The sequence below is a fragment of the Canis lupus genome, chromosome 2 (genome assembly GCF_048164855.1).
Source record: "Canis lupus baileyi chromosome 2, mCanLup2.hap1, whole genome shotgun sequence".
NCBI lineage: Eukaryota > Metazoa > Chordata > Mammalia > Carnivora > Canidae > Canis > Canis lupus.
The window spans coordinates 45,595,879-45,667,594 of NC_132839.1; the positions used below are offsets into that span (position 1 = coordinate 45,595,879).

The window sequence follows — 71,716 nt, forward strand, 5'->3', positions numbered from 1 at the left end:
TTTACTATATCAGTATGGCACTTCCTAAACCATAGATAAACCATTAACTTTAGCTTCTCCCCTCCCCACCCCACGCACCCAAATTAAACAGGCAAATATACTAGTCCACCTTTGAACAAACTGACTCAGGGGAGTAAACAAATGGACCCCTGGCCCGGCTCAGCGAGAGCTCACAGGGGCTCTTCACGATGGAAAGACAGTGAGTGGGGACAGCCAAACAGATTTCAGATATCAAATAATATTTTAATTTCTGAATACTTTCAATTTTCCTTGGAATATAACACACAAAGACTCGACCAAACAATTCAGTTATTATAACTTTTACAGTATACAGAAATGTTGCACTTAAAAAAAAAACCTTCAGTTTTTTTTAAAACACAAACTGTAAACTCTAAGATACTGAATCAATCACGTTACCTATAAGTGCCAACAGTGTTATTTTGTCATGCTGATTTCAATGGTATTTTTTTTAAAAAGGGAAAATATCAACAATTATAATACAAAGGGTTTGCAAATATACAAACAGATAGAGGATTTTCATAACAATTCAGGAACTAAGCGGGACCCAATTCAAATTACAAAAGTTCACTTTTTATTCAAAACCTCAGCATGTGTCTTGGACACATTCCTTGGCTGCCAATAGATTCCACAGTTCATTCTCTTTCTTAAAATATTTTTAAAAAGCTAGGTTTGTTATGGTGTCTTTTGGGGGGGGGGCGGGGTAGGGGAAGTTAAGTGTTGTATGTGGTTCTTCCAGTTCTCAAATTAAGAGTGCTCAACTTCACCTAAAATTTTTGGTCACCACTTGTAAGTGCGTTTCCATCATCTTTGAGTTGTCTTTTAAAGTTTTATGTCTTCCTATGATATTTTCATGGACTCAGTTTTAATTCTTGCAGAACATATATTTTAAGGATACACAGTTTTTAAGAAGCCAAGATTATATCAAAACTTATTATAGAACCACAGAATAAACTGGTTTGGAACCAGAAAAGTACAAAAAAGAACAGCTAGAGGTACATAGACACAGGACAATTAATAATTTGGAAAAAAAAAAAAGACTTACTTTCTCCATTCTGCTAATTTTCTCCCAATCTCCTTAAATGCACTTTTAGCAATATTTTTCAAAAATTTACCAAAAAAAGAAAAAGACTAATTTCCTTTTTATACAAAAATGATAAGTAGCAAGTTGTTCTGACCGACACAGGAGTTTTTTTTTTAATGCATTCTGTAAAAGTTCATTTGACAGTCTTTTTTTTTTTTGAAATTCACAGTCCATTAAATTCTTCCCCTCTCTTCTTTTAGCAAACTTGTAACATCCTTTTATATCCTTTCTTAACAGAAGGAATTTAAGCAAACAAACCAGTCTTTTGCCTTTGCTTTCTCTCTGTTTCACTCCCCCTTATTTTGATTTATTATTTATTGAATTGCCATATACGGCCAGTTAAAACTGCTGCCGGACAGTAACATATCCCGGATGAGGGTTTCGATGGGGGTTTTACCTACCAAACGGACGAAAAACAATTGCTCTATGACTGAGGAGGAGACCGTGCGGAGGGAAGGGAGGCGAAGTAAAAGCTTTCCGAATCGTGTTGGTTGGTTGGGGTACTGGCTCCTAACGTATTCTTCCAAAGCACACTGGGACTTTTCCTGCAAGCTTTCCACATGGGCTACATCAGAGAGACCACAGGCATCTGGAAGAAAGTTTAAAAAAAAAAAAAAAAAAAAAAAAAGAAGAGGAAGAAGAAGAAGGAGGAGAAGAAGAAGAATTCAGTCATCAGATTAAGAGGTTTGAAATGGGTCACATGAGGTGTGTGTACAGTGCTCTGTCAAACTGCCCCAACCGGAGTGGGAGCAAATGCCTCTGTACTGAAAACTTGGGCGGAGGGGGGGTGCTGGGGGGGGGGTGGGGAGGAGGAGGAGAGCACGAGATGATCCTGGGCTATTTGCTTTAAAGTCAAACACAGCTCAGTGCACTGCAAGGCTTTCACTGTCCCAGTCCTCAGGCGTGGTCATCACTGGGAGGCCCAAGCAAAGTGCATTGGGTGAATCTGGCTCAAGTCAGTAAACAGACAAACAGATGAAACCCAAACTGCCAGTCCTCCTCCCCCTCCTCCTCTGTAAATAATAGTTTGGCTTATAATTATATAGTGGGGGGGGGGGGAGGGAGGGCAAAAACCTGGCCCAGCCTCTAGTAATGGCGTCCACGACCCAGCCTCAGATTCTCCCCAAAGAGGGCGACTCATTTTTCTCCAGTCTTTGAAACTGATTTAAGTGGCCCTTTAAAACTGATCTTGTCAGTATAGGCTATTGAAGGGCAGCCATGCAAACTGTGATCTCTCTGTTCATTTGAGCTGTTTCTTTTCCCCTTTTTCTTCTCTCTCCCTTTCTCTTCTACCCCCCTTTATTTATTTATTTTTTTAAAAACCCAGGTCCCTCCAAGAAGAAACCCCTCCCTGTTATCTTCAGGAAAACACTTTTTCTCTTTTGGGTATGTGAAAATACAAAAAAGAAGTGCCTTTGAAATGAGAGGTTTCTCAGTGAAGGCGGTGCAGGTTGTGACCTGACCTTTTTGGGCTCCCCAGACAGGACTGGGGCTAACACATGCAGACTGTGAATCCTTAAAACAGATATTTGAAAACAGCCGCCACTACTTCCACCCCCAAGAACCAGAGCACACATGCAATTTCCTCATGTGTGTATCTAGGACTCCTCATGTAAAGAATGCATAGGTGTCTGTGGTCAGGAATTAAAAGATCTGTTTGCATAGGACTCCCTCCCTCTGCGCTGGTACACTGTGTGTCTCCCTACGAATCAGATAAGAGGGACCTTTATCTCTTTGTGAGGCGATTTGCATTCTCCACACAGGCCTCTACATTTTGCAAATAGTAATAAATTAAACTGTGACGACAGTATCAGGCATTTCTTTCCTTGAAAGACCAAGGGTAAGACTAAGAGCTAACAATGATATGGAGAAATTAACAACACCCTCACCTTCTGGGATCATGGGCTGGGTTGTAGTAGGATTGTGGGATGAGGGGTGAGGGTGGCTATGGGGTAGGGGAATATCCTGTCTGTACATTTGCATCAGGCAAATGTTCTAGTTATGACAGTTCCCCTGAGAAAAATACTCCAGATCCAAGCCTCTCTCCATACAGCTTTTCCTTGCCAGACACTGCCCTTTAATTGATTACCTAAGGACTTTCAAAGGCAGAATTTGGGGTGGCTCTGTGTGTGTGTGTGTGGGGGGGGGAGATGGTTTATGTGTGAAAAGCAGCAATGCATAACAGACAGTGGGTTAAGGACTCAGAACCTGCAATCGATTGAGCTAATGACTTGGGTCCCCAGATTTCCTTCACACAATAAGGAAGAGACTGTAGATCTTTTTGTCCGCCACAAGAACTACACAGCTCTCCCAGTGTCCTGATTACAAGCTGTTTTAAAAACTGCAGTTTCTAGGTTCCAAGCCCTGCCAACATCCGACTGATTGTGATTCTGGATTGGGAACCCCTCTTCCCTCTCAGCCATGACAAAGGGATCAGCTGACAACTCAGACCAAGAATGTGGAGGGGGTGATTTCCACCCACCTGGGATAGGCTGAACTCAGCCTGGAGGCAGCCAGAAGGCTCAGGTGTGGCCCAAAGTGGGAAGTCAGACACCTTCAAAAATCATTTGGCCTCAAGAGTTAATTAATATTAGATCTATTACTCACACAGGTTAAACTACATACAAACTAATTAGGTTTCATAATGCAGTCAATGATGGTTTTATATCTCTGGCAACATTCGTATCCAGCCCAAGTTGGCATACACTTTGGGTTGTTTGAAAATTGCCTTAAGTGTTTGCCTGGGCAGAAGCAGCAAGAGGCCAGAGTCTTCAACCCCTTGCAGACAGTCTGGCTAGCTAGGATGGCCTCTTTCTTCCCCTTGCCCCTTCCTGACTGCTCTTCCTGCTCTCCTGGCAGTTTGTATTGTTTTAATAAGAATATGATTTTGAAAATTGCTGCCCTCAGGTTGGATTTGCCTGGAGCTCCAACTCCTACTGAGTTAGCAGACAAACTTTTCCCCTGCAGGGGCAAACTTTCCCCTGCAGAGATGATGCCAGGATGGTTCCAGTGCCCAGAGGCATCTCCTAGAGGCTCAGCCAGGGTGACAGGGAGAGAGAGAGAGAGAGAGAGCAAGCCATGGGGTAGAGGAGATTGCACAGGCTCTGCTGGCCCAGAAGGCCTGGGCTAAGGGAGGGAGCAGGAACATGCATGCATCCCAGTCTGGCAGGCCCGAGAGGCTTCCCCATGGCCAATTTTGAGAGCCTGTGTGTCTGAAGCAGCCTTTCTGAAGTCCAGCCTTCCTCTCTTATCCCCAGGACAGGCGTGGTGAGGCCCAGCACCTATACACAAAGTTCCCACTCCAAGTTGCACTCAACAGTGCGGCCTTTCAAGGGGGAGGCTGGCCTCACTCTGGGGACTGCCAAGTTCTCTGGGCCCTAACCCTGAGCTAGGAGTCCTTGGGCATGACAGGACAGGGCTCCTTCCTACCTGAGGTGAACAGGACTATGGCCTTGAGACAGCTGTACTCGGCGGAGTCGACGTGCAGCGCTTTGAGCTTCTCCACTTGCTCTTGGAAGATCCGTATGTGGTCCATAAAGGCGACCACTCGGTCGGCGGACATGGGTGAGGCGTGTAGGCCTGCGGCGGCCAGGAGCGGGGCGACGTGGAGGGGCATGGAGCACTGTGCTGCATTCAGCACAAACAGCTCGCTCCAGGTGAGGCGAAGCAGGGCCACCTGGTCGGTGATCTGCAGGTCAGGGAAGAAGGGGATGTTCCGGGCCCACTCGACGGCGCTGAAGAGCATCCGCGCGGCCAGTTCGCAAATGTTCTCGATGCCCATGATGTTGTTGGGCTGCATACACTGGCTGCCGAAGCGCGACGTGGGATAGGGCTCGGCGCGCAGCAGCAGAGAAATATATCCCGACAGGTACGAGTGGCAGTTGAGAGGGTCCCCGTTGGTCAGCGCAAACTGCCCGTGGGTTGGCTGGGTGGGCGGCATCCTGCCCCTCTGCACCGCTGCGGGGAGGAAAGGAGACACCCCGCAGTTAACAACCAGCCTCGCTTTCCGGCTCCCCTGGCGGGGTCTGCCCCAGCCCGACCCCCCACCTGACCCGGGCCCCGTGGCGCTCCCGAACCGGCAGGCCTGCCCCTCTCTCAGCAGCGCGCCAGGGCCACAGACCTGGAAGTCGCCGGGAGCCCGGCAGCACTCCTCTCAAGCCGCCACCCAGGCAAGCCCTGGCGGCCAGAGCGGCACACTTGGCCTCCGAGGCCCGCTCGGGGCTGGGCCGCCGCGGACCCCGAACTGACCACTCTGCCTCGGGGTCCCGGGCCCTGCGCGCGGGATGGAGCGTTCTGGGGGGCATCTTTCTTCTTTACAGCTAAACAGCTGATATTTCTTATTGATTGGAGGAGAGGGAGCGGGAGGGGCGAGTCTGGGGGGAGGGTGAGACGCTTTTGCGAAAAGACACCAGGGTTCACCCCAGACGGCCTGCGGCACCCCGGAACGACTCCCACTCGAGCCCCGCAGCCCCGGTCCCAACCCGGCGGGGGACCCCCCCCCGCCCCCACCACGGTGGGAGACCAGCGGAAAGCCGAGGTCTGGCGGCAGCCTAATCAGTGCGCTCGAAGAAAGAGAGACGGAGGGAGAGGGCGGAGAGAGAGGCCGGCCGAGGAGAGAGGAAGCCGGGGAGCAGGCGGGGAGCGGGCGGCCGGCGCCGGCGCAGCCAGGGTAGGGCCCGAGAGGGCCGGGGAAGGCTGGTGAGGCTCGGGCTCGGGCTGTTATCTGACGCTGGACCGGGAGAGTCGCTCTCGCAGAAACACAAAGAAAGCCCGGCGTTCGCTCGCCCTAGCCCGGAGCCCGCGCCCGGCGCCGAGCGCGCCATTGGCCGAGCACGGCTCGCGGCGCTCGGCGAATTTTATATCACAAAGACCCAACTCGCGCAGAGCGAAAGCAGCCGCCGAGGGCCCCTCGCCCACCCTTCCCTGCTCCCTATCGCGCTCTCCTCCTTTCAAAAGTGAAAGGAAAAAAGAAAACAGAGGTATTTTTTTTTTTTAAAGCAGAATGTTAATCCATGGAGGGTCACATGAGCGCTGCCCGAGCAGCAGCGTTAATACGGCGAAGTGCATAAAATTGCCATTTGTAATTTGAACCTCCTGTACAAAAGTACAATCTCAGGTTGTTTTTTTTTTTTTTTTTTGAGAGGGTGGGGGCTGGGGAGAGGGGTGGGGAGGAGGGACATATGTTGAACATGCAGGAAAAACAAGGGGGAGAGAGAGAGAGAAATCGAGAGGAAAGGCAGAGAAGTAAACCAGGCTTTAAAACAACAGACAACACCCCATCCCCTCGCAGAAAGGCGAACTCGAATGAACTCGCAATCAATGCAAAGAAAATGAAACAGCCCGAAGAGAAAGTAGAGGAGGAAATCAGTCGGCCAAAGCATGCGGAATTGGGGGTCTGGGTTCCAGTGCAGAACTTGCTTCTAGTATAAAACCCCTTTCAGCTGCAATACGAAGAGAAGAGCTTGGGGCTTCTGCGTCCTTACCCAGAGCAGGCTAGCCAAACGTACCCAGGGCCCCGGGACCCCAGGCGGGGAGGGGGGTGTAGAAATGAGAGGCCGATACCTTCCCGTCTCATGCCCACTTTGAGGCACTTTTTGAGGCGGCAGTACTGGCACTGGTTGCGGTGGTGCTGGTCGATGGGACAGTTCCGGTTGGCGCGGCACGTGTAGCTCAGGTTCCTCCGCACGCTGCGCTTGAAGAAGCTCTTGCAGCCCTCGCACGTGAACTGGCCGTAGTGCTTGCCGCTCGACTTGTCCCCGCACACCACGCACTCGATGTGCTGCTGCTGCTGCTGCTTGTCGCCGCCCGGGCCGCCAGGGCCGCCCTGGCCACCGGCCGCCGTCTGGGCCGGCGTGCTGGCCGGGCCCCCTTGGCCCGGCGTCTGTGGCGTGTGCGGGGCGCCAGGCGGCGGGCCGGGCACAGGCGGAGCCTGCGAGGCCTGGCTGCCCTGCGAGCCGGGCACCTCGTCCTGGGGGTCTCGCCACGTGCTGACTACCATTGCCATATCTATGGGGGCCGCGTCCGGACTTCCTGCTCCCCTGGCTGCGGGCGGCGGCGGCTCCCGGGTCTCGGGCTCCGGCGCGCCGCCTTTTGTGTGTGCGAGGGTGCGAGAGGGCGCGGGAGGGCGCCCCGGGTGGCTCGGGGGCTGGTTGGTTGAGGTTGATTAGTTTTTCCTTTTTTGTTTCTGCTTTTGCAAAGTTTTGTCGATTGCTTGTCTGGCCCGGTGTGTTTGTTTTGTTTGTTTCCCTCGGCTCAGCTTTGTTGGTTTCGGGGGGCTTTCCGCCCGGAGGGGAGGGGAAGGGGCCAGGGGAGAGAGAGTGGGAGCAAAACGTGGAGAGAGAGGGAGGGGAGGGAGAGCTGCAAGTCGATTGTCTGGCTTCAAGACAGAAGTAGGAGGCAAAACAAAAAAAAAAAAAAAAAAAATCTCTCCAAAGATCTCGCTCGCTCTCACTCTCTCCCTCCCTCTCTCGTTCACTCTCTCGCTCTCAGAGCTGGTGTGCCGAGGAGTTGGAGTAGGAGGAGGAAGAGGAGGAGGAGGAAGAGGAGGAGGAGGAGGAGGAGGAGGAGGAGGAGGAGGAGGAGGAGGAGGAGGAGGAGGAGAGGCGACTGTCCGGGGGCCAAGTCCAGGGCAGCCCACAGTCAGCCATTCAGGAAAGCCATCGAAATCAGGAGGACTGGGAGAGCGGAGGCGCCGGTCGCGGGCGCGCCCAGAGAGCCGGGCAGGCCGGGGCGGAGGCCGGCGGCCCGCGGAGTGGCCGGAGCGCTGCCCGGGTCCGGGGGAATCAGCATGAAAGTGGTCCGCGTCGGGCGCTGCGCGGCGTCGTCCTGGCGCTGGGCCGCCGCCGCCGCCTGCCACGGGCGCCCGGCGCGCGCCTCGCTCGCTCTGGCCGCCGCCGCCCGCTTTCGCCGGATGGAGGCCGCTCGCCGCTCCCTGCGGGCCGCCCGGGCCGCCGCCGCCGCCGGAGCCGCCGCCGCCGCCGCCGAAGCCGCCGGGTCGGGCCCGGAGCCGCCGCGTCTAGCGCCGCCGCCGCCGCTGAAGCCGCTGCTGCCGCTGCTGCCGCCGCCGGAGCCGCTGCTGCTGCTGCTGCCGCCGCCGCCTCACACACATAGGGAAAGAGTCAACTCGCCGGCGGCGGGGGAGAAATGATAAAAGAGAGAGAGGAGGGCAGATCACCACCTAGAAGCACATCCTTCGTGCGCAGAGGGGGGAGAAAAAGACGGAGAGAAAGAATGAAAGAAGGGAAAAAAGGCAGCACGGCACCCGGAGAAAGGAGGCAACTCGGGGAGAGGAGGAGGAGGAGAAGAAAACACACACGCGCGCACGCACACACACACCGCGGAGAGAAAAGAACAGAGAATCAAAGTGATCAAATATGCTAAAAAGGGGGGCGCGGGAGGGAATGCGATTTATAGGCGCCGGGGCTGGCAGAAGTGGCTTCTCCGCGATCAGCTCACTGAGCTCTCTATATAGTGAACTTTGACACGACTGCTGCAACTTAGCGCACGTTGCCATGGAGACGGCGCGCCTTATAAGGCAGCAGCCGGGGTTGGCCTGGCCAGGCGCGCGCGCGCCGCCCCCTCGTCGTCATTGGCCGGAGCGCGGCGGCCCCGCCATGGCGGCCGCGGGCTCAGCCCGGTCCTAGCGCGAGCGGCGTCGCGGCCGCCGCGCGGGGCGCGCGGGGGGCCCCGGGGGGCGGGGAGGGGGCGGCCGCGCCGCCGCCGCCGCCGCCGCCGCCGCCGCGCGGGGGATGGGCCCGGGCCGGCCCCGGGCGCGCGGCCCCCGAGCTCTCCAGGAGGCACCCCGCGCCGGAGGTTTCCGCCCCGGCGGGGAGAGGAGCGCGGCGCGCACACACAACGCCTCTTAAAGGCTCCGCGAGAGGCTTCGGATGGAATCGAGGGCTTCGCCTCCCGCAACTTGGCGCTGCCGTGAAATCCGTCGCTCGCGCACCACCCGGGACTCCCGGCGCATCTCTGTGCCCACCATGCCAGAGAGAGAAAAGTTCCCCGGTTTCTTTGAAGAGGGGTGGGGGTGGGGGGGGTGGGGGAGGAAGGTGCCGCGAACCGAGCCTGGAGGCATTTTCCAAACGAAAAGATTTGGCCAAATCCGGGTGATGGTAGACCCTGCTCTTAATCAACTCTGATCACTTGCTTGGTTTTGTGGCTTTTTTCTTTTTATTTATTTATTTTCCCCTTTTTCGAAGAAGAAGAAGAAGAAAAAAAAGAAACAAAAGCCGTTTAGCCTCTGTCTTTTCCTTGTAGGGTTAACATTTCACAGGTATGTGGCCTGACATTTTAATTGCTCACATAAAGCGTCTCGGATGCTGAGAAGCACAAGTAGACTTCATCTCATTGTCATGACGCAATTAAAATCAATTTTCCTCAACTTTATTCCCTCTCATTAGTTATAGCTAACTCTCAAGCCACGGTCCTGCCACATACCCAAGGGTGGAGAGAGGTGAATAGACCGTCCTGCCCGCTGATGGACAAGCGGAGGCAGCCTCCCAGCCTCCCCTGTGCATATACCCTCTGTACACACATGTAAGCGCACATGTATCAGATGCACATTTGTCAATGTACACAGACAAAGGCTTCAGCGACCGTGCTTCTAGGTCATGGAACAGTTGAGTACCAACTTCATTGTTCCTCAAGTTCCTTTTAAGCATCCATAAAGTCATTAAAACACAACCCGAGATTCTGCTCCAAATTGGGAATAATACCAAGTACAACTCAGGAGAACCACACACAAGCCACAGTCTATCTCAGGAGATTCAGTAAGAACAACTTCATAGCCTGTGCCATTCCGTTCAATGTGCTAAAATCATCAACAGGGGATGTGTCTCCGAATTCCAGGGCGTTTGGTCTTAAACATCAAACATCTAGAATTGACCCCACAGAATGCACTGTATTTCAACGCAGTAACCTTTCGGTTTAATCAAAGGGAAGTTAGTGAATTGTAATTATTCAACATATATGGAACAACATTTTGACACCCTCATACACATTTTTTGCAGCAAGAAAAACTGTAAACTGGCGAGCCAGCCAGGTTTATGAACAATTAGAATATTTTACACAAAACACGCGGAGCTTTAGGAAACATGAACACATATAAAGAGTAAATTAATGACCACAGGAAAGCCTCCTTGATAGTTCAAAAAAAATCGACGAGATGAGAGATTTTTTTTTTAAAAGCATGAACCAGACATGTAATTGACCTGTGCTGGTGTGCACTTTGCATTCAGTATCCTTTACACACAGGCAGAATATAAGGTAAGTACTAAGTGAAGATGTAGGCAGACAGGGGCCAGTTTTTAGGGAAGGAGAAACCCCCCTTCATTCATTCCTGGAACCTTCCTAGCCCTCACCCTTTCTCCGATAAGATAAAATCACGTATTTCACTAAAGCTGCAGGTGCTGGGATTATTTGAAAGTTGTAAAAAAAATAAAAAATCCAACTATAGTGGACCCTGAACTATCAGAAAGCTGGTGTGTAATGAGATTGCCACAGAGAGAAGGCAGGCTGAGAATTTCAGGTTGATTAGAGACACAATATAACTTTCTCTTAAGGAGGACAGAAGGATGGAAAAGAAATCATTTCAGAGAAGGGTTTTTTGTTGTTGTTGTTTTCTTCCCTTTCAACCCCTATGATTCAAGGGATTGCCTAATGCTACAAATGTCAGTAGATTAGGGGCAAACTCAGCAGAGATGTGGCGGGGCTGTGTTGAAATAGGAAATCTAATGGGCATACCCATCTCAATTTAATAGAAGATGGGAATAATTGATTGTAGGGAAATCTTAATCTCGCCTCTTGAGTGCAGACACTTCTATATAGCAAGATCACCTTTTCCAGACATGCAGTGGGAAATTTTTGACGAGGAAGAGCTTCCAAAGAGATTTTTGGTATTTGAAGTGCGGTCTGATGGCCTCTGGTTTAAAATGAAGAATTTCCCAATCTCTTACAGAACTGAAGCCTGCTAAAGCACACAACCACAGGGCTGCCATGAAGTCCGAGGTGTTTCAGTCTGTATTTTAGGATTCATTCAGTTATGGGGCTGCTATTAAAAATCCAATAAATAAATAAATAAATAGCCATATCAATTGTAGTTAATTTGACTGCACATAAGAAGAGGAAGGACTGCAGACTCAAGGGGGAAAAAAAAACAGGGGAAAATATTTTAAAATGTCTTCTTCAGAGATGCTCATTTCCCTTGAATAAACAGCTCTAAGACTAAAAGATAAATATCAATATGTCGTTACTGTTCAAAAAAAAAAAAATCCAGCCCAGTCTTTTATTGTAGATGTAAATTTATTTTAATGAGAGGAATGGCAAGCTTTAATTTGGCCGCAGAAAGTTGGAAAAACATTTGTTTTACTCTGGTGGAAAAAAAAAAAAAAAGGAAAGTAAACCCACCCAGGAATATGATTTTCTTGCAGAAAGTGGCCTGATGGCTGTAATTCTCCACAAATTAAATCACAATATGAATACAGACCCCAGCAAATGCCGAGTTTAACTCTGAACTCAGTAGAAACCAGTTCTGTCCACCAGGATTCATTGAATTCCTCCTTTCCCTCAATCTAGTCCGTGTGTGTTTTTCTCTTCCACCACACTGGAGCTCCATGAATAGGGAAAGGGGCTTCCATTGTGTCCCTCTGAACTTCCAAGTCAATGCAATTTTTAACCACTGGCTTGTGGTACTTTGAAAATCACCAGGGGCTGTCAGAGTTGGGTCCTCTGAAAAATTTACAGTGCTAAATCAGAGCATATGCTGGGAGGGAAAAAATTGCCTAAGATTGGAGCAAGTACAGTATCTGTCTGCCCCCTAGTGTAAGAGTCCTCGCTGCCTAAAATTCAACTTTAAAAGAAAAGGAGCTCTTAAAGGGAAACGACTTTGAGCTCACGTAGGCATAGGAGAATGAAACTTCTGTACATTTTAATCTGAATAATTCTTCAGGATTTAAAATTAATTGGCTCTAGCTTGGTTGGACCGGACTCGGATCTCGCCACCTCTGCGTTTCCCGAGTCACTGGCGGAGAGGTGATGATTTTTTTTTTTTTTTTCCTCTCTCTCTCTCTCCCTGAACTGGGTTTATGTGCGTCCCCCTCACCCCCTCCTCTCTTTTTCTTTCTCTGTCTCTGTCGTCTCTCTCGCTGGCTTTTTAAAAATGAGGAACCGTTCCTTGAACGTTCTGGACAGAGCACAGAATTGCTTCTTAAGTCAGCCCGACGCGGTTGCAATAGACAGCAAAAAGGTAAACGTTTGCCTGAAATCCGCACGCCAGCTCCACCACCCCGCCCGATGGTGAGTACCCTTCGCGTTGCGATTCTCCTCCTAGCTTTAGCCGAGCGCTCGCCTCCCCGAGCCGCGGCCGAGGGCGCCGGGCACAGCTTTCCTCCCTCCCTGCCTCACTGCCTGTCACTTGCACAAGGTTGCAAAATGAAGCGCAGAGGCAAATCAAACAGTAAATTCTGATACTTCGCGCAAGCCTCGCAGCTCCTTTGCTAGAAAACCGAGTCGTCTGTGGCTTGGAAAAAAACACGCTTCTAGGACTGGCTTTTAGTTTGCTCTATCGAAGGAAATGAGTTTGAGGAGACAGGACGAGTAGATGGGGAGGCACCGCAGTCTTTACGCTTCGGTTTAATCATATTTTGGCAGCTTTGCAATTGTATTTTCCCCCCCTTCCCCCCTCCACCACCTCTCCTATCACACACATGTAATAAAATATGGCAATGCATTGAATTGACTGTCCCCCCCACAAACCCCTGAAACCACAGACCTAGGCATTTCATACACGTTAGCAAACCGATTTTTTGAAAAGCCCCAAGTCATCCCCAGCCCCACACAGCACAAGGAGAAAAGTGAGAAAGGAGAGAGAGAGAAAGAAAAAAAATACTGTAAGTAAACATACCAAAACCATATTTGCCTTGTTCAAGGTCCCAAACCGCTTGCATCTTCCTTCTAAACTGGAATAACTCTCCTTTAGTTTGGCGGGTGAAATAAACGCTTTGTTGGCCCCCTGAAAAGATGTGTCTTTGATAATTAAAGAGAATCTCCTCCTCGGTGTTTATCTAAGCGATTGTGCAAACTGATAAAAAGTAGGCACTAGCCTGCAGGGAAAAAGAGGGAAGGTGTAGGGAGAGATCTTCCACCTCAAGGAAGTGCTTCCCCATGTATTAGGCGTTCTCAGCCCTGGAAAACCCTGCACACTAACTTTAGAGAGACGAGGTTTCAGGGAGCTTTGTACATAGCTGCTGAGGAATGCAAGCCTCGCCTTTAAGAAAAAAAACCCCAAACCGTAGGTAGGAGATGTCTGGAGTGATCCTTGTCTCTCATCTCATTCCTTAGAAGGAAGAGTGCGTTGTTACACCTTGTTTGGGGCTGGAAAGACGAGACTTTAAAAACACCCGTCCAATTGAAAAAAATCTCCCAACTTAATGAGTTTAGTCGGAGGCTGGAGCAAACGGCTCAGCCTCAGCAGAAAACCGCCAACAACTATGGGCGATATTGCAAAGCAAGACGACCCGAGGCACAGCCAAATTCCACTGTTTGGGGTCGAGAGGGATGGAGGCTAATCCTAAAGCAAGTTGGAAAAAAACAGAGGTGGGAGAGGAGGGGGAAAAAGCAGCAGCCTAGCAGACTGGCAGACAGGCTCCCCTCACCCTGGATCAAAGATAGAACTTGAAACAGGAAGGCAACATTTTTCTTAGGAATCCGTTGGAATCCTCATTTTTCTACTTTTAACTCGTGTCCCCCCAAGTGATTTTTTTCCCCTTTCCCCTGCAGATCTGTGTCCCCCCTTTCCAGTCCCCATTCTAGAACTTTCCTGAGGAGGAAACCTATTTCTTTTGGGGGGAGGGGTTCCCAATTTCAAGTCTTCAATAATGAATGCTTAATTAACCCCCTCCCTTCACCCACCCTCCCACATGAAAAAAGGAAGCAGGAATACAGTAACTAGAGAAAATTGAGAATAAACTATGTTGCCTCTTGCAGTTTTAATACAGTTTTAACTAATGGATTTTTTTGTTTTGTTTTAAGAGAAGAATAATGGGGAAACACGGATCTTTTATTTTAGGAAACTGTTATGGTAAGATGTATGTCAGACTTGACAAATGGAACTAACGCTCTTCGGCTGCTTCTTGTCCTTGTCTTAAACAGGAATTAAGTTAAACACAGTGCTGAATGTTAATTACATGTTTACTGGCTAATGAAAATTACAAATGGTTTTGCCACCTCAAACAATGATGAAAACTCTGAAGACACTGTAATTATATACTTTGAGGGAAATAACTCAGAATATTGATCATAAGAAGTGTAAATCTTTTTTTAACTATTCATTAATACCATAAATATGGGCTACAGAAGTTTTTCCTTGTGGTTTGTCTCATCATTTATATCGAGTGGATGGATGGTGAGGCTTCTCTGGGGAGGTGGTGAACTCATTCTCTTGTAGAAGGAGGCCACTTGTGTAACTCAGGGGTGCCCCCCTCCCTTCCGCCCCCGCCCCCTTTAACCCCAGCAGAAGGTCGGGGGATAGTTCAACAGGGGGGCCGGGCTCAGGGCAGGTGAAGGTGATCGCTCCCCAGCCTCTCCCCTCCCCTGCCCTCCTCTCTCCTCTTCTCCCTTCCCTGCCAGGTCTGATCAATGTCCGCCTTCCCCAGCCTGGGCGCCTGTCAGATAACCTGGCACTCGGGTTCCTTATGGAGGACAACTCACCGCAACCCAGCCACGCTGCCCTGACAACTTAAGTTCCTTCCTTCTGAGGTGGCTAGGGCAGTCCTTTGCAGGCGAAGACGACAGCGAAGGGAAAAAACCCATCGAGGTGGAGGGGGTTATTGGGTAAGGTGGCCGGGTGGGGGAACCAGAACTAGTTTCCCTGGGTTGGGAGTAGAGAAGTGTTTTTTGTTGTTGTTGTTGTTGTTGTTTTGTTTTAACTTTGGCCTGAGTTGTAACTCTGCATTCTGTAGCGTGGTAGCCACTCCGATCTTGGGGGTCAAAGGTGAGGGCTGCACTAACCCTAAAAGGCTTGTCTGGCCAGGCCAGAAGGCCCAGCGTGCAGAGAGGTGGGGGTGTTGTCAGCCAGGCTGCCCGAGGCTTCGGAGGGGGTGTCTATGAAACCCAGACGCGAGGGGCACAGCACCGAGAGCTGGGTTTTAAGTGCAATATTGAGGATTTTTAAAAAGTGCCCTAGGCTTGTGGGATTGGACTCCTCTTTTTCCCTGAGAATTCCCAAGGCGCTGGTCTTTGTCTTACAAGGAATGGAGTTTCTGAATGGTGTGAAAGGGACAGAGAGGGTCGCTTCAAATCGATTTTACTTGTCCTTTCTGTCTTTTCGGATCAACGCCCTTCAATGGGCACAGAGGTGCTCTTTCAACCAAAAACTTGTGCTACATTTTCTGCCTGTATTGGTGCTAAATACAATAAGCACTGGGCAGATTTTTTTTTCTTTGCTCTCCAAAGCAAGAAAGCACCCTAATTAAATTGTTTTATATGGACAGTCAAGACGGACCAATTAAGTATGCATTAGTATAAAGATATAGTCTGCAGATAAGGCAGTTTAGAAAATCAGGAATAGGACAAAGGAGAGGGCGCTAGCCTCGGGGAGGGGTGCGTGGACCCAACAAGGTCGCTCACCTTCCTCCCCGGGCCCAGACGCCCTGGCCCCAGGTGAGAGGGGAGCAGGCCCGCTAACAGGTGGGCAACGGCGTTGGCGTCGCTCAGGCCCCAGCCCCGGGCCGAAGAGCGGTGGAACCCAAGGGGTTAGCAGCCCTCCCATCTCCCCGCTCGCTCGCTCGGACAATGTAGTCGTCCGAGGTGGCGGGTCCCGCAGGAGAGGCGAGAGCGTGGCGCGTTCCGGGTCGGGCCCACCTCCTGGTGTGCAGGTCCAGGGCGCGGTCTTGCAGTGACGGTGTGCGCCCAGGGAAGACCGGGAGGGCCCGGGGGACGAGGACACCGCCACTGCGGCGGCCGCAGCCCCCTGCCACCCAGGATCAGGGTAGGAGGCCCCCTTCCAACACATCCAAGCTCAACGCCTTTTCGCTTCAAAGGAAACGGGAGCTTCTCTGCGAGGAAAGTAAAGTTCCCACCCGACGCCGTCCAGCCCGAGGGGCGTCGAGGACCAGCCCCAGAAATGGGGGAATGACCGAGGGTCGGAGAAAAGGTAGCGAGAGTGGCTCCTCGATGGGCGAATGGAGCTGCGGGCCTCCCCATCCTCTCTCCGCCCTCTGAGGTGTGGGCGGGCCGAGCGCACCTCGCCCCGAAGGCGACGACCCCCGGAGCAGGGGCCTGGGCCTCCCCGCGTCGCGGCGCAGGGCTGTGATAGGTGGTCCCCGGGCCGCGGGGGCGCGAGCGCAGCGCGCTGCGGCGGGAAGGGCGCGCGGGGCGCACAGGGCGCCCTGGGTCGGGGGCGGAGGGGGGTGGGAAAGAGCGGAGGCGAGAATTAGAGCCTGGGGAGGTGGCTGAATGTCAAAAGTAAAAAGGTTGAAAAGCCAATTTTCCCAGCGCGCTTTCGCCCCCTTTTGCTGGTTGCCGAGGCCGTAAATCAGCGGCCGGCGGCGAGGGCGGGAGGAGCCCCCTCGGCGGGCTCTGCGCGGCCCCGCCCGGACCGTGCGCACCTCCCGGTGGTCCCCGAATCGATCCGAAGCCTAGCTGAGGATGTCACCGCACTAAATATTTACTGATCACACACAAGTAGCCGGGGCTCGAACGATTTTCCTCTGTGAGGAGAGCGCAGAGAGAAGGGTAAATCATTTTATTAGTGTGGATAAAGCCCAGAGCACACTCCGGGCTGGAGTGTTTTAAGATGTGTCTTCAACGGGATGAAAAGAGTTAGGGAAATCGATACGGAGTGATTAGAAGCCCCCGGGGTGGCGGAGGGGGCCCAGGCTTTCAGGGATTTGGCGAGGCTGAGAAGGGGGAGCAGCCCCCGAGGGGCGGGGGGCGGCCGGACCACCGCCAGGGAGCTCCCGGGCGCAGGCCTCCGTCCCTCTCTGCTCGACGGGAGACGCGAGGGCGCGGCAATCCGCCGCGGCCGGGCTTCCACGGGCCACCGCCGCGGAAAGGTTGCGCGGGCCGCCCCAGGGCCGGAGCTTGAGAGCCACGTTGCGAGTGGCAGTGGTCAGGTGGCCACTGGAGCGGAGGGCAGGCCCGGCGCGGGGACGCTGGCGGGTTCCCCCACGGCGCGGTCTCCGCAGGCGATCTCCTGGAATGAAGGTGTGACCCAGACGGGTTGCATTTTTCCGCCCCAGCCGCGACCCGCAGCATCCTCGAACTTTCTCCTTGATATAGCTCTGTCCCCTTGCTCTTTTGATGTTCCGAGAGAGGACGCAGCGGCCCAGCCCCGCTGGCTGCCTGTCCCTCCCACCCACCCAGTGTCTAGGGCGGCCGCCGGGTGGCGGAACCCGCTGCGGACCACAGGGCTGGTGGATTCCAGGTTCGGGGCTCCTGGGCAGGTGTGAGGAAGTCTGAGGCTGACGAGGACGAGGGCAGGGGCAGGGTGACGTCCACCGGCGAAGCCCCCAGGGCGGGAAATTCCCTTCTGGGGGGTATGGAGCCACACTCCAGCCCCGGAAACCGGTCTGTGGCCCCAGGGCTGGGTGCAGGAGCCCCAAGTGGCACAGGGGCGAAGGCTCGCAGGGTTCGCCGAAGTCAGCAAGGCTTTGGGGCGGCTGGTGGAGGGGGCGCAGTTTGCTGGGAGGGAGAGGAAACCTTGTTCCCAAACTCAAGCAGCAAAGTCCTGGCGTGAAAATGGCTTTTCACTTCTAGAAGCAGGAGCCTCGCTGGCTCCTGTGAGCAGACCTCGAGGTTCGACACAGCTGCAAATAATCAAGAGGACACTAATTTTGGGGGGAAAAGGAGAGGCGGAAGGTGACGAAAGGGGAGAATTTCTTTGGTTTCTTCTTCCTTTTCCAGCACCTGACCTTCTCTTAAAAATCTGCTCTTTCTGAAGAAGCTGAGGAATTTATTTATTTATTCATTCATTCATTCATTCATTCATTCCTCCTCCTCCACCCCCCCCCCCCATGCACGATTTTCTTGACAGCTTGAGGAATTCAGTTGAGGTTGCCCTGCTTGGCCCCCAGGGCACCAGGAAATATAACTTCAGATCCAATGAACAGTTTTCCAGAAGGGTTACTTTTTATTATTATTATTTTTTAAGATGAATCCTAATGGATTGGAGCGATGTGTTCAGGTGTGAGGCGACTGGTGCCTCGAATTCCTTCCTTGGTAATCCTCTAATTCCTGTGTTGGCAGCTCTGGCGTCTCACTGATCTGGAGGCTGTCAGGAGTCCGGTCTCCATTAGCCCTTCTTGGTCTTGGCCAGAGCGAAGGTTAACTAGGGGCGGTAGCAAAGAAGGAAGAAAGAAAGGGGAAGGAAGGAAGGAAGAAGAGAGGAAGGAAGGAAGGCAGGGAGGAAGGAAAGGAGGGGGGATGGAGGGAGGGAATATTCTAGTCTCAGGGATTTAGAGCTTGCCGTCCTTCACTGGTCTCCCCCACCCCCATCCTTCTTAGGAAAGCAGGTTTCCATTCAGAGAGACAACAGTCTCATCCATCAAGAAAGCTCACTCCATGGAGGTGGACTTTAGGGAATAAGAAAACATAATGTAGTGAAATATTTTCTTCCATTTAACTGACCACCCAGTTCACTTAAAAAAATTCTAACATGTCTACAACAGTAGATTATTGTGGGAGGGGGTTTTAAAAGCCAAAAAAATCCACTAAATATTTTACCTTCTCTCATTTAAGTAAAAGCTAATTTAGAATCTTGCCAGTAGCCAAATTATAGCCATAAAATCTGGATGAGATTAGGAAAATATTCATTCTGCTGGCTTTAAACCTGGTGGCATTTTAATGGGTAGTTATATAATAGTTATGTGCATGAAGGTGTATGCGCATGGGTGTGTATATATTCTTATGGTGTTAGAAGTTCCATGATGGATTAAAGGTTCATATACTCAAGCACTAGATAGAGGCTGTCACTCATGTGTACATGCCAGGGGTCTGGCAGAAAGCAGCGCAAAAAAAGAGTTTTGAATGAGCTCCTTGGAATCACTATTGTTGAAATACAAGCTGAAGCAAGTTAGTAATGGTAAAGCTATTGTGCCTTGCAGAATCATAAAAAGACACTTCAAAGTAAAAACGTCAATTTTCATTTTGGTAGCTTTGGCAGGGCATTTAAACAAAAGGTGAGCATCTTTTGCCTAATATATATTTAAGATTCTACAACATGATCCTCTATGTTACTTTTCAATGAATTAAAGAAATAAAAGAGAGTAGGTTCTAGATACAGATAGGTTTGCTGCCCCTGTAACCAAGTCTCATGTGGGCTATACGTGCTTTTAATGTTACAGTGCAAGGAGATTCCTGATGAGAAAGTTCTAAAGACATCTAAAGCCATGGGGACATTGGTTCTTATTTAGAAGTGGACAGAGTGAGGAAAGATCATCTAATTCTACATTTCCTCCCCCTTTTCGCAAGAGTCTGATAATGAAATCTTTAAAATGACAGTTCATTTTTGGTATGTCAAAAAAAGCATTAATCAAATGGTATCAAGTGCCAGTCACTTAAATGTGAAAGTGTTAGTAAGGCAGGTATCCAGATAAATTAATATTGTTGATTAGCTGCATCAGTGTACTTAAATAAAATACAAACAGAACAACAAAGGAGGGGGGGTTTATCTGATTTAATTTCCTTTAGCCACAAAACTCAAGGTGAATTTTGGAAGAAGAAAAATAAGTTAAGGACTAATTTTCATTCTATTGGTTTTTAGAAGGCTGAAAGAAAAGTTTCAACATAAAGCATATAATTAAAGAAGTAGATGAACAAAGACACACTGCCATAATAGGAAAACATTATGTGCGAATTTAGAAAACATAATTAATTAATTAATTAATTACCAACTGCATTTCTCCCCTTAAGAGGGTGATTCCTTGAAACGTTGAAGGTACACATTAAAAATAAAGGACACTTGTTCAAAATTAAGAGGAGGATATTTAACATGATATTCAACTCCATGACCATAGAAAGTTTCATCTTGAGAGTTTACAAAGTATAATATTTAAATGAAAAGTACACTGGTCCTTTTATTTTGAATATTGGATGGAGACAGGTACTTTTCCCATCTGTCCATTACAATTTATAATAAATTAATCAGCCTTATCGAAGAGATTACGAAGTGCTTGACTGAGGTAAATTGATTTAGATGATATCACTTAAAACAGTTTAAAGCAAAAGTGAAAACATAAAAGGAAGGGGATATTGGCTTCAGTGAAAAATGTCACATTGGGTATTTCTTGACAGGGCCACATCATATCATATTTCAGGGGGAAGTAAAAAATTGGGCAACTCTGTTTCTGTGCAGAATGTATGTTAATCGCTTATTTATTGACTCTAAAAGTTATAATGCAGATTTTCATTTTGCATATACTTTGTTGCCATATTACCATGCAATTAGAAGGAAGCCAGCATGGTCAGATGTAGGGGAGGTGAAGGGGTGGAGGGGTGGGGGTTAAAAGAGTATTATTTTTCAGTCTCCAAGACTTAATGCTTATTCACTCATTGATTCTTTTCATATGATATTGGTTAATTTAATGGCTTTTAAAATCATATACTTGCTAAAACCTACATTGTTTCTAAATACAAAACAAAATCAGAGGCATTCTATTTAAAACAAACACACTTACAAATATCTAAACCTACTCTTCTTTGCTAATAACTCTTAACATTGTTACTGACGTGGCTGTGGATGAATATTTTATATAAGAGCCTTTAACTCTCTTCCTATTTACCCTGGAAATGCATTTAATTTGTCTTTTGTGCTTTAAAAAGCATTAGTCAATATGCAAGAATTATTCACTCTCTTTTAAAAACCAGTAAATAAAAATTCTGATCATAGGAAAGAGATGTGATGTTTACTTTGAAGTTTCAGGAACATATAAAGTTTTCTTAATAAACTCGAAGAAACTCTATCCTAGATAAATTTAAATAGGGCAGCTGTGGGGTATGGTTTATATTCCTGTCCTTCTGCCTTCTTGCCTTTGGCACTAAGGTATCTGGGTTTTTGTCTTCACACACTGTCTATTGTTAACAGAGTAGATTTTGAGATTAAAAAAAGAATTTTCAAATTGTTTTGCTTTTATAGTCTAATGCATTATTAAAAATAATATTTATTTCTGTGTTCAAGTTTATATATCTGGGCAATAATGAGGTGAGGCTCTGAAACCCTCCTGTGTCCCCCCAAAAAACAAAAACAAAAATAAAAACATTAAATAAATACACTAAAGAGGAAACAAAACCCCAACAACAGGATTCTGTGTGTTGAAAATACAGGCACACTGTTTTTACAATGGAGCTCTTAGGGTTTTTTTCATCTTAACTATCAACCAGCATGTGACACTTTGGTTTTATAAAGAATTTATGAATTTTAAGCAAACTTTAACAACATAGCATCACAGGCTTTTTGAAGTAAAGGAAGATTTGAAAAATCAGCCTCCAAAATAAAAGACACAAATAAGAACCAGGGCATTGTGGCTTGCCTCAGTTTTTAAAGCTGTTAGGAAAGTTATACTTTTAAAAATTACAATAACATGCGTTTTCATTAGAGTGCAAAACAAGATGATTATAGGAGAAAAAAAAAAAAGAAAAGATTCCCTGCCACTCCTCCCCATCCCCCCCCCCCCCCCCCCCGCCCAAAACAACAACAACAGAACACAAGACCAAAACCCCAATCCTAAACCCCACCTAAGAAGCCCCTTACCACTGTAGGGAAAGTCTCTGTGTAACTGTGGGTCCTGCCAGAGAGCTTCGGTCTACTTTCTAAACGCGGCAGGCAGCGGTTACACTAGTCAGCAGCCTGGCAGCCTGGAGAAGGAGGCACAGTGTCGGAGCTCCACGGTGGATGACCTACCACTTAGAAGCAAACTTTGAAAGCAACTGTTGAAAGTTAACCTCTCCTTTCCAAAGGAGGTTTTCAGGGGCTGGACAGTGGGAGCTGATATAATCAATTTTATTATTTTTGAAGTCATTCCTAACTTTTATGATCCTGCCACACACACCCCCCCCCCAACTCTTTTACTATCTGTCTTTGTGCCTTCAGGGCCAGTGAAAGAGCAGGGCAGATTCTAGATTGCTTTCAGAGTTTGCCTTCTCTGATGATGGATTACCATGTCAATTTAAACGGCATAGGATTAATTTGTTTCAATGATTTCTCTTTAGGCTGAATGCCAGCCATTTTTCTATCTCTCTCCCTGCTCTTCAGACTCTTCAGAACAACAACCAAAAAAAAAAAAAAAAAAAAAAAAAAAGGCCTTCTTTCCATATTCTAAGTTAGGAGACAATAATAGAAATAGACAAGTTAGGTGTAATGTTGCAACACAGTTATAGGTCTAAGGGTTTTTATCTCTGCCTAAGAGGCTGAAACATACAGTCAGTCACATTAAAATGAAATTGGACTGAACATTTATTCAATAAATACTTGTCTTGTAGATAATCCAGTGCCGGGTGCTTTTGACACATAAGGACTTAATTTGTCTTGGATAACAAGTTATTAATATGGCACATTTAAACTTGCCACCTACAATAAGGTTATTGAGATCTGTAACAAACTCAAATGATCATTGGGAAGAAACATTTGAGGGAGGGAGGGAGGCAGACTTTTTTGAGAATGCATATCTTTATCATACTCGCACTCACACACACACACACGTAACAGATATGTATTTCAGATCACATATGGACAAAAAAGTTCAATGAAGTTAAGAATAATTCCATTCATTATACAGGTATATCTAACCTTTCTCAAGTAAGAATGTGTCAGGGAGTTTTCTCATTTGAAAGGTTTCTAAAGTGCACAAGAAAAATGCTGTTCAAATCCTATTTCTTTGCAAGACCAAACCCATTATGAAGTTGAAAATGGCGCAAAAAAAAAGCACTTAAGTGCAATCCAAAATCAAATACTCCCTGCACTTTTTTTTTTTTTTTTGCCTGGACTAGCCTTGCAGCCAGATAGTGAAAGTTGCCTGTAGAATAAAGGCAATTTAGGCGAAATAATCTATCCCTAAAGTGATTATTGTATTTCTTTCTCTAACCAGAGGTCCCCCAGCAGAAGCAAAGGACCAGGAGAGGGGTTTTATCCTATGAACTGAATCTGCTGAGTAAATGTGGCTATTTGAACGCGGGGCTGCATTTCCATCACCCCCTTTTCTTAATTGCCTCAGCATCCTCAGCATCCTCCTGCACTGAAATTAAATATCATAGTTCAGGATATTTGAATTCCAAATATGAACGCGAATGGATTTTATAGACTTCCCCTTTGGCTAAGCCCTCTCAAATGCATAGGCGGTCTTTCTTTGAGCAGGTTCTACTTTCTAAGGACATATGCAATCAGAGGCCAGTGACTGTCAGAATTGGAATCTATGCAATTTTAATTTGTAAAAAAGTTGTTGGTTGTTAACCTTGGAGGAGATTGTGCATCTCTAAGAAACCAAATCTTTGAGAGCTCTCCCTGGGAAATGATGTTACACATGAGCAGAAAATCCAGGCAAGAAAGGCTAATTGAATGAAGAGAGAGAATTAGGTTAAAAAACAGAGTACAATCTAGTATCACATTTTCAGTAGTGTAACTTGAAATGAAGGTGTCTTCAAGTCGCCGGTGATGCCAGAGTGTTTAGATGTTGGCCACAGATGGGGACACCTATTGAAATGTGTCTGAAGAAGATTAATAGGGCTTGTCACTGTTGGGAAAGCACTGCTTTGCTGTAAATTTCTACCAGCACAAGATGAATTACCGATGAACGCTCACTTATCAACCCCATCACTATCGTTCGACACTAAATCAAATTGAGAAGTTATCTGCAATCAGAAAATTTCTTTTTAAAATAGACATACACCTTTAGGCCCCAAACCCTTTAATAATCCCACTCAGAAAACAATTCCCGAACCCATGATGCTTCTTTAGCTTGAGCAAAATTATATCTCCATAATGAATATATTTTTAAGTTCACATGCAACAGACAGCTAGCTGGTCAATAGCAAAGTTTGATAGTATTTTAACGAGGGTATGAAGGCTGCTTCTTGGAAGCCTGCATTTAATCTTTCATAAAACACATTTTCTTTGCTTTGAGACATTTCTCTCCCTTACTTGGAAGGCAAAGAGGAGAGGGGGTTTGCTGTTTTCCTCTTCTAAACGCCGTCCCTGTGAGCTACTTGTTATCTAATCCTCTGGTAAGATAAAATTATGAGCGAACCACAAGTTTAGGTAGAGAACAGTAGAATAGGATTAAGGGGATAATGGTGATAATTGAGGAAATGAATTTATTCTTTTATGATTTAATGGTGTTTTACGTTTAAGGTGGCTTATTTGGGAAACAAAACAGTGGCATTATCTCTTTTATTATCTGCTAACCAACTCCAGGCATACGGAGGGTTTCCAACCTAGGAAGAATAATGTTTTAATAAAACTATGAGCCCTTGGGGTTTTATCAGGTTCTACTTGTTTAAAAATTATCTTGCATGCATAACTCATTTGATTTTTACTGCAATTCATCCCACAGAAATTTTGAATTCCCATTTTGCTGATGAGTAAACTGAGGCTCTGAGAGTTAACTGAGGCCATAGAGCCAATAGGAGCACAACCAGAATCCATAACTATCTTTCCTAGGTTCCTTTCAGGGTCTCTATTGCTAGTCATTGTGTAAATGAAGAAGAAGAAGAAGAAGAAGAAGAAGAAGAAGAAGAAGAAGAAGACGACAGGCTAATAGCAGACTGACATTTGCTATAGACCACAATTATGAGAAACATATAGGCCGTTTTATCTAATCTCAATACATTCATATATAAGATATTCATTTTGATCTCTATCAAAAGTAGATACAGTTACTACTTCCATTATCCAAGAGAAAAAAATAAAACAACCCAGAATCTTACAGAGTTTAGGGACTCACCCAAACACCCAAAACTTGCATTGCTAAGTTGAGGACAAATTATTCAAGTCCAGGAAGTCTACATTCAAAGCCACTGCCCTCCCCTGAGCTCCTGTTTCTAATTGTAAGGAGTCTTCAATCGTATGGAGTGGTCACAAGAAATCCCACTTATTTTTGGAATCTAAAAATCCCTCAGACTCTGAGGCAGTGTGTCAGAGCAGAATAGACCCTGGTTTAGAAACAAGGAGACCTGGGTTTAAATTCCAGCTTTGCCAGTTACTGTGTGACGTCAACATCTTTGGTTTTTATGTTCCTCATCTCTGACATGGGGTGATTGGAGGAATGAAACTATGGGCATTGGTTTGGAGTGCTTTCTTCTTTCATGATGCCTTAGGGGATTGAAATGAGGAACAGAAATGGCAACCGTGTCTGAAGAGGTGAGTGGGGACGAGTGACATGTTGGGCACTTTGAGAAGATGTGGCTTCCATCTCTCAGACTGGAGACACAGCGTCAGACGAGGTCTTTGCTTTCTTCCTCTCTGCTTCCAGAGGGCAGTGAATATTTAAGACAATGATCATTCTTTCAAAAACCATATGATTTAAAACTTACAAGAAAAACTGTCCCAGATAGAAGAAGAAAAACCTGAGGTCTGGAGCAGTTAGGTGACTTAGGTAATGTCACCCAGCTAATTGGTGACAGGGAGAAAGTAAGCTCCTTTTCTCTCAGCCTCGTAAACCAGGAATCCACTCCCACCGCCCTTGCCCCACGCCCCCAAAAATACATCCTTCCAATGCTATGCTTCTTATTCAACAAAAACATACTTTAGATCATCTAGTCACATCTCTATTATAGCTATTACTCTATTTTTTGATAAGAGGGGTCATGTGGGGTATTAATGGTTGCACTATGAGATCTCCCTGGATTTCTCCCACCATAATCTTTTTTCTTTTTTAAAAGATTTTATTGATTTATTCATGAGAGACAGAGAGAGAGAGAGAGAGAGAGAGAGAGGCAGAAACATAGGCAGAGGGAGAAGCAGGCTCCATGCAGGGATCCCGATGTGGGACTCGATCCTGGGACTCCAGGATCATGCCCTAGGCCGGAGGCAGGCGCCAAACCACTGAGCCACCCAGGCATCCCTCCCACCATGATCTTTCATAAAATCTATTAAGTTAACTAGACAAATAGTCGAAACTGCAATGAAGAATCACACGAGAATAAAAATATGCTGTAATCTCCATTAGGTCACTATAATATTCCAACCTATATTTATTACAACCCTCCTCTGATGCTTACATAACCAAACTTGCTAGATTTATATTCTCTAATGGCTCCCCAATGGGAAAAACCTGTGTTTCTTATCTTCCTTTTCCTGTCCCAAATCACCCTTCCACATATATTTGCCTGCTTTGGGACCCCCTGTCTGGGTTTCATCAGAAGTTGCAAGACAAAATGTGCATTATTAAGAAATATAAATATTTTCAGAAGCAATCAAAGGGATGAAAGATTGATTCAGCATGTAGATTGGACCTAATTCGAAGCAGCTTTGTTCTAATGAGGGCTACCGGGATACAGAGTCAGGAGCTGCTGTGGCCACCAGTTGGAAATTCTGAAATTGTTAGGATAATCGTCAGGATTTCTCTTGCGAGGTTTGCTGAAATAATTTTTGCAAGGGATATGCTCTAGTGTCTGGGCTGTGCCACCTTCCTTGCCACACTTAGGGATTCGTGGTACTTATCTGAGAAATCATGACTAATTTCTTCTCTTTAGAGTTTAGGTCACTGAGTACCTCCTTTTTGCACTAACTGGGAAGTTGGCTTAGCATTAACTTTCATAAGAACATTTTGGCCTGGAGGCATCTGTATTACAATTTCTTTCTTGGCTTAATAAAAGGTATCACATTATCTACCTGGTCAATCTCTATTGGCTTTCAAAATAGAGACATGGAAAAACCTAATAAGCCTCATTAGGATATCTGCTTTAAAAACAACAGGCTGCCTCATTTAGCATGTTGCTTTGAAATGTCCCAGCAGAGCTGGGTGGTCACTGCTTGAATACAGGTATTGCTAATTTGGGATCTTTGTGTCTGGGGTAGCTCTGAAAAAAAAAAAAATCGTAATGTGTAGGTGGAATTTTAATACACAGGGGATCAAACCTGATTGTTGTATTTTGTTTTTGTTTTCCTTCTTTCTTTCCTTTAATCCCACTTTTTGTCCACATGGCCATGTGTGAGAGATGGCTTGATTTTCTTGATATGGTTCAGCCATCCACAGCTGGAATTCCAAAGACTGAAAATGTCTTTAAAATCAACACAACTCAGGGAGCCTCAGAGAACAAGTTTTCCTTTGTTGTAGGGTATAGTATTATTTGCTGTAGGTTTTTTGATATACATTCTAAATTAGGCCTGCAAAGGCATGCTTCATCTTTAATTCATCACTCTCAGCTGAAAGAGATTAGCAATGTCTAGCACGCACCCCTCGTATGGTGCTGACCTCATCAAGTATGGCCTGAAATTAATTAGCCTCATTCATTCCAAATGGAAAAGGATAATGGAGCAGCATTTTAGAGATGACCATCACAAATTGTTTGCAGCATATTTAAAAGACCCCTATTTTCAAACCATGTAGATTAAAATTCTTTCCAGGGCCAGAGTTATCAGGGACTCAAAGCAAAGGCTGGTCAGGTTTCGTGTCTGTACGTTTGTGTGTGCGCATGCGTGTGCGAGTGTGCATGCCTACCGAGTTGTTTATTGTATGAGTGTTAGAGCCTGTGGGTGGACGTGTCCGTGTCCGTGTTTAGCTGGCTTTGCTGTCTAGCATGACACCTGGAATACTTGACCAACAAAAATCGGATTTTTAAAAAATCTGGTGTTTAATACTGTTTTAAATGGTCCAGTAATAGAATATGTTAGTGGATCTTTTTTTTTGTTACCATGAAGTGGGCATGCCAGCATAAACTTTGCTATTTTCCAGTAAGAGGCTATTCATCCTCTAATTTAGAAACAGAAAAGCCTCTTAAAGAAATGCACAATTTTTCTATTTTGAGTTATTTTTGAAACTTTCTATGACTTTTCCCAGTCTTGATTGTTTGATCGTATTTCAAAACATGATTGAGGAACTAACTTGGATTAGAGAATCACTTAAATTTACCATCTTTCTAAGATTAGCTGATTTTTTCCCCTTTTGGGGATTGACTAAGGGAGGCCAAATTTTTGAATATCAAAACTGCTTTCTTTTCTAGCCAAAAAAATCTTGACCGGGGTTCTTTGGGATTCTCAAAGATGCTGTAAAGTTTATTTTTATGAACAGTCATTTGGGGACTACAGATTAGAAGAAAGGAAAAAAAAAAAAAACCATGACATTTTCTGTTTTTAGGTTTTGATTTTTAAAATACTGTAAAATGTGGTCAGTTTATGAAAAGGTATTAGTAGTATTTGGGGGAATTTTATCTAATGCACATTTCCTAAGGAAGAAAAAATTAATCCCAGAATAACTTTGTTTAGATAAATTAAGAGTAGATATTCAAAGTAATGTAACTAGAAAGCTTCCACTTAACTGTTACAGTGAAAAATGCACTTTTAGGCAAATAATCTTTTTAGGGTGCATTGATATATTAATCTCCATATGTAAGTTATTTAAGATTATATCATCTTATAATAAAAAAGAAACTGGAATCCTGTTGTCCCTATCTCTGCAAATGTAGGATTTAGAAATTTCTCTAAGCTCACTTTTGCCTAATTTTTTCATCCCAGAAGGCCCCTTTATCTAATGGGCATATATCATTTAAGTACAAGATCATCAATCACAAACTGTGAACCTATCATTTTGACATAAAAGATCTATCCTTAAATCTCTCCAAACCTCTAGCATATAATTTAAAGAAATTAGCTAGTTTAAAGTCTGGATTTCTGACTTCTGGGGGATGAAATGCAAAAATGAAGAAAGCTTGAATTATACAAATTTGATTTTAAAGTCACAGTTCAATTGAGCCAGTGATAAAAGATGATGCAGTGCAGATCTTGAAATGTTGACAGAAATAGATAATTTTGTTAATTATCATCTGGTCAGTTTGGAATTTCATGGTTAATAAACATAGTATGAAATAAAGACAGATATTTGCAAAAATAGCTTGACTCCTTAAAGCACATTACCCCAAATATATTTTCCTCATAATTTTTTATTATTAAGACAAAGAAATGGATACGTTGCATAATATTGCTATTTGCTCAAATACCAAACACTATGTCTCCATTTTTATTTAATTTTCTAAAAAATTTTGTCAACTGAGGTGAATATGGCAGGAAAACCATAAATATAAGGATTAAGGCTTCATGAAATTGGAGTTCATTGAAATGACAAACCCAAAGTAAAACCCAGATGAACTTACCAAATTTCATTTGCTATCCACCTGAAACTATAAATCCTTTTCTGGCATTTGAGAGTAGAAAGGAGGTTCACTTAAAATTCAAACCAGGTTTTCCTAAACCTAACCCAGACTCACTAACTTTAGGTAAACTGCAGTTGTGTTATGGCTTCTTACTGAAACTTTCATCCCACTTTAGCTAATAATGAATAGATGATGGGCCAGGAAAGGGAACCAGAAGATGTTTTTGGAGTTGCTGTTTTGTCCCCCCCACCCATATTTCCTGTAAAGTTCAGAAGTAGGAAAGAACTGTATATGAAGCAAATTTTCAATGATGTATGTGGAAAGATGAATTGACAGTAAAATATACATAGGATTTTAAAAAAGGGATTCTTTAAAAAGGAGAATCCTGACAAAATACTGTTAACCAACATTTCTCAAGTGCTTACTATAATCAGGCACGTTACATGGAGTGATTCTACTTGGTTTACCATAGTAGTACCAGACAAACACTATTATCTCTATTTTGCTGATAAGAAAGAGTAGGCACAGGGAAGTTACATAACTTGCTCTGCCCAAGGTTACACTTCGCTGAAGGGGATTTGAACCCCAGAATGTCTGGTTCTGGAATCTTGGCACTCCAGCACAATGCCATACTGACCCTGTGGAGGAAGTGCAATCACAATGTTGTTTGGAAAATAAACTGCTACAGACTATGAATGGGAGAGATATTTTCCAGTTTTTTAAACTACTGAGAACAGTAGTTAATTTAATGGGAAAAGCCCAAGTAGAGAAAGCTCATTCTCTATTTCCCAGAAGTAGGAAGGGAGTTGACATCACAAACCTCCCAGAAGTCTTTGCTGAGCTTCCACTTGGAATACAACATATGTAGGATATCCTAGTGCTAAGGAGATAGAAATAGTGCAATGGAGTTAAAAAAAAAAAAAAAAGATGCATTTATTTATTTGAGAGAGAGTGTGTGGAGGGTGGGGGGAGGCAGAGAGGAAGAGGGACAGAGAGAATCTTAAGCAGACTCTGTGCTTCTGTGCTGAGTGTGGAGCCTGACCTGGGGCTCAATCCCACGATCCTGAGATCAAGATCTGAGCCAAAACCAACAGTCTGACACTCAACTGCCTGAGCCACCCACCCTTGGAGTGGAAATTAAAGAAAAAAAGTAGAATGACCCAGTGAGAGATTGGGGAGAAAAGATGAAAAAAAAAAAAACTGAATAAGTAAAACTTGGAGAAGCATTAGTTAATGTAGAACTCAACAGGATTCCAGACGTATTTAGAGAAGTGAAGGCCTAAGGGAACTCGGGTTTTTGTCAATGTCTTGCCAGATCCAGAATGAAAGCTATATTTTCTTGGGCTACTGAAGAGATTTCACAGGATTTTGTTCCCTGCCACGTGTATGTTGACTTAAAGATAGGCTGAAAAAAATATGGTTTAAAGACTGCTTTACATAATATATAATGTGGATATATATTGTATTTATAATCTATAATCATAATAACGTGGAATGCTCCATAATCTTTATATTCATATTCTCATTTAATCCCCACGCTGAGTTTGCAAGGTATCTATTATCGTCTGCACTTTATAGATATGGAAACTGAGGCTCAGGGAGATTATGTTGCCCGCCTGGGGTCACACAGCCTGTAGTTCCCTTGAGCGTTCCCAAGCCCAGACTCCTCCCAGAACACCACACTGGCTTCTCTTACACAGCATCCCTAGGACTTTGCCCAGAAAATGATGTCATAAAACAACTGGTTTTCGGCCAAATTCATTATGGTGCATTACCCTCAAGGAACGTACCGATAAGAACACATTATGCCAGAATGAGACATAGCTCAGCTTCTGAAATCTGGCTGGCATCCTCTAAGAGGTGGCCCTGTCTGCTCAGCTCTTGCAGAAGCTGAGCATGTTAGGTAAACACCCGGATGTCGGCTCGGGTGTGGGAGCAAATGATATATGAATGAACATTCAAAAACAGAATGGATCTCTCCGAAGCAGGCCCCAAGCCTCCTGTGTTTACAGGCCCCCAAATGAAATCACCTGGCTGTTTATAGGAGTCTTAGTGCTGATGAAAAGACGGTTACACTCCAAACTTTTTCCTGCCAAAGGAAAAAAGTTCCAGGTTCTTTAAAAAGTACGTAAAGCATCTGATCTGAAAAGTGGCAACAGCATTTGGGACCAATTACCCAGATTAAGAGGCAACAATGTTCTGTTTACACTTTGTAGCCAAGAGCCCTTTGGCTCTGGCCCACAGGCTGGGGATTGTAAATTACAGAAATTGCAGCCTAACTTGACTTCTCTTTTGACCTAGGTGTCCGAGTGTAGAGAAAAGCAGATAGAAAAGCCCTATTGCTGTCTGCCCTAAAGCCTCAGTGGATGAGGAACTGAATGTTGTCTTCCAGGTAAGACATTTAACACATGCAATCCCTGCAATGAAAGCAATGGGTTCTTTTCTAACTTGGGGTAGGGTCTGACTATGAATATGATGTGTCAGGAGATGGCTTTTCAGTTTGCTCCTCCTCCAAAATCATTTTTGTAAAACCAGTTACAAAATAAAGGCTCCTTGACATCTTTTGATTAGTTAACCATAGCACTCCAGTTTCGCTCCCATTTTCCAATATACTGTGGATTAATCAGTAACAAATGGTAGATCATGAAATTATACCAGGAGAACCCTGCCTTTGAGTGTGGTCAGATGTAGTTGGTGGCCAGTATAGCCACTGTGGGCAAAAAAAAAAAAAAAAAAAACAACACAGCACCATTTGGTCCCAAACTCAGAGGCTGCTAGGGATTTGAATCACTTGGGCTTGAGATGTAGTTTCCTCCCTTTACAAAGGAGGACCAGTCCCCACTTGGCATAACCCTGATAATTCCAGAAGTTTCCGTGAAAATTTTTGTCTTTCTTTTAACATAATCCTGATGTTAAGGGCCTGACCTTGCCAAGGGAAAGGAATCACAAAGGTCAAACAGCAAGGAGGAGACACGTGAGGCACAGGCCTGCCCAACACAGAGGTGGAAAAGACAAGCCATTATTTTACTGATAGGCGGAATCCATATGTGTTCAGAGATTTATGATCTAACCATTCTAATACCACATTTAGACCATCAAATTGGAAATATCCACAGGCAAGGATAGAGGTCTTCTTTTTAAAGTTCTATACATTGGGTAGTCATTTAGATGAAAACATGATTGAGGTGGTGATTGTGGAGTATTATGGGAATCTTGATGTTCAAAGCATTTTTCTGACTCAATAATCCAGTGTCCACTTAAAGGAGGTTGTCTTCTGAGACAACTCATATTTGATGCCACTTCTAGTTCCCTCTACTGTCAACACATTTTTTTCTGAGAAAAACTGATCAACAACCAACAGGGATTTTTCTGACCCTGGTTTATCCCAATAATTTATCATTTTCTGCAGTGTCAGAGCTTCCTGACATATACAATTAACTCACAAATTAACTTAGAAATGATAGTAAGCTCTCAGCTAAATGATCTAGTGGCCACTGGGGACCAGACCAATTTTCTAGAATAAGGTTAGGACTAAGTTGCTCTGGAACAATGTAAGGTTGGTTGTGTAGAAATAGTTACTTGAGTGTGAGCAGGAATCTAGGTATGAAAGGGAAAGGATTTTATCTGCCCCTGATTCCATCAGTTACTCCATCCTGTGATATTTCTTCATCTATAAAACAGGGGTAACTGGTTTTAAAAATATTTCAGAATTCAAGGTTCCATAATGGAATTGAGAAGTCATGGTGTCTTTTCATTAGAAGGGAGCTTGGGGAACACTGGTCCAACTTTTCACTGAGGCCAGAGGTCTGGAGATAGGCAGATGACCAGGCTGACACCGATTTAGTAGTTTATAAGAGTTGTAAATTTAAGGCAGGCAGCACAAAGGTGTGAAGGTCTGGGTGAAGGCTGCCAGTTTGGAGAGGGCTAGCCACCTAGAGAGATGGGAAGTCAGGGCTTGCTCACTCTCTCCAAGGCTACTACTGTTGGGAGCTTTGTTTTAAGAAATTTTTGCTCCTTCTATGGGAACAAAAGTCTGTGTCTCTGGAACATCTTTTTATTGGGTTGGATGCTGTCCTCAGAAGAAATGCAACTCAACCTCATCTCTCTATCATACGACAGATTTTCAAACACTTGAACATAACTTTTGCTCTCCCCACCACCTCAAAACCACCATTTTGTTTTATTGGGAAAATTCTCCAGTTCCCCATGGGACTGGGACTCAGAGGTTTTTTGTTGTTGTTGTTGTTGTTGTTGTTGTTGCTGACCATGGTTTGCCAGATTTTCTTAAGAAATGTCCAGCAACAAATAAAATACTGAGAAATCTCTTGATCAGTGCTGTCCACCACGTCACATGACTGGCTTTAAACATAGCCCTGAGTTAGGGGGAGTCAGATTTCAGCCGTGGAGTCAGATCTCAGACATCTAGGGCTTGTACAGGGGATTTATTCCATTTAAGAATGTTTCATGTTTATCTCCATTAAATTGCATATTTATTTATTTATTTATTTATTTATTTATTTATTTATTTATTTGATTTGATTTATTTATTCATGATAGACACACACAGAGAGAGGCAGAGACACAGGCAGAGGGAGAAGCAGGCTCCATGCACCGGGAGCCCGACGTGGGACTCGATCCCGGGTTTCCAGGATCATACCCTGGGCTGAAGGCGGCGCTAAACTGCTGAGCCACCTGGGCTGCCCAAATTGCATTTTGATTTGGCTTTTTGGTAGCTTACAGAGTCTGTCTCCCTCATCTTTTGGTAAATGGACAAATGAGTTTCCATAGTGTTCTGGACAGTGGTGCAAGCAGGCAGTATAATCCATGCTATGGTTTCCTAATACTAACAGATTTTCATTATTATGATAAAGATATTGACTATGGAAAGAGGTCATATATTCAACCTCAGACCATCATCACAGTGGTTATTTTGCTGCTCATTTTTTCTGTGAATGCTCATCAGTGTCACCTGTGTCTTTCTTGATGCTAATCTGTTGTCTCCGTTTAGCATGGAAGGGCAGGAGAATCCCACACTTAAGTCCAGTTTCAATTAAAAAAAAAAAAAAGAAAAGAAAGGATTCTACTTAATTTGCTTGTACTAAGCTGAGAGGGGACACTGTATTTTTAGCATGAAAGGGAGCTTAACCAAAGAATGCTAGTGTTCCTTAGTCAGATCTTCACGTTGTTTAAACTTTTGCAGATTCCCCAGCGTTGGGCAGACTCATTCAAAGATATGTGCTCAAAGAATTAGATGCTTTAAACATCATCCATGACATGGAAGTTTCTGCATTTCCCTACCTTTCCATTAACAGCAAAACGTAAGTGCTAGCATCAGGCTAGGTCTTGATTTAAGTGCCTAGCAACATAACTCTCCCCCTCGGTTCAGCCTGGGTATATTAAATCAGGTTCTCCCTGGACTGAAAATTTAAATCTTTCGGAGATATCTTTTACATGTAATTCCCTTTGAACTTCCACCCATGCTAATTTTAAACACATTTGGTATTTTCCTTCTTCTATATGAATACAGTCGAGCTCAAAGAATGAATTTCACCAGTGTTTTCTCCTTTGTATGTGTTCAATAGGTACCCCTGAAGCAATTACCTACTGGGAGAAGTGGGAGGAGCCACTCTGTGGGAGCGGGGGGCCACCAGTAATATGATCCGTGGTTGTTGTGTGTGTAAAGTGCTAATACTTTTGACAGCAGCCATCCTAAAGGGGTGTAGCGAGTCATTTGAAATTTGTACACAGACTGCCCTATCCATTACGCATCACCCATATCATACCCATAATCTCCCAAGGCAGATATGCTATTACACTCAGCGGGCCAAGGTCTGCCTGTGCTTATATACACACAACTCCCACTGACTCTGTGCCACCGAGGCACTTCAATGGGAGTTGTCAGCAGCATAAATTTAGCCCGGTACAGTCACAACCACAGCGGGCGCAGCTAAACAGAGAGACCTGGCTGTGTGTTAAAAAGGCTGAGGAAGAACAAAAAAGCTGCCAGTTTTCATAAGAAATCTTATCCCTAGAGCATTAAGAACTGTAGCCTGACACTTGCCACACTATCCTCATCCTGCAACCTGCCGATTCCAGCCTGGGACTTGGAAGCAGCTAAAACAGAGTGAGTACTTTAAAAAAAAAAGAAAAAAAAAAAAGGTCTGCTACAGGGCATCAAACTAAGCTTTGCATCCAACCTTATTAGGCAAGGGAAGAACTCCCCATAGGTGATCCTCAGAACATTCATTTATCAAAATGTAAAGGGACATCTTGGAACCATTGACCCTCTTTAAATATATAGAATATTTAAAATACATACAGCAAGGGTACAAAGATGCCCAGCTTTTGAAAGTTACCAGTCTATCTATTTGAGTCATACAGTGTCACGGGTGTTCTGATGATATGTAACATACATATTGTCGTGCTAACGTTAGAATTGCTGCAACTTCATGATGCCATCCATCGTGTTGTCCAATATGATTCTCTTTCTTAGGAGCTCTTTCTTGGTCTTTCAGACATTCCCCACATACATTATGAATGATCAGGTGTCACTGACCTCAAGCATGCAGTGTTTCAGGATTTAATTTCTACTCCAAGCCCTTGCCATTGCAAACAATGAAGTCTACCACTCCTAATCATCGGAAATGCTGTGGTTTGGTGAGCAGAGCCTAGGTTTGAATCTTTGCTTCGTGCCACACTAATTGTGTCTTGGGTATGCTGCTTGGTATCTCTAAATCCCAGTTTTCTCATCTGTATCCTGAAGTGAATATCTTCTTCATTGCAATGCTGTGTGGACAACACCAGAAAAGATGTGTGAAGCACTCAGCCCAACCTCAAAACTCCACCAATGAAATAGATGCAGGTGTCACCCGTATGATACATAGTAGGCACTCAGTAAAGTCTTTCTCTGCCTCCTTTTCCCTCTGTTTTTCCCCAGCACAATCTAATAACTTAATGCTCATGCAAGCCTATGTATATTAAGAAAAATACTACCTTTAAAGAAAATAGCCTAATTAGATAGTAATCCGTGAATGACAAATGACCACACATTTAATAGAACACATTTAAAGCTATACTCATCCTTTGATTGTTGTTATAGAGCAGATAAGAATGATATACTTAAAAGGAAAATGAAAAAATAAACAGGAACCAAATTAGACATTCAGTCAAGTCTGATTAATGGCTAATTCCAATGGAGATTTTGGCTGAGTATATATAAGATTCTTGCATCTCTGACTGTTAATGTACAGTGGTTTGGGGTGACCATTTTAAGAAGTCAAATGCATAATTCATTCAAAGTACACAGGGATTTTCTTTCTTAGTTTGGAAAGACAGAAAGTCGGGCACAATTCTGTTAATGCCATAAAACCGGTATGTTTCACAGTAATGAATTTAGATATAGAAAACTATCTTTCTCTGGAATAAATTTAGCTTGCCTGTCATTTCTTCATTTTTTTTTCATTTCTTCAATATGAAGACCTTAGTTGGGAGTAGAATTAATCATGTGTTTAAAAATTACATCACTCTAAAAGACTTCCACTCATTCTACAAAAGGTAGTCTAGGTCAGTTTTAAAAACTAACGCGTTCTCAAATAGGAAAAAGTGCAATAGGTTAATTTGAAAAGTATGAATAATTCAACACAGAATCACGTATTTCTTTTTACATATTTTCTTGTATAAAACTGTTGCTTTATCATTGTTAACTAAACTCTCATTGGTGCATGTAACTTTCTGAGAGCTCTGATAGAAGATGCAACATTGTGTTTAGTGGAATAAAGTTAACAACTGAAGTTTAACACATTTGGAAAGAGCATGTGCAGACCTGTGTGTGTGTGTGTGTGTGTGTGTGTGTGTGTGTTTAGGAACTGACTTTTTCAGTTCACAGAGTAATATTCTCTGGTTTGGAGTGGTAGTTAGAAAATATTGACAGTTGGGGCACCTGGGTGGCTCAGTGGGTTAAGTCTCAGGCTCTTGGTTTCTGCTCAGGTTGTGATCTCCCGCTTTGTAGGACTGAGCCAGGTTCCTTGTTCAGTGGGAAGTCTGTTTGAAGATTCTCTCCCCCATCAAAATAAATAAATAAATAAATAAATAAATAAATAAATCTTTAAAAAAGAGAGAGAGAAAATGTTGACAGTGAAAAATAACTGAACAGGATTTGTATGAAGTTCAGGGGATTTGCAAGCTTGTATCTAAGAATTTGGTAGTGAGGGTGACAGCGCAGCCACTCTTTGTGTAATAAGATCGGCAAAAATAAAACAAGATTTACTCTAACTATAAGCTTAGGTAGTAAATTAAGCTCTGAACAGAAAATGAAATTGATAGACACTCCAAATATATGCGATCAACTCCTTAAATGTTGATTTTATTAAAGAGAACAGAAAAATAATGAAATTGAGAGCTGTCTTGTGCCTTCTAACTTCACTTCCTTTTATGCAGGGCTGACCCTAGCAGCCTCTCAAGTCCGGCTAATTTTTTATCACTGAATCTTGTTTAACAGACACTCTTTTCAGAGAACGAGGTAGTCCCCCGGCTCAGCTACAGTTTGCCTCAGTTTTGCACATCCCTCCACTCAGCTAGGCTCGGCACATCATGGTATCACATCAGCTTGCATGGAATCAATTTAGGACACGACGCACTTCCTCAAAAATTAAATTCCTCACGAAAACTTAACAGGACCAACAAGAGCATCAGAAAAAGCGTTTTGGGAAAAGTGCCAGAAGTTGAGCAAAAGTGAAGACCGAATTCTCGGTATCAGAGAGAAGGGGAGGAGGGTCAGATAGGAAGAGAAGCAAAAGGAAAAGCAGGGCAGGAGGAGAGACACGAAGGAGAGAAGGGATCTAAATTAGAACAAGAGGCTATGTTTATTAATAACCTTGCTGACCCACAGGCCCCTGACACAAAATACATTAAGTATTGTTGGGACACTCTGCTCTGTCGCTCCTAGGAGGAGCAACTAAAAACGTGTGGGAGACTGCAAACTTTCTGAGCACAGATAAAAAAAGAGCCACCACCACCACAATAACAACAACAACAAAAAAGCCAGAATACGGTGAAGGCACAGACTCACCAGCTTGAGCAGCCCCGTAGCCTGAGATCTCCTTTATTTCCTGCAGCACCTTCTCTGGGCACGTCCGGCAAACTAGAATTGAAAACACGCAAGATGTTTTGTTTTTCTTGATTGCAAAAACAATAACATGTCCATTGTAGGATGTTTGGAAATTATGGAAACACATGAAGAAGAAAATAAAAATAGACTATAGTCTCACCACTTCTTCCTCTACATTTTTTTTTTTTTTAGAGACAGACAGCTAGTGGCTGAGCACAAGAAGGAGGGGAGGGACAGAAGGAGAGCAAGAGAGAATCTCAAGCAGACTCCCTGCTGGGCTGGGAGCTAGAGGTGGGGCTCAATCCCGCAACCCTGAGACCACAACCGGAGCTGATGTCAAGAGTCTGTGGCTTCACCCATTGAGCCACCCAGGTGCCCCTCCTCTACTTTTTTTATGTGGATGTATTTGTATACTTGAAAAATAAGATTGAGGCCCTGCTATCATCCACTAGTGTGTGATTTGGTTTTCCCATCTGACAAGTCATAATAAGTATTTGCTCCTGTGTTGAAACTATTGTAAAACATTATTTTTATGTTGGCATCCTACTTCCTTTATTTGTAGGTATCATGATTCAGTTGAGCTCTAGTCAGGTAATCATGTTATTTATTAACTTTTTGCCTTTATAAAAATATTTGTGTGCATCTCCATTTCTTCTGGAAATTACTAGAAGCAAAATTCTTGAGTCAAAGAGAAGAGTTTTTTTTTTGAAAAGATTTACAGAGCTGCCCTCCAAAGTGTTTATGCCAATTTATATTCCCACCTGCAGTGAATAAGAATGCAGAATTCACAAACCATCATTAAGTCTCCCCAAATTAAGATAAGAAACTTTGAATCCTATTATGATTTGTATTTTTTGATTATTTATGATGCTTTCTTCATGTTTCTTGGCTATTTGGTTTGTTTTGTGAATATGCAGTTTGCCTGTTATTTACACTTTTAGTTAAAAACTTACCAAAATGAGTTTCTGTTAAATTGTAAAACTTCTTTACATTTTAAGTTTATTAACTCTTTCGACTATCATGCCTGAGAGCATTTTGTCCATATTATCATTTGATTTTGAATTGTTAATGGATTTTTTAAAAAGATTTTATTTATTTATTAGACAGAAAGAGATAGAGAATGAGAGGGGAGGGGAGACACAGAGGGAGAGAGAGAATCTCAAGTAGACATGAGGTTTGATCTCATGACCCTGCGATCACAACTTGAACTGAAATCAAAAGTCAGATGCTTAATGGACTGAGCCAGTCAGCTGCTGCAATAGATTTTTAATGTATATGTTTGTAAATCCAAGTACAAAGATATTTTCCATTATTCTTTCTTCCTCTGCTTTTATGTTCAGAAAGGACTTGCACATTCCAGGGTTAGAAAATATTAATCTACATTTTTTACTTGTACTTTTGTGGCTCTTTTTATTTTTAAAGGATGTTTAAATTTCTTATTTGTTTGGAATTTGTTTGGTCTGTGTAGTAAGAATCTATATACTGAAGCCTCTTTTCCTTACTTATCTAAATCTTGTATGTTATTGGGTCTGTTTCTGTATTTTTCAATTTTATTTATTTATCTTCATGTCTCCACTGCTTCTTCTGCCAAAACCCTCCCTTTTTATTATTACAATTTAAGACTATGTTTTCATACCCAATAACACAAGTTTGTCATCCTTACAATTAGTTTTCTGGATTATGCTCCGCTCTTTGTTATTCCGTAAGAACTCATCCAGTTCAAAATGTGAGTATACAATTTATACATTAATGTGAGGGCACTTGAAGTCCTTAATACTGAGTTTTCTGAGCTACAAGTAAAACTTGCTTCTCATTTATCTTTTCCTACAAATTTCTGCCAAGTTGCAGTTTCTTCATGTAATATCTCAATATAGTCTCAAGTTTATTGATTGTTGTTGTGAATACTGTTTCTCTCTCTCTTTTTTAAAAAGATTTATTTATTTATGATAGACATAGAGAGAGAGAGAGAGAGGCAGAGACACAGGAGGAGGGAGAAACAGGCTCCATGCCGGGAGCCCGACGTGGGACTCGATCCCGGGACTCCAGGATCATGCCCTGGGCCAAAGGCAGACGCTAAACCACTGAGCCACCCAGGGATCCCCAATACTGTTTCTCTATTAAATTTTTTAACCACTGAGGAAAGGTGCCTACTGTCATATTTTTATTTGGCATTTGCCACTTTCCTGCTTTTTATCTAGAGAGCTTGTCAATTGATTCTTTTGAACCATACAGGTAAATATTGTCATCTACAAAGAATGATAATTTTGTCCTCTTCCTCAAAATGACATAATTTCTTCATTTTTCCTGTCTTCTGGCAAAACAATAGAACTTCCAAATTATTTTAAAATATTCTTTATTTGACACCCCTCCAATATTTCACTAGTAAGTGCAATGGCCTGAATGCATTGTATTTTTTAAGAGCTCTGGCTTCTGGAAAGTGTTTTCAGCTTCAAATGGCAATCTTCCTTCTGAACCTTCTGTTCACTGGTCCCTTTGAGTGTCTCCTAGCCCTCTCTGCTCAGAACTGAACAAGTCTTACCCTTTTCTTTTCTTTTCTTTTCTTTTCTTTTCTTTTCTTTTCTTTTCTTTTCTTTCTTTTCTTTTCTCTTTTCTTTTCTTTTCTTTTCTTTTCTTTTCTTTTCTTTTCTTTTCTTTCTTTTCTTCTTTTAAAAAATATTTAGTTAATTTATTTATTATTTTGGAGAGAGCACAAGAAAGAGTGTGAGTGGGGGCGGGGAGCAGCAGAGGGAGAGACAGAGAATCTCAAGCAGACTCTGTGCAGAGTGCAGAGCCCAATGTGGGACTTGATCTCACAACCTGAGCCAGAATCAAGATTTGGATGCTTAGCCAACTGAGCCAGGCAGGCACCCCAAGTCTCACCCTTTCCTATGTAAGACTGTCCTATCTCTATACAGGTAACCCCATTGTTTACCTATGGATGCTTCTTTTCTAATTACCCACATTTCATTGTGAGAGATCATGTCTCAGACCAACACATTCCTTACAAATCGGAACCACTACGGTGTTAGTTAGTACATCATATGAAACGACCAGGCTATTTTCTCCCAACTTAAAAGTTAGTGTCTTGTGGAAGTTTTTTTTTTTTTTTTTTTTTAATGTTTGCATTTTAAGAAAATGCTCAACTATTTTCTCACATAGGAATTGTTTCATTTGAATTTGCTGACTTTTTGCCAGTGTAAAGTAAAAATAACCTGGGGTTTTGCAGAAGCCATGCAAAGAGGGTTGGTTCTATGGGTTAGACTGGTTAGAACAATGTGTGAAAACAGACTGAGAAAGAGTGACGGTCGCAGTTAGCAATGGGGGTGGTTACCTATGCAGAGGGAGAAAGGTGCAGGCCTTTGGAGAGGGCCACGCCTAATAACCGTGGGAAGTTGAATAGTCTCTATCACTCTGAGACTCCAATTCAGCAACTCTGAATTTGGGGTTATTACCTGTTTTGCAAGTATAATGGGAGAATGACAGACAATGTGTGTAAAGCATCTGGTAGGACACTCGGCACCTATCAGGCACTTAAGAGAGACTGTAAGCTCCTGGCTAGATTTGAAGGCAGGATGACAGACCATGTTATAGATAATAAAATGGAAAAACAAGACCTTTCTCTGCTACACAGAATTAACCCCAAGCATGTTCAAGAATTTCAGGATTTAGGAGCACCGCGGGGGGTGGGGGGCTCAGTGGTTGAGCATCTGCCTTCGGCTTGGGTCATGATCCCGGGGTCCTGGGATTGAGTCCTGCATCAGGCTCCCCACAGGGAGCCTGCTTCTCCCTTTGAGTATGTTTCTGCCTCTCTCTCTGTGTCTCTCATGAATAAAAAAAATAAAAAAATAAAAAAATAAATCAGGATTTAGCTAACAGGTAGTGCCATACGTGGGGTGGGTTCAAAGGCCTCTGGTCTCTCCCCAAGGCAGTCCTCCTCTTCTCTGTCTGGTTCGACCCTTTCTGTGAATGCCGAGCATTACTGGACCCTGCTTTCTATCCCAGCCTGATGGAGCATGAGCTCTGAATGTTTAGATTCCCTCTGCCTCTGAGTGGGACCAGAAGGGCTCCTCATTTTGATGATATAGCAGAATAGTCATTGTGTCCATGTGTCTGGCACTTAAGAATTTCCTTATCAGCCCACCTCAATGTTTCCAATTTGTTTACCTGGAAAACACCCTTATTAGCATCAAACTTAGGTTTTAACAAGGCAGAATCAGAATTTTTTTTCTATCTTTCCCAAAGTGAAGCTAGCGATCTGGATTAAATCTTTTTTTTTTTTTTTTTTTTTTTTTTGCTCGGTGGGAGGTTTCTGTATTATTATTGTTTAAAGTCAATTATCCTTTACTTCATGTTCTTTTTCTGTTGTTTATTTTATCCGTCCTTCTCTCCCAGAGGGGCAGAATTAAGGCCCCCATTTGGTTTTTATTAGTGTAATCAGTTAATAGCTCTTCTATAATGCTTTACTTATTGTGTTAATTTTCTGTAGTTGTGTCCAGAGGCAGCTTCCTGGAAGACCACATTAAAAAAAAAAAAATCTATCTTATTTCTTCTTTAATGGGTCCACTTAGCATTTATAGTTTCAGCTAAGATTATTGAACACTGTTGATTTATAAGATTATTGAAAATATATATATAAACTGCAGCTACTATTTTAAATATATCTATGGTAATCCTAAAAATTCCATTAGTATGGTGAAAGTACAAACACTACCCCTAGTGTTTCTATTGACTTGGCTTATCACATCAATTCTTTGGATTTATCTTGAACATATTAGAGGTATGGGTGTCTGCTGTTCCCATGCATACGGTGCCAGTCACTGCAGTTCTATTGTTTCAGTAGCTGAACTCCACCTCCCAGGGACCACTGTCCAATTGCTGGTGGGGATCTTTTTTTTTTTTTTAATAGGCTCCACATCTAGCACAGAGCCCAGTGCAGGACTTGAGCTCACAATTGTGAGAGTAAGATCTGAGCTGAGATCAAGAGTCCGACACTAACCAGTTGAGCTACCCAGGTACCCTGCTGGTGGGGATTTTAATAGGAACATTTCCTACATGGACTTTCACTTTCGTACTCAGAGAGTAGTCCTCAAGTGAAAGGGGGAACTTCAAAGCTTAGCATAGGAACAAACTAACATACTTGAAGGGTAACCAAAAAAATATTTATTATACATGTGATACATTGAGCCCCCATGTTAGGTTGCATTCTGAATTAGGCCAATAGTACTGAAGCCAATAGGACATGACTCAGTGATTGGCATCATGGGTTCTGGACCTGCCTCTGGCGCCAACTGGCTCTAGACACACCTGGGATATGGACTAGCTGCAGACCCACGTCTGATGGTCCGATGGGAATTGGCTCTAAGGCCTTTTCTCTGTAAAATGAGAAGTTGGGATGAAAGTTGTAAAGTTCCTCCCAGCTTTCACCCTCTATGCAATATTCAGTTTGTGGTTGTTCTGGGTGTGTGCTCAGTCAGAAGGAATCATTAGCAGGTGACTGACTCAGGATTAGAATGCTTTCCAGTCATTGTTGAGTCTTGGGAGATGAACAGGGCACTTCGCACAAAATAGGAGCCCATCAATGCTTTTATAATAAATTTGTTTTAAGTAAAATTCTAGTTTTGAGAACTGTCACTTGTCCAGCACAAAGGCTGCACATGGACATGGGAAAAGCACCAGAGAGAAAGTCAGAGCCCTGCCGTGTGAACCTGGGCAAGTCACTTTCTCTCCCTGGGTCTTTCCCCCTTCATTTGCCAAATAAAGGGGATGGAGAAGAATCACCAAGGTAGCTTCTAGCTAAGGAAGTCTGTAACCTTGCAAGAATTGGCTGCTGTGCAAAGCAAATGAATAGGTTCAGATGTTCCCCCAACGTCTGGTGCCCAGAGCAGTTGGAGCCTGTTAGCTGTGATTTAATGGTTGCTGGGAAGCAGGCTGTGGGCTTGCTATGGGGAGAGGCTGGGAAGGAGAGGACAGACAGGAGATCTGTGGGCTGAAGGTTGGCTAGAAATTCTATGCATAGAAGGAAGTGAGGTCTCCTGTAATTGCCTGTTTCTGAGCTACAGAACATATCAGATGCTGTGTTTAAAACAGTGCGATGCCTAGTTAGCACAGGGCACCACCTGTTTCATCTGTCTCTGTACCCTGCCAGTGGTGGTGATGTTTGAGAACTTTCCTTTCAGGCAGTGCCATCAAAGAGGGCAATGGAAGGCAACACAGCAAAATCACGACAAAGCATATTTGAAAGGAAGAGGGAAGAAGCCCATATACATTTCAATGAAAGTATGTTTAAGGATTTCAAGGAGGAGTCTGATACATAATTACAAAGTTTAAAAAGAAAGAATCTTGACTTTGATCTGATTTTCTTCTGTAAAGCAATTAGTTCCATTATTTTTCAAGTGTGAAGCTGAAAATTCTAATGGCTGGACCCAAACAATTTCATTTGAGTCTTGGGACTTCTAACTTCCAAAAGAAAAAAAAAAGTTTAAAAATGTATTAAGATGATTTTTTGCAGAGGGATTAATGCATGAAGCATTTGCTGGTTAGCTCTCATAAAGACTACGGCACTGTAGTATAGCTGAGATTAAGAGCTAGATTTAAATCATGCAAGAGTCCAATTAATAGCACTGAACTAAGAAATCTATAAAGTTGATTTGATGGAGGGAGAAAAACTGTCAAGATATGAATAGAATTTTCCCTTCCAATTGCTGTTGAGGATTTTAATGGGAATGTATCCTACATGAATTTTAGTGTTTGTGAGACTAGTTCTCAAATTAAAGTGGAGCTTCAAAGCAGAGCCAAAGGACAAATTAACTTAGCCTGACCACTTGTGTACCAGCTAGGTAGCATAGCAAAGGTGGCTTCCAGGCTGAAGTTGGCCATAGTTTGTCTAACCTTTCAAGATCAAGAAACTTGAACTTCACAAACCAGTATGGATTTCTGGCTTCTTTTGAAAATTCTGCGAGTGTGGCACCATTTGGTTCACAGCTATACTTGGTGACAATTAGCTGCTCCCATTAGACAGGGCTCCTTCCAGTTGCCCACCATTCCCTAGCATATGACTCTAGGCTGACTTCACTGTCTTACTCATCAGCCTGATCCATGGGATAGGCACTCAGATAAGGACGTGTTACATTGGTATGTGTTATATTGATGTTAGAGGTGAATGAGTTAAAGATCTAGCACTGAGCTTAATGGTTTTCTCCAGCCTGAAACTGGAGACTCTTCTGTACTATATGCTTAGGGGGAGTCTAAGTATGCATGTTCCTATGACTTCCATATGCCCCACTGGGAATGGAGCAGGGGAGAAAAATAACCCCAATGATATCACATAGAGCCCACTGGGGAGTTGTTCGAGTTTGTTAGAGCATATTAAAATACCATACATTCACATCCTCAAAAAAGACACATCAGTCTACCTGTCTATACATTCCTTTCTGATATTAAATTATTCCAGGGACTTTTCAAAATTACACCACCTACCTGTACTCCCTCCCACAGTGAATAAACATGCTGAAGAAGTGGAGAGCAAATCAGAATAATGCACATAGGTGAAAGTCCTATAATTGAAATCATTATTGCTTAAGATACCATTGCTTTAATCAGCCCTATCATAAATCAGCGCTTTTCACAAGTGAAGGTTTAAAATAAAGTGCTGTTTAAACAGATTGGGTCCCTTAAAAGGCATGATGCAATTGGGAAGCTGCGGAAAATGGATAAAAAAGTGGTTTCTGAGCAGATACACTGGCTCCAGCATTTTATCTTCCACTTAATTTTGAAAAAAACTACCTAGTCCTTTCTTAGAAATTACATACCGGAGGCCTGTAATGGCCGAGCCTTTAACCCATTAAAAAAATTTACTCCCAGGAACAGTTAATATTTGATGTTTAATTGCTTTTTCTTGTTGGAGAGGAAAATCTTTTTCTTTCCTTCCTTTCTTGATTGACTTTTCAAAAATCACCTTGTGAGCTATAAGATGGAGAGGAGTAATTGATTTTCAAAAACTCAAGTGCATGCACATGTATTTGCATATGCATATGTGTATGCGTGGATATTACAACCTCCGAGCTTTAGGCACTGGGGCTTCCCTCGCAGTAACCGTGCAAGGCAGGTGTTACTATTTCCAGTTAACAGAGAGGCAGCCAAGACCCAGAGAGGTTGATTGCTTGCATGGGGTCACACAGGTAGTAGGGAGGCTGAGTCTTTTCTTATTCCTCCAACTCTGTTGCCTGCCTGTAGGGGCATGTCATACCCAGGTGTGCAGGCAGCCACGACAAAGGCCATGCCAATGATCCCCATCATTGCAGTAACTAATCCTCTCAGCCTGTTTAACTGGCACCACTTTCTGGAATTTAGCAAATAATGCCACGCCATCCACAAATGTCAAAAGAGTCCAACTATGATTTGCGCCTTTTATGTGAACATTACATTGTCACTGAGCTGGGAGAAGCAGTTGAACCAACCTTAGCAGTGATAGCAACTTGGGAGAGATTTCTCCTTGGAGAGTTTTAGGTGGATGGGGGGTGGGGTGGGAGGGTCGGATGTTCTCTTATTAGAAAAAGGCCTGCACAGAATTCAGATGACTTTCTGGGGCTCCTCAGGACTTGTTTCTAGAGAAAGAGAGGATCATGAGGACATTGGTGTGGAAGGAGACAGGGGAAAACCTCTTTGTGATTACCCTGGGTTGAAAGATTTTCATTTCAACATTGTCAGTCCCTCACCTTTCATGTGTGGTAAATTCATTCCCAAAGGCCAGAGTGTTCTCTCTCCCTCTTCCTTCCTTCCTTCCTTCCTCCCTCCCTCCCTCCCTCCCTCCCTCCCTCCCTTTCTTTCTTTCTTTCTTTCTTTCTTTCTTTCTTTCTTTCTTTCTTTCTTTCTTTCTTTCTTTCTCTCTCTCTCTCTCCTCTCTCTCTCGGTTTGTCTTTTCTTCCCACAAAACCACATATTACTTAGGTCTCTTGCAAAGCTGTACAGACCAACTGTTCCTTCTCAGATTATGCCCTTCAGAGGTCAGGTGATATGCCTCATTGGGTTACACCTTCCATGTTTTGTGGTGAGATGTGGGCTGTGTCATTCTACATTACTCCACCTTGCAAGAAAATATTTATATATGAGCCTCACCAGGTCCTGTTTCCTCTGGGATTGCTTCTGAGGATGCTGTCTTCATGCCAGCTGCAGGCAGTTGAATTGCAGGCCTTCACAGGACCACTGGACTTCTGGCAGCAAACAGGAAATCGCTCCTTTCCCTCTGACTTCACTGAGCTGGAAGACTATGAGGTGTGTGGCTGGAGGATGAGACATTTCTGAGAGGTGGAGTACAATATTTCCAGAAAGGGCTTGGGAGGAAACTGCCAGATGTGGAGGGCATGAAAACTTGCACCATTCACAGCATTTTTTTTTCTAGATCTGGAAGACAAGAGCTTATTATACGAGGTCTTTCTGTGATTTTTAATTATTTTCCTTTTTATTTCTAGTAAGTGGTAATTCCCGTTGTTCACCAAGTAGTGGTAGTGAGTCGTATATGGCTGTGGTGGGGTATGTGGTCAAAACACTTTTGGAAACTCATTTGGCAGCATGTGTCAAGACCACAAAAATTTTTGCAGCCCTTGACCAAATAATTTTACTCCTGGGAATTCATTCTCAGTACCAAAAAGAGTGCTCAAAGATGTTATTTATTTATTTATTTATTTATTTATTTATTTATTTATTTATACAAACAAATAAATAAATACATTTTAAATGTTTTATTTATTTAAGTAACCTCTAGACCCAACATGGGGCTTGAACTCACAACCCCCGAGATCGAGAGCCACATGCTCCATCAACTGAGCCAGCCAGGTGCCCCTCAAAGATGTTCTTTAAACTATTGTTACAATTCTTAGAACCTTAATGTAAACCTAACAATAGGGTAAATGGAACTATAAAATATTTTCTTGATACATAAATGATGTCATAACACTGGAATAGGATATGTATTCTAATGATTACAAATATGTAGGTTAAATATGTTCAGTCATAATAATATATAACATTTATTGTCTACTGAATATATGGCAGGCAATGTGTCAGATCCTTTGTAGGCATTGCCTCCTTTGGTGTGCTTGCTAGAATAAGCTAGATTTAATTTTTTTTTTCTATTTTACAGATAAGGAAAGGGGAAGATTAATTGGATTATCTGAGGTCAAACTGTTAGTGTGAGATTTGAACCCCATCCTGGTTGACTGTAGAACTCACACTCTTAACTTATCATTCCTCATGATATGTGGATAATTTTAAGTAAAAAACAAATATTAGCCACCAACACCCACCCTGCAACAAAGTTACCCCAAAACTCCAAACCAGAAACAACCCAGCACCAACAAACACAAATCTGACAAGCTCTATTCTTCCTGTAATCACATGGAAAAATAAATAACAAAGCTTAGACCAAGAGAAATAGCCCAAGTTGAAAAAGCTTATCTGCAACCCGCCAATAAAATGACAGGTAGGTGTCTGAAGCAACAATAAAATGTTTAAGGTCTTAAAAAAGAATGTTTAAGGTCTTTTCTCTGGATGGGAATTAGATACTGTAAGTATGATCTTATACTAAGAGAGTCCAATTAATCTCTGCCAACTTAAAGAAGTAAATCTTGCAGGGGAGCAAATCTTGCATTTAGGTGGAAAGGACTTTGCCCAGAGTGACTTGAGAATTCTCTTGAGGATTAGGGCCCAGACCTGTGGTTCTTACCTTGTTTTGTGTGAGAATGTATTTGAAAATATTAATGGCATCTATGGTGTCTGTCTCCAGTAAAAACATGTATTTATGTTTATGCCACATTTTGTTCTATGTTTACTTTTGAAATCTATTTTAGGCTCATTGCTTGTTTGAGGATTCTAATGACAATTTCCCTTTGTGTTTTGGCTTGCAGAGTGTTCTTTGTCCCACGATTGGCGAATGTTCTTTCGTTAGGGGTTCAGACACCAATGCCATTTCTTCAGAGCATTGTCTACACCTGCATAGGGTTTGTAAAGTAAGTGAGTATAATGAATAATTTAGCTTCACTGTTTTCTTTAATGTGACAGCATGTTATTGTGAACATTTGTATTTGGATGCGTGGCTAACAACTGCCTTTTGGATTTTCCATGTTAGGATGAAAAAAATGCATGACACACATCACCAAGAATCAGGGGTTGTGCCTGGCAATGCAATTGAGAAAAGCTTTGGAATGTGAGTGGACAGCATTAGGAGCAGCTTTCCTTACCACACCTGCAGAAATGTACTTACATTAAACACATATGTGCTAAGTGCATGTGTGTAAGGCGCGGTGTTAGACAGATGTGAAAAATGGATGGATGATGCCTTTGTATAAGATTCTCCCAGGACTCCGATGTGCTGAGGTTTGGAAATGCTCACACGCCCTCCAGGCGCTGTAGCCTGTGTGTAATAAAATTACATCCAGGGCCCGATTCCCTTCCATGAGATATTTTCATTGTCAGGATGAAGAAAATTATTTTTCATCATTTCTGTGTTCTGAAATGGAAACATTTTCAGTATGAATCCCATAGGGACACTATGCGCCCTTTCTACCTCTTGTTTGGGATTGTGCAAGGAGTCTGAAATACCAGGGTACAGGGCACCGGGGTGGCTCAGTGGTTGAGCGTCTGCCTTTGGCTCAGGGCGTGATCCTGGGGTCCTGGGATTGAGGCCCACGTCGGGCTTCCTGCAGGAGCCTGCTTCTCCCTCTGCCTGTGTCTCTGCCTCTCTCTCAATATGTCTCTCATGAATAAATAAATATTTTTTTTTTTAAAGGAAAGAAATATCAGGCTAAGAGGTCACTGGTCTGTCTTCTCCAGGAACTCCCCCTGGGCAGTGGTCTCTGCCTTCTGTTACAGAAGACGGCAAAAATAGGAGCCGGTGTACCTCTGGCCAATTATTCAATGCTCCATCACAAGGGGAAATTCCTTCCTCACCCCAGCTGGTGAACAGTTATGCCCTGGAGCCCAGGACGGACATGCCTTGTAACTTTTTAACCTGGTTAGTGTAACTGCCAATATTATTCCTATTCATATAAATGTCTAATCCTTTCTTGAATCTTGCTAGACTATTTGCCTCAATAATATCCTGCGGCAGTGAATTCCACAGGTAGATTATACGCCGTTTTAAAAAGTATTTCCTTTTATTCATTTTAAATTTGTTACCTTTTAACGTCACAAGATGTCCCTTGTTCTTGCATTAAGGGCTACAGGGTACAGGCATTGGAAATTCAGCTTTAATTTTTCGAAGCATTCCACCATTATTAAAGCTCCATCTTCTTCATATTGTTTCCTATTTTGGCATATCTGATCTTGATTCAATGAGATGATTGAGGTAAATGGTCTCATACTACTTCAGACACATAGTAGGCACTAGAAGAAAGGTCTCCTTGATATTTGATGCCATTTATTGGACACATGTTTATTGAGCACCTACTGTGTGCGGGAATTGTAAATATTGGAGAGACAGCTTTGAGTGAGACAGAGTCCTTGTTCTGAAAGCTCTAATTTTCTAGAGAAGATAAGCACCAATAAAGTGAATAAGGATGAACTACATGGTTTTGGGTGGACTTAAGTCCTACGGGAAAATTTGACAAGAGTGACTGGCAGAGGATGGGCAGGAGCCACTTCAGATTGCATGGTCAGGGAGTAGGTTTCTGAAAAGGGGATGGTTGAGTTGGCCATCAAGGTATCATATATATGACATCTCCATGAAGGTGAACCCACGTTCCTAGACACTGCTTACCATGAGGTGAGATTCCATCCTTATTTGTTGAGTGAATGAATGAATCAAGTTGAGGAGGGAAATCATAGTTTCAGAAATCATTCAATAAGTTACTCATAGACCTAGGAGTAACATTTCTTAAATCCCTATGCTCTGTAACTTCAAAGACTGTTGGGGTAGAAAAAACAGGGGATTTAGTTAGTTAGACTTGCTATCAAGCCCTTCTCAGGTACCCAGCTACTCCCCTTATATGACCTTGGGGGGTGTCTTTTCCAAAGTGATCTCATTTAGAAAAATGGCTTTCCTTGGGGTCCCTGGGTGGCTCAGTTGTTTAAGCATCCGCCTTCAGCTCAGGTCATGATCCTGGGGTCCTGGGATCGAACCCCGTGTGGGGCTCCCTGCTCGGTGGGGAGTCTCCTCCCTCTGCTGCTCTCCCTCCTTGTGCACATGCTCTCTCTGTCTCTGTCAACTAAATAAATAAAATTTTAACAAAATTTCCTTTCTTCATGGGTTTTGGAGCATTGGAGATAAAATTATATAGCAGCTAGTACTTTACAAACCACCCAATGGTCAGTCATTCTGGAGGGAACCGGGTGTTCTCAGCTCTGCGCACCGTTTCTTTCCTCTGGCCTTTTCCCTCCTGGTTTTCTCTGTTCCCAATTTTTATCCTTGCCTCTGCCTAAAGTTCATCAGTGGCATCCGTGGTACTTAGCTTTCTGACCCAGAACTGGCTTACGTGAGAGTGGTGGCAGAAGGGAGTTTACCTTTGTGAAATATTGCCTATTTTTTAAGGGCTTTAAAAAATGAAATCAGGTGGGGGTGCCTGGGTGGCTCAGTCAGTTAAGCATCCTACTACTTGATTTCAGCTTAGGTCTTGATCTCAGGGTTGTGAGTTCAAGTCTCACACTGGGCTCCATGCTAGGCATGGCACTTACTTTTAAAAAAAATTGAAAAGATAAGAATAAAAAAATAAAATGGAATCAGGTGGAGCTGCTGTTTGTTGAAACGGAGGACCAGAGGTGTATTTCCAATAGCGATTGTTTGCTTTCATTTTGCGTACTGCTTGGTCTTCCAGAATCAGGTAAACCAAATTTCTTAAAAAAAATTTTTTTAAAGATTTTATTTATTTGTTCATGAGAGACACACAGAGAGAGGCAAGGACACAGACAGAGGGAGAAGCAGGCTCCCTGCGGGAAGCCTAATACAGGTCTCGATCCCAGGACCCCAGGATCATGTCCTGAGCTGAAGGCAGACGTTCAACCGCTGAGCCACTCAGACCCCCCAGTTAACCAAGCTTCAATGCACAAAGACAGAGGCTGTGCCTGAATTTCTGAAGGGATCCTTCCCCCAGAAAGTGGAGGCTTTGGTTGAAATGATCTGATTACCTGCTTGGAGCTTCCCTCTGTGTTCTAGCATGATAGGCATATAGCATTTCCTCATGCTTCCTCTTGTTATTTTTTCTAATTGCCCCTTAATTTACTTTTTTTTTTTTCCATTTAGGCAATTTGAAGTAGAAGCATGTGCAGCTCTGCATAATAATGTATTAGAAAGGCATTTCAAGGAATAAATTATTAGCATTGTTTACATGGATGGTTCAAATTTACTGGCAAATTGCTCAGGCCTCGGTTTTACGAGGTAGCTGCCAGCTCGGCTCCTTCTGGGTAAAACCCTGAAATTGGAGAAGTTTCCTTTTGGTTTCCCTCACCCACACGTCCTCTGCCTCCTTCCTCCCCTTTCAACGCCTCCCTGGGTTCCCACCCCCACAGAACTCCGTGGAAGGCTCGGGCCTTTTGCACCTTCACGTGCAGACATTTCGTGGGCTCTACCCCCGCGCCAGGCCGACCCCCGGCGGAAGTGAGGTGTGCGGAGGAATAAATGTTCAATGGTATAATTTTAGATGCTGTGGCAACTGGGAAGGGCGGCTATTTTGGGCTGTGGGCTTTTCTCCTTGACCTGAGATGATGTTACTCTGCCGGCCGCTGGCGCTGGGCCAACCCTGCCCGCGGTCCTCGCAGCCACGTGCCTGACATTCCTGGGGGATGCTTCTTCCTTTCTCCCCGAGCCCTTCTGTGCTCCTCCAGGGCTGTGTGCATTAGTGCAAGAGCACGCATCTGTCCACGTGTGCCCACCTGGGCTTGTCACAGGTGACATTATGAGGTGGTGGCGCAACCCAGATGGTAGGGAGTCTCTTCCACAGAGGCCTCCCAGTCTCGTTTATGCCTGTCCCCCAGCTTCCACACTTTATCAGCTGCTCAGTGACCATTCTGTGGGTCACCCCCTATCTGGGCAAGGTGATCATGCGGTCTCCAGGCCACAGTGTGTGGGCACCCCTCCTGGGAGGACTCATCTGAAGCTGCCCTGAGTTGGGGGGTCAGTGATCCTGACCTGTTTTCTTCCCACTCACGCTCCTGATGCAGCTGCAGCCTGCAGCCCCCTGTCCTGGCTGGGGAAGCAAGTCAGGACTCCTGCAGCTGATGGGTGGGACAGCGACACGAAGATCCGAGGGTGGCCCAAACAACAGTGCTTGCCAGAAGAGGCTGGGGAAAGTATCTTGTTTGTAGTTTTTACAACCTAAAAAGTACACACGAGACCCAGAGATCATTCAGGAAGGAGGAATAGTAAAGAACAAAAGTGGGGAATTTTTTTTTTTTTTAAAGGATTTAGCTTATTTGTGCCAAGAAGAGAAAACAGAAGTCTTTTATAGGTCTAGGGAGAATGTGGCTCTCTCTTCTACAAGTCCCCTGGACATTAAAGAAAGAGGAGAATTCTATAGTTGGAAAGAGAAGGAGAGCAAGAGTGAGAGCAAGAGAGAGAGAGAGAGAGAAAACAAGGTGGGGGAGGGGACCAGGATATAAGAAGCACCTGACTGAGGCACAGAAAAGATAGTGGCTGGAGGGTAAGACAAAGAAAGAGAAAAAGATCAAGAGATAATGCTGCCTTCCTTACCTGTTGTTAAATTATTATTATTATTTTTTTTTTTTTTTGAGAAGGAGGGAGAGATAGTATTCAGGGGTGGAGGGGAGAGGCAGGCAGTGGGAGAGGGGTAGAGAGAGAGAGAAAGAATCTCATGCAGGCTCTACACCCAGTGTGGAGCCCAATGTGGGGCTCGATCTCAAGACCTTGATATCATGATCTGAGCTGAAACCAAGAGTTGGACGTTTAACCATCTGAACCACCCAGCCACCCCTGCTGTTAAATTAAAATGTAACAGATATTTTGAGAACCAATGGTGTCTGTCCCAGGTCTCTATTTCTGTATGACAGATGCCCCCTACAATTTATTTACTTAAAATCACGACAATAATTTTCTTGTTATCTCTTGTGGTGCTAAGTGTTGGGTGGATTCAGCATGGTGGGTCTCATGCAGCCTTTCATGAGGATGAGGTCTGCAGGTGGCCCAGGCTGGGGTCACCTCTGTGGCTCCCCCACTGACACGTAGGGACTGATGTCAGCCGGAATGCCTGCTTACTATTCACAGCAGCTCGTCTTCCTGTTCCTTTCCTGGCCTTTCGGGGCTCCAAAGATGAGTATCCCAAGAGAACAAGGTGGAAGCTGAACCATCTTTCGGGCCTGGCCCAGGCACATACTCTATGGGTGCACCAGTCAGCAAGGCCAGCTCATATTAAAGGAGAAGGCACATAGACCCTTTTATGGATTTGAGGAATGTTCAAGAACTTGTGAATATGTCATAAAACTGCTAAAATGTCCAATCATGATGTCACCTGTTCTTAACCTTCGGTCTTCCAGGAGCTTCTAGTGGGAGCTATGAAAGCCAAGTAAGTAACCAGTGCAAGGGAATGAAATATCCATTCTCCAGAATGGGAGGTAATAGTGGAGTATGTACCAAGTGGGGGTACAGGATGAACTCTTGCTTGTGTAGAGGCCATAGGTGGAGGGTAGGTAGGAAGGCCTGTGGCCTCTTCTCTTTTTTTTTTTTTTTTATGATAGTCATACAGAGAGAGAGAGAGAGGCAGAGACATAGGCAGAGGGAGAAGCAGGCTCCATGCACCGGGAGCCCGACGTGGGATTTGATCCCGGGTCTCCAGGATCGCGCCCTGGGCCAAAGGCAGGCGCCAAACCGCTGCGCCACCCAGGGATCCCGCCTCTTCTCTTTTTGGAGAGTTTTAGAGACAAATCAGATGGCAGTGGCTTACATTCCCTAACTTTGGAGTGGGTGTTCTGGCCAGCTTTATTCAAGCCTTAATGTTTGTTCTTTTTTTTTATTTTTATTATTATTATTTTTTAATGTTTGTTCTTAATAACTTCATATCTTGTTACCTATTTTTTCTTCCCCTGCCTCACCTTTATACCACCAACCATCCTTCCTTTCAACTACATTATTGTTCTGTGGTCCTAAAACTCTCTCCATCCCTTTTTCTCCTTGGTCATCACTCTATGCTTTCTGTGCATAAAAAAGACTTACCCTCCCCCCCATTCCTCTTCCTTACTTTTTGCTTCTCTACTACCATTTATCAGACCAGTGGCCTCTACCTCCCTTTCCTTGTCCCACTTCTCACTTGACTGCTTGAAATATGTATCTTAATTTTGGGTTCCCTCCTTGTGGCTACTGTCTCTTGCCTTCTAAAACCATGTCTTATATTCCATGAAGCTTATGCCTTTCTTCTCTGCTCTGCCTTATCTTATCCTAGGTGTCACTTGTCCAGCACAGTGTCAGAGGGCAATGGGCCCTGGTGTGCCCAACACCCAGCATCTTCATCAGATACTGCTTTGACATCTTCACAGTGAGGTCTTATCCACAGCCATGAATGTTTAGGCGGGGTTTGCTGCTCAGCTGCTGACCTTTCTCTGGTAAGAGTTTCCTATATCCTATCAACACTAAAGACACTTTTTCTCCGCATGTCAGTCTCTGGTCTCCAAATATTACTAACTGTAGATATTCACTTAAAATTATTTATTTAAAAAAATATTTATTTATCTGAGAGAGAGAGAGAGAGAGAGAATGAGCCAGAGGAGCAGAAGGAGAGGGAGGGAGAATCTGAGTATGAGGAGCCTGATGCAGAATTCAATCCCAGAACCCTAAGATCATAACCTGATTGAAAACCGAGAGATGGATGCTCAACTGACTATGCCACTTAGGCACCCCAGACATTCGCTTTTTAATTCCCTTGTAGATTAGAGTCCTTTTCTTCTCTTAGTATAAAGGTGATATATATCCACTGTAGAGAATTTAGAACACACAAAAAAGCTAAAACAAGAAAAATTATCATTGTGGGTATAAACATTGCTAAGACCTTGGTGTGAGTAACTCTTTTCCCTCCATATTTATAATTTTTATTTAGAAATAAAAACAGAATTACTTCTTATATAGGCAATGCTTTCCTCCAAGTTATTTCCTATTTTATAGAATCAATTGTTACAAAACTAGTCTCTGGCCCCTGCTAATTGGACCAGTATGGCCCTGGCTGGGCCAGTACCTACTCTTTCCTTAGTGTTAAGTCAGATGATATTGGGGTCTGGAGCCATAATATCACATCAAGGTGGAATTCAAATTTTCACTTTGAAGCCTAAAACTTTATTGGAGAAGGTGGTTTGCATGAGTCAAGTAGAGAATACCCAGCAATCTAGAGACATTCCTTGGATGCTGGCACTAGTTCCTGTGATGAATTTTGTTCTCTAGCCATTTGTTCAATAAGTTCTCAATAGATTCTAGCCATTTATTGAGATGTGAAACCCTTTTTTAGTTGTGGAGCTGTCTGTGGGATATTTCCCTCTAACAGTATCTGAACAAGGTGACACTTTTTTTTACAACCTGTTTTTTCATTTAATAATGATTCATAAGTTTTTTTCTGTGTCGTTATACATTCTTCAAGGTTATGATTTTGGTACCTGTACAGTGACAGCTGTGGATGTTTGAATATTTATGGGGAAAATGGAACAAACTGCTTAAACTCTGGCATTAGATACTACAGAGTCCAAATGCCTGCCTTGACACTTAGTTTGCTATGTGACTTGGGCAAATTATTTAAATATTCTTTCTCAGAATCCCCATCTGTAAAATGGATATAACTATATGGTCAAGTGATGTAATGAATCAAACATTCCCGAGACATAGTCTGCCACAAAAGTAAGGGTTCGATAGATTTTGACTATAATTATTAATTATCATAATCCTAAATCTTCTATAATTACTCATGAAACAGCCCCCATACTTTTCCAGCATCATAAACAAAGCTGTGATGAACATCCTCAAATATTTACACATGATTTTCTTGAGGTAAGTGCCTAGAAGTTGCATCATTGGGTCACAGATTGTGGACATTTAAAGAGTACAAAACTGTCACTGTTTTCACTAAATCTTCCCAGTTGTCCACAACCCAGCCTTTCCCATATTTTTCTTGTCTACAGTCTCAGAGATATGTCTCTTTCCACATCCAGGATTTGCTGTATGCCCACCTTCCAACAAAATTCAGAGTCACATCTGAAATTTTCTTGAAAAATTTTTTACATCTGACATTTAAATTAGGGCTCTTTCAGGTAGATTTCACCCATTCATTTAGTTATTCACTCACATACTAAGTGGAAATTTCTATAGCCTAGGTTGATAGGATAGATTTATGTTGTCAGAGCTAACTTTTGTGTTGCTCACCATGGAGAGGGCTTTGGCTTTGAGGAAGAGTTTGAGACCGTTCTAAGGATGTCTGTCAGCTATTGATCCAGGCTGAACGATATCTAGAAAATCCTTCCCCTCTAGAAATAGGGATATCTGAAACAGGAACACCTTGGTCCTCTGACCCGCTAGGAATGATCTCTCGCCCACAGACCCTACCTTGGCTTCCAGGATCAGGAAATATCAATACGAAACTCAGTGAGATGCTTCTTTGAACTAACTACCCACTGTACTGGCCACTGGAAGAAAACCCAACATGCTCCTCATCCTCAAGGAGCATTGCCCATTGGACAAGGGGATGTGCAAACAATTATAGGTCATAGTTAAATTTGCCAGAATGGAGGAGTGTATCTGTAAGGAAATCCCCGAGTGATGGTCTTCACAGTTTGCCTTCTGGTCTCCAGAGGGTTTTGGTTGGTCCAAGGTTACGGCCCTTAGAAACATTTTTAGTTGCCAATAATCAGCAACTGGAGATTTCAGGTAAAAATGAGGTTTCTGTCTCACCTTGAAAAAAAATGGGAGCATTGGCAATACTGTGCCCTCATCTTACCCTGGCAACACTGAGGAGTGGCTGACCTGTTGGCTAGAGCACAGGTTCTTTTTTTTTTTTATTTTTTTTTATTTTTTTATTTTTTTTAGCGCAGTCCCCACCACTCCCTAAGGTATTACCTTTTGCTGCACTGCTTATCTTGCTGTCTGGATGAGCCTTGAGCTTATGACCTTAGGCCTAGTTAAGGGGGCATTTACTCTTTCACAGGCTCTCAGAGAGGTCTGCTAGAGTGGAAGGCTGCAGGGTAGGCAAGAATTTGCTAGGTAGATGGGTGGAAGGAGGACCATCCATGGCAGGCAAAATAGCATGTGCAAAGATACGGGGGCTTGTGCATGGAGATCTGCTTGGGTGATGAGAAGCAGACAGGATGGGGAAAAAGTTGGGCATTTGAAGGAAAGGATTGAGAGAAAGAATTGGAGAGTAATGCAAGCATCAGTTCTTGAGCAGCCTGGCATGCCCAAATAAAGAATTTGGTTAGTCATTGTTGTTGTTGTTTTCCGTAAAAAACTGGATCTGATGATTGATAAAGGAATAGCTACAAGAGTTTCTACGATCAGTGCCCTGACATCATGGTGGCACCTTGCAAAGTACGTTGTGTGCAGAACCTCATTAAATCCTGACACCAAGCCCAGAAGATGTGTGCTTTTATTTCCCTCACCTTACAATGAGAAAATGCAAATAGAAGGAGGTTGGTAAGGTGACTTCCCCAAGGTCAAAACCAGTAAGTGACAAAGTGGGAAGTGACCCGGGGCCCAACTACAGAGCTTGCAACTTGATTGCTAGGGTGCTCTCCTTCCCAGATGGCATTCATGCTTCAGAACTGTTACTCCAGTGGAGAAGGCAGGGTTGCTTTGGGAGTGGGTAAGGAGAGGCTGACAGACAAACAGGGCTGCTGGGAGTCTGCTGCAGTGAGCAGCAGGAGAGTGGGAGAGACACACAGAGCTGCGTCCATGCAGGGCAGAGAAAGGGGTGCATGTGAGATATACAGAGGGGACCCTTCTTAATGGAAGGGGCCAGCCATAGGAGTTTTCTCTTGCCCCTTTGAATTCTCAGGGCACTTTGTGTCTCTTTTCCAGGGCTTGCTTTTGCCATGTCCCCATAACAGCTGTACACATCTTATGGCATCTTGTACAGTTTAAGTTTGTAAGGGGCAGGAGGAATTATGCTTTATTTGCCTTAATTTTATTTTTGCATTGCTGAGCACAGTGCTTTCATAAACGAATGAATTCCCAAATTATCTTTTTCAGATCATTCCTCCTTATGTGTGCATTTGAGAAGTCCATGGCAGGTTAAACACTTTTTCTTTTCAAATATGAGAATAATTTCTTTACATGATCTACTTTAAGCTATTTGAAAATATGAGGGAAAGGAAAACAGGGAAGCTGTTTAAAGGCAGCAAACCCTTTAAGAGTCAATGTCACATTTATTGTTATAAAATATTTTTCTCTCTCTGTTAGACATCTGGTTCCCATTACATACAGTATTGGGTACTTGAGTTCACCAGGCATTTTGCATACCAAGCAGTGTGCATGTGAAATCCCCCAGACATCCACCAGTTTGTATTTGCACCATGCAAGTCCTACTTTACATTTACAGACAACCCTTCTATCACCAACCTAATTCTTCCCAATATGCTTTTGAAGTTACTTTGTTCATACCTAACTGGAGGACCAAATTGCCTACATCTAAGAAATGAAGAACTTAATCATGGAGTCTTTGCTTTATGTCACTGTATGGTTCAACTATCTATAAGCTCGCACCGAAATCAATGAAACATCTAAATCTTAAGTCTATATTTCCCAGTAACATTGACCCAGAAATGAGAAACACAATATGGAATGTTTGCTAATGAGTCATGAATTTCATTATAATTGCTTCCACATTCAGGATAGCGCCCTTAAACCATCTAATCTTGACATATCCTGCAACAATCCCATGTGTTGTAAATGATTTTGCTTTATTCCTTAGGTTACTGTTCAGAGCTTATTTTATGCTTCATTTCATTTTCTTAAAGAAAGCCACACACGTGTGCGTGCACACTCACACTCTTGCATGTGTGCATGCGCACACACAGGCACAGCATTGAGGCTTTTGCCTCAATCTGTAATTTTTGAAATAAAATAATTATGAAACCAAAAGGGGCCCTCATCATTTGGTTTGAAAATAAAAATAAATGCATTTAGGAAGAGAGCTGAAATATGGTCAACTCTGGAGTTTCTAAGTCAGGTCTCTGCGAATTCAGGCCAGAATTGAGCAATGCCCGGCCAGCAGCCGTCTGTCCCCTCTCTGTCTGGACATTAGAGTATATGGCTGGATGGATGGACACAACTAGCATTCAGTATAGTAATAATGGAAAATTAAATACGGCTTTTAAAAACAGCTCACATTATAAGTGATCTATTAGCATGATATGACTTTGGCACTTAAAGTGACTGATTCTAATTGTACGATTTGGCCCATGGCAAACATTAAAGAGCTGCAGAATATTGTAGGTCTCCTTCTTCTTCTTCTTCTTCTTCTTCTTCTTCTTCTTCTTCTTCTTCTTCTTCTTCTTCTTCTTCTTTCTTCTTCTCCTCCTTCTCCCTCTCCCTCTCCTTCTCCCTCTCCCCCTCCCCCACCCCCTCCCCCTCCCCCCTCCCCCTCCCCCTCCCCCTCCTTCTTCTTCTTCTTCTCCTTCTCCTTCTCCTTCTCCTTCTTCTTCTTCTTCTTCTTCTTCTTCTTCTTCTTCTTCTTCTTCTTCTTCATCTCTTTTGGGATATTTTAAACTGGCTTTTTTCTTTGGAACCAAGCTTTGTTCCTGCCACAGGAAAAATTGTGCAGAAGGAATATTTCGGTCCAGATAGAACCAGAGGTAATTATAGTTTCTTTTTCTTTGATTCATGAATCAATGAGGCAAATATTAAGAACACTTTTGCATTTTCTTCTCCTCCTTTTTTTTTATTAAGTGAAACTCTGTTTTTATGGCTTATGGATGTTATCCTGAAAAAGTAAAGATGGATGGTCTTCCCTGATGAGCTTTTCTAGTAATCAGACAGGCATTCTTTCCCTGTACCTGGTTATCATACTGTATCCTGCCAAAGCTTTTCTTCAGGAGCCTGTGGGTCGCTAAGATGATGTTGCATGCCATACCTTGAGCTGAATTTCATTTAAGCAGGTCAGCACAAAATGAAGAGGACTTCTGAACAGGCCTGCTTCTTAGACATACCTACTTAAGAGGTTTGCAGTTTTCAGAAAAAAGGGGGAATGAATATGAGGGAATGTCATTCATCTTTGAATTAGACTTTATGTTTTTGATATGTACTGGCTTTTTCGTAATTCTTATGTTATAGACTACAGGAAGCTTATTAACTGAATAGTATTGGAAAGGGCAGCTGTTTATGCTGAGGGAGTTCTTTTTGAATTTACATGTTTAAGCCAAACTGAAAGTTTACCTTAATCTATGTGCATATGAATTTCTTGTTGGCAGTTTTCTGGTCTCTTGATTGTTGAAAAATTGCCTACTATGCTTCAAAGAGTTTTGGTTTAATGACCCACATTGTTATCCACATAACTGACAGTGGGGTCTCAAACACAAAGTTTAAAAACTCCAGTAACACTGTTGGAGTGTAAGCACCAGCCTTATTTATTGGAAACATCTCTTCCTGAAATTGGACTTTTAAGAAATTTTAATTTAATTTAATGTTTTTAAAGACAATGCTAAAGTAGAAAGAAGTTTAAAGGCACTCTGGTTTCTTGTGAGTTTTTCACTAACACTTCCCTGTAGCTTGGAATAGCTCTCTTTCTTCCAAAACCTGGAATCTGCAGAAGAGAGCAGAAATACTTGTTATTGACCTGAATTAGGATAAAAGGAAAAGAGAAGATAAGATCATAGCCGCCAGCACTTTGTTTATGAAAACATCATTTTGAGGATGTGCTTGAATCAGGCAAAAGTAATGCACCTCCTCCTCCTCCAGCATATTTGAAATGCCAGCCTGATCACACCTAGAGAACAATGCCCAGAATTGGGGCATTACCTTTCCTGTATGCTGGTGCTGTGCAAGGATAGCATCACTTAATCCTGACAGTTTTTCTTCGTAATTTTAGAAATACATACGGAAATTTAAAAAATAGAAAAATAAAAAGATGTATAAATATAAGCACAAAAAATAAAAATTTGTTTTTAAAAAAGTTATCATATTTTATTTGAAAAGTTTTAGGACTCAAAAGAAGTTGTAAAATAATTCAGAGAGATCGCCTGTTCTTTTTCACAGATCCCTCAGAGATAATATCTCATATAAACATAGTACCTTGTCAACATCAGGAAATTTTTTTTTTTAACATCAGGAAATTGATTCAATGATATTATCCCAGTTATAGAACTTATTCGGACTTCAGCAGTTTTTTAAAAGGTTTTATTTATTTATTTTATTTAAAAGAGAGAGAGAGAGAGAGCAAGAGAGAGAGCGAGCACGTGTGTTCAAAAGCAGGGGGAAAGGTAAAGGGGAGGGAGAGAGAGACTCTCAAGCAGACCCTGCACTGAGTGTTGAGCCTGACACAGCAGCTCAATCTTAAGACCCTGAGATCATGACCTGAGCCAAATCCAAGAGTAGGATCCTTAGCTGACTGAACCACCCAGGTGCTCCTGGACTACAGCAGTTTTTATATGCATTCACTTTTAGAATGTATATTAAAATGTAGAGATGGATTAACCACCAAGTGTTCAGGGAGCATCTCTCACCAATGAGTATTGACGATATTGCAAAATTCTCAGATAATGTGATTTTATATATCCCATGGCTGACGAAAGAAGAGGTAGATTTCGTGGTATTAATGAAGACTCTTTACATTAATAGCCTTTTCCATTTATTAATTGGCTAAAAAAGTAATCAATCCTGTATCAAGTGCCAACTGGCAATAGAAAGATGGTGGTATTGACTCTGCTCTCAAAGAACTGACAGAAGGAGGTAGAAAAAGAATCAACAATTATACCACAGAGAGTTGTATACCATAGGACAAATGAAACAACCTCCTATTAATAAGCACCTACAAGTGCATTAGCAATAAAGCAAATAAGGTGCATGCCTCTGTTGTTCTGTGGATCTTACTGCTGAGTGGAGAAGACAAGACCGTTAACAAGTAGTGACAACAGAGGGCTCTCTACCACAGGGCAGGGGGGCTCAAAGTGGGTAGGTCCTGACGTAGTCATGGGGCACAGGCAAGTGACTCAGGATATGTCCTGTAACCTCAGTCAGCATTTCAAGATGTTGAGTGTGACAACTTACACTATCTTCAGACTAGGTCATTCCATTCGGAGCCTATATAGTGTCTTCTAGCTCTGGTGTTGCATTTGAGCAGATGGCTTGCTAATACAAGAGCAGTCACTGTTTCTTAGAACTGACTCAAAAGTCTTTGATATCATACGTGATATGCCATATCTTCCCCACTCAACGCTGGCAGGCCTTGTACTGGGCTCACATAGCACATGGGTTGGAGAGAGGTCCCTAGAGCATGGTTGATGGTTCCCTAGAATATGGTTGATAGCTAATGCTAGAGAAATAAAGCCATTGTATGCCTTAAAAATTGAGGTTCCTCATTCAGAATGTAACAACATTATCACCCTCTGGCCCCCTACAGGCGTGATTATAGGCATTTCCTGCTTGGAGCTCCTCAGTTGCATTCCATTGGACTTCAGGTGGCATTCAGAATTCCTAAGTGGCCTGTGGCCCAATCTACCTATGTCCTTAGCCTCATGACATTCCACTTTACTTCCAGTTCCCAGGGGTTCAGTCTTGCTGGACTGCTTATGGCCCTTTAATTTACTAAGCTGTGTTCCACTCCTAGGCCTTGAACATTCTCTTTCACAAATGCTTCCCCCTACCCCCCACCCTTTCTCTCTACCTCATCTATAACCTCAGTCTTCAGGCTTCTATTGTAAGACTTTCTATACTGAATCATTTGTCTCTATGAAGTTCCCACCAAGAGTCCCATTTTATCCATAGTTATACATGCATTGTATATATAATCTTGTAATCAGTGGTGTGACTACATATATGTCTCCTCTATTATACTGTGAGTTCCATGAGGACAAGAATGATGTCTGTTTTGGTGATTATCTCCTCAAGTTTCAAGGAGTATTTGTTGAATGATTTATTGAATGGATAGATATGAATGAATGAAATAATGGAATATCCTCTCATTTCTCCCATAAATTTAAGTAATGTCACACCTGGGATTTGAGCATATTTATAAACTCTTCATTCTGGGATCATTTGTTTTGGGCTCATTTTTGGAGTCTTTCTCATGTTCAGGTAGGAATAGCTTTTCATAGGAAATCATGGTTGATGTGCTTTGGTATTCAATTTTGCCTACGCCAGTAGATTCTGCTTTGCATGTTTTATCTGGTGTAGTTGTCACTTCAAGACCACTCCAAAAAAGGAGTAGCCATTCCTCATCAACATAGTAGCCATTCATTGGCAAAGAATAGCTGAGAGCTGCTTTGCTAATCTCAGGGCTCTGAGAATGGCACTTTGGTATGTTGGTGATCTTGACAATGGGAGCACTTCAGCAGACAAGTCCAACACACCATTGGAAGAGTTTGTAGCTGGGTTCTGGATCCAAATCCCATCTTCACTGGCATCAGGATGGGAGAGACCATTATGAGGATGAAGGAGGCTCATTTGAGAATATCAAATCAAAGAGGTATTTGGAACAGAGATAGAGGGAGAAGTCAGGGACCATCTCCGTGGATGTGTGATCTTTGAGCTAATTCTAGATTGATGGTCTGGGGTGAATTAGTTCTATGGGGATAAGTGACAGGAGGTAAGAATGAGATGGAGTGGTATGTGCAAAGGTCTTGGAGAGAAGTTTGATAAAGAGACTCAAACAAATCTCTGGAAAATTTGGATATAAACGCATGTCTCTTGAAAAGAGTGACCCTCCCCCGTCTCTAAAAATTAGGTAATTGATTCAATTTTGTGACTGGTATCTACTTGGTCTAAACAAAGGTTAGTAAGCAAATGTAGATTATTTATCTTATATTTAGGTAGGTGGGTAACAATAGGGTGTGAGTTCCATTCCTTTTCTCCTTTCTTTGTAGGTTTTTATCAAGGTGTGTTTGTGTGTGTGTTTGTGTGTGTCTTTACATTCATTTGTCAGTCTTGCCCAGATACAAAAGAAGACCACAGACTTGTTTAATGTAAGAGCTTTGAGATTCTGGAGGGTTGCTGCCTATGGTGAATGTGTAGCTAGAATAAAGTCAGCATGACCTTCCAGAAGGCATTCAGATTTTGGAGTTAAATTCCTGAGGACAAGGTTCAACTTCATGTTTGCTGACTTGGACTTTGGGTAAGTCCCATAACCTCTCTGAGCCTCAATTTCCTCACTTCCAACTTTGGGATGACAATAAAATTATTTGCCTCATTTGTCTCATAGAGTCATGTATATGATGTGATTTATATGAAAGAACTTCATAAATTATGAGGCACTGGATAAAAATTGGGTATCATTGTTATAAATAAATGTACTCTTAAACAGGTGATGGTTACTGCAAGTAAGTGCTGTGGATGAGACCTTCCCAGGCTCAATGTCACTTGAAAATTTACAATAACATATTTCAAAGATGGCAGCAATATGGCAGCTAAGCATTCAAACATTTCTAAAAGCAATGAAAATTTACAATTGTAAATTGTAAGCTGCAAGCTTATCATTTACACAGCAGTTTAGTGTGTAAATATTGAGAAAGAGAAAGTCATCATCAAATAAAGACTGATAAAACTTTTTGATTTTTAGCAAGGAAGATATCCAAGTGAATTTTCCTGGGATATTTCTCAGGAAAGTGGCTAGAGTAACTGGAAGGAAATGTGAACACGTTTTATATGTTACAAAAGACTCTCTCAAATATCAATTTTAAAATATAACAAATCTAAAAATGCATGTCTAGTTCAATACTAAAAAAATAAGTGAGATCCTTTTGACATAAAAATGATTTTCTAGAAGCTCAAGTGGATACAAGGCCAGAAAATGTTTGGTGGGTAGTACAAACTAGGTTATTGATGAATGGCAGGGAATTGGAGTGGAGAACTGGAAATGTAATTAACATCTTGGTAAGAAATCTAACATCAACTATTTTATTTTATTTATTTATTTAATATTGTATTTTATCTTTTCACCATAAGCCAAGATAGATTTGTTTTATTTTTTTTTTTATTTTTTTATTTTTTCCCCTTCTTTCCTCTTTCTATTTTGCCTAGTTGGGATACTTTTTTCCCCTTTACTCTTGAGACTCTCATGAATGAAGAGGGAATAAATATTAAAATACTCTATAGGAACAACACAAATGACATTGGAGATGGGCCAACTACAAGCGATTGTGTTCATTGGCTTGCTGGTCAAAACCTCTGGTCAGCTGGTCTATGTAGGAAGTGAAAGAATGTTTTCTTGTCAACTTATGAGATCAAAGTTTTGGATCTTGAAAAGATAAGACATTTGGAGTGGGGATGGGTGCAGTACACTTCAAAGTAGCTAATACTCCATAAGACTAGCTTCTTCCACCCAAGAGTTAGAAATGGGAGGATCCTGCAACTAATTATTGGAGACGACTGAAACATTATGTTCAGCTGGAGTCTCACTTGCACAAAGTCACCCCAGGACACTTTGCTAAAAGTACCCTGGTTTCTTCACTGGACTTGAGAGAGCTGCCATTTGTACTTTCCAACCTCATCCAATCCAAAGCAGTCCAGTAGCTAGATGGCTGTTGACTATCAGAATCTCCCTTTTACTTAAGAAATTTGTTTTTTTTCCCTCTTTAGTAGAAAGTCTTTTGCATGGAAGTGAACCCACAGTTAGGGGTTGTTAGCTCAAGCCTCAAAATGCACACACTGCATCTTTAAGAAATAGTTTACTTGTGAATCAGTAAACGTACCAGACAAAGCAGCCATTACTTATGCATTCCTGCATACCCGGCAAGGTGAAAATAATAGAATAAACATCATATACTTCATTATGATATCGGTTTACACTTCCAGGGTACACAAAAAGAGGCCATTTCATCAAGCTAATTGCCTGAAAGTAAAAGAGAGAGAACTTTAGCTATTAGTCTATTATAGGGCTTTTTTCTTAATCACAAATAGGGGCCGTGCGTCCCTGGGGGGATGTGTATTCTAATTTACAATTGAACTACAGATCAGAGCAATCAATCTTGGGCAGCACTTTACAGTGTAATTGCTGCAACAATAACAAAAAACAAAAAAGAAGAGGGAGAAGGAGAAGGAGAAGAAGGAAGAAGAAGAAGAAGAAGAAGAAGAAGAAGAAGAAGAAGAAGAAGAAGAAGAAGAAGAAGAAGAAGAAAAAGGCCTATCTGAGCTTCAGCTTGAGGTGGAGATTTTTCCAGGCTCTAGTTCAGGGTGGGAGGGAGAGAAGACCCGCCACAGACATGAATATGCAATGAAGCTCATTAGCAGCCTCGTGTTGCCATGACGAATGGCATTATCCCCGGCCTGGTGCTGCCTAAACATGAATTTTATAACGACCCATTTATCATGACTTGTCATGAGCTTCTGTACTGTACTTTCTTCCAGCACACACACCTTTCCCTATTATGATGGTAAAAATCTTCCCCTTTTCTATTATTGTTTCCTTTTGTATTGATTTCTGGCCCTTGAAAGCCAAGTGCTGCAGTATAGCAACATGCTAATGAGTGATTTGTGACTTCAAAAAGTTGAAGAAGGAAAACTCGATTAGTCATTCCATTTTCCCTGTGATCATATAATTGAGAAAAAAGTTGGAGTAAACTTTTAGAGAAATGTCTTAAAGTATGAGCTTTTGTTTTACTCTACTGTCAGAATGGTGACACTGCAGAGAGATCTAAAATTAAAAAAAATTTTTTAAAAGATTTTATTTATTCATTCATGAGAGACACAGAGAGGCAGAGATACAGACAGAGGGAGAAGCAGGGTCCCTGTGGGGAGCCCAATGTGGGACTCGATCCCAGGACCCCAGGATCACACCCTGGGCCAAAGGCAGACACTCAACTGCTGAGCCACCCAGGTGTCCGGAGAGCTTTAAAATTTAAAATTAACTACATTGTCTTCCTTTCATTCGTTATATTCTCCCCCCGCCACCCCCCCCCCCCCCGCTCCGCCTTTCTTTGGCCGTATAAGAAACTTTCAGTATCTTAAAAGTAGAACTCAAAACTTTAGAGATATTTTCCAAAACTCTTGGAGCTCTGATGAAAAAGTAGAAGACTAAAATCCTTGAAAAATGTTTAGGGCTTACCATTTTATAGGTTGGTTTCTCACTTAGATACCTACATAGAGTGTGGGGAGGAAGGCTTGTTCTTTGATGATAACTTCCCAGGACATACATTTTATGAGTAGTTAAAAACAAAACCAAAAACAAAACCTTGTAAGCAATCTCCCTTGATAGAAACCATGAGGTCTGTTGGAATATTTAGCAGCCACAAAACTGCTAGATGCTACGGCTGGACTCTGCCATTGACCAAGAGTGTGTGTGAGCGCATCAAAGTTAAGTTCAGCAGTTGGTCAAGAATATGGTTCTAAAAAAAAAGAAAAAAGAAAAAAAGAAAAAAAAAGAATATGGTTCTAGATTGGCAGAAGTGCCCTCATAGTAATACAGGCTCAATCAGTGGGATCTATGAGTAGTCTATTTAGTTACTGTAAAGAGAGTAGTGCTAAAATGATTTCTCAGCTCGACTAGGCAAAGTGCAGGAAGGAGACAGGAACACAGGGAAGGAGAATCTGGATATTGTTTTGCACACCCAGAGGTTCTGGTCATACTGATTTGTAAACAGTCAATAGCTGGCCAGAGTTATTTTCAGTGTGGTATCTCGTGCCCCTGAATTCCATATTAACAGAAATGATACTTTTATGTGATAACATTTAAACTATAATATATAAAATGAATGATAAAATTTTTCATATATTAATGATAATTATGTACTTGTGAGGCATTCTGCCATTCAGAGTTCTTTGATCAGATTCTTGGGCTAATTGGGGCCAGGGTTATTATTTTCAGTTTAAAGAAGGAATATTTGAGGCTTGGAGCTTAAGTGACTAGCTCAAGGTCACACAGTGGGACTGGGACCACCACACGTGGTGCTGGGACTCAACACCAAGCTTTTATATTCCTAGGTCCGTATTTCTCTATTCCCAAAGTCACCAGAGGAGGACATTGTTCCTAAAATGTCATCTCTTTTGGGATTTAACAGTAAGTGAATAAATTGGAAAAAGAGCCCATTGAAAAGGTGGCCATCCTTTACACTTGAGAGCCCGTTATTTTCCTAAACTACTTACTAGAAATTGAAATTGGCACATACATGTCAATTAAAATTGCCATTCTGACCATTTGAGTTGAATTTTTTTTCATCACTTAAAAATGCAGATAGGAAGTGTTTTTCAACATAAAGACTTGGGCACTATTCTGGCTTGTATTGTTTTTTGGAGTCTGCTGGGCATTATATATATATATATTTTTTTTTTTTCCTGAAGAAAATATCTTTGTGTTTCACCCTATGAATGAATTAAACAAGATTGTTATAGATAATTTGGTGAAGAGGGGATTAAAATATTGGCAAATGATATTAAAGAACATTGTGATTATGACTGAGCACATTAAGACTGTGTATATATGACACCAAACATCTGGATGAAAATGGAAAAAAAATTGTGAAATCCTTGATTGTTTTTTTTTTTTTTTTTTAACTTGACATCATACATCTGGATCTTTAAAAACAGCTGGGTTAAAAAAAATAAATAAAAACAGCTGGGTTTTTGACTCTTGTGTCTCAGGTTTTATCTGGGTGTTTGGTGTCATGTACAGAAAGGTGGAAAAAAGTTTTTAATGTTATTATTACTGAATTAGATAAAATTATTGCATTTAATTAATCTGCACATATTAACTAATTATTCTATTTAAGAAAGCATTTAATGGATAAAATTTTCCACTAGGCAAATAAAGAAAGAAAGAAAGATGTAATTAGGTGATTTAGGAATAAAACTTGGCTTAAGGCATATTTCAATCTTGGTCATAGTTTACTGACAGCAATTTCCTTGGACGAAAATCTTTTTAGGTCTTGAGACAACAATTTTCTCTCTTTGGGAGTAGTTTATCTCCATGTGTGATGAGGTCTGTTAATTCACAATGTGTTTTGACAATAGTAAAATTTCATAAACACTTAATAACATGTGAAATACATCTAGTAATAGACATTTTCTTTGCCAAGTGAATTATCCGGCCTGATAAAATCAGTGTAAACCCACTCTCCAACCTGCCTCCTGACATGCCCGAGGCTGAACCCCAAAGAGGAATCAAATGAAAACAGGACTTCAAAGACTTTGCTGCAATGAAAAGCACCTTATGTGACTGAATTTTTTTGTGATCTCATCTAAAAAAAGTTATCATAATTATTGAACATTTCCTCTGTAGCTTATTCTCAATCCAATCAGTTATAATGAAAATAGTCTGCTTGCTTTTTATATTCTCAAGTTTTCGGAATGATTAGTGCTTCCTTGAGATATCCCATTAATTGGACACACAACCTAGATAAAAAGGCTGAAACCCAAGAGTATATAAAAAAACATAAGGTTGTTGCAATTTAAGTGCCTTCAAAAGATCTAATTTGATTTTTAAAAGCAGTTCTGCCGATGTGAAAATTAAAGGCACGCAGAAACAAGATATGGTTTAATTGAATGTGTAGGTAAGAAACATTTAGAGGCTTCAGTAGCGTTATTCGAGTTTTTGTTTATTTTTTATTTAGCCGTTGGGTTGGAAAGATTGAGCCTACAACACAACAGAAATTTCTGACTTTTATGGGTTGCTATTTCTTTATTGAGCTGCCCCATTTTTCTTGCCCACCGTATTTCTGAGGCAACTTGGTATTTCTCTGTGCAGGTTTTCAATCCTGGTACCCATCAATCAGATTTCAAATTCTAATAGATTGAAAGGGTCTCTCCATTTGGCTTATCTTGACTGTTTTATCCATAAGCTTGTCCCCCTCCTACTATGAGCAAAGTGTATACTTATCTCCATTAAAAAAAAGAAGACGTTGAAAGAAAAAAAGAAAGAATGAAAGGAAAGAAAAAGAAAAAGAAAAGAAAACCCTTTTACGGGCTCTAATGACATCTTCAGTCATTAATGAGTTAATAAAAATCTCAAAGTCATCTGGGGCTAGATAAGGAGGAAGAAAGAGAAGTATTGTACTGTAATGACAGGCTCCCTGGCTGCCCTCGGAGATGTCATGGGTCAGTCATGTTAAGAATGTGTGCGTCCAATCATCTGCTGATTTTTATCAGCCAGCCTTCCAGCAGGAAC

The 71,716-nt window shown here is 42.7% G+C and overlaps 1 protein-coding gene and 1 long non-coding RNA gene across 5 annotated transcripts; both read right to left on the reverse strand.

Moving 5' to 3' along the window:
- Nucleotides 1-222: 222 nt before the first annotated feature.
- Nucleotides 223-13,776, reverse strand: NR2F2 (nuclear receptor subfamily 2 group F member 2). 4 transcript variants are annotated; one of them, XM_072797994.1, is made up of 3 exons: nt 13,005-13,776; nt 4,532-5,059; nt 223-1,691 (listed from the first exon to the last, which is right to left on the reverse strand). In XM_072797994.1, the coding sequence occupies exons 1-3, from the start codon at nt 13,045-13,047 to the stop codon at nt 1,417-1,419; spliced, it is 846 nt and encodes a 281-aa protein (XP_072654095.1). In that variant the 5' UTR covers nt 13,048-13,776; the 3' UTR covers nt 223-1,416. The 4 variants fall into 4 exon arrangements, with proteins under 4 accessions (XP_072654095.1, XP_072654080.1, XP_072654101.1 ...); XM_072797979.1 differs by lacking the exon at nt 13,005-13,776 and adding an exon at nt 6,665-7,895; XM_072798000.1 differs by lacking the exon at nt 13,005-13,776 and adding an exon at nt 6,586-6,705.
- Nucleotides 13,777-35,776: 22,000 nt separating this feature from the next.
- On the reverse strand, nt 35,777-48,338 carry LOC140617221 (uncharacterized). The gene is made up of 4 exons (XR_012017435.1): nt 48,289-48,338; nt 47,619-47,903; nt 38,466-38,537; nt 35,777-36,184 (listed from the first exon to the last, which is right to left on the reverse strand). It is a non-coding gene; the product is annotated as an uncharacterized lncRNA (long non-coding RNA).
- Between the last annotated feature and the right edge of the window lie 23,378 nt (nt 48,339-71,716).

Excerpts from the sequence above, each read along its gene's own strand:
- NR2F2 (XM_072797979.1), bottom strand. The coding sequence starts at position 7,106 with ATGGCAATGGTAGTCAGCACGTGGCGAGACCCCCAGGACGAGGTGCCC. Across the intron at positions 5,060-6,664 it reads AGTGGGCATGAGACGGGAAG|CGGTGCAGAGGGGCAGGATG; the intron begins GTATCGGCCTCT and ends TCCTCCCCGCAG. Across the intron at positions 1,692-4,531 it reads CATAGTCCTGTTCACCTCAG|ATGCCTGTGGTCTCTCTGAT; the intron begins GTAGGAAGGAGC and ends ACTTTCTTCCAG.